The 71738-nt window shown below is 49.4% G+C and overlaps 1 protein-coding gene across 1 annotated transcript; it reads right to left on the reverse strand.

The window, feature by feature from the left end:
• Positions 1 to 13817: 13817 nt before the first annotated feature.
• Positions 13818 to 40057, reverse strand: IKZF3 (IKAROS family zinc finger 3). Its single transcript, XM_075559328.1, has 5 exons — positions 39805 to 40057; positions 38777 to 38944; positions 35700 to 35819; positions 26482 to 26598; positions 13818 to 14521 (listed from the first exon to the last, which is right to left on the reverse strand). Exons 1-5 carry the CDS (start codon positions 40055 to 40057, stop codon positions 13818 to 13820), a joined length of 1362 nt encoding a protein of 453 aa, XP_075415443.1.
• Positions 40058 to 71738: the final 31681 nt, after the last annotated feature.

The raw sequence follows: 71738 nt of genomic DNA on the forward strand, positions 1-71738 counted from the left end.
TGCAACTCCATTCCTCTTGATTGTGTCTTTCCTGGCACCGTAAACCATAGGGTTTTTGTGATTCAAAATGGCCCAAATCAGTCATTTCAGCTCCCTAATTCCATTACTCCATTCACATCACCATGGTCAAAAGACCCTGTTAGTCTGGGTACAATAGAGAAACAAATCCACAGAAACTCATGTATAAGAGAGAGTTTTATGTAAAGGTTAAGTGCGCATCAAGAAAACATCCCAACCCAGTGCTGCCCAAGCCCACAAGTCCAACATTAACCCAGATGTCCGACACCAATCCACAAAGTCCTCCTTCATCTCACAAAACACACACAGTGATGCCGACTGCAGGAGGAAAGCCGAATCAGTGAGCGCATAAGCATCTCAGCGCTGGCAGGGGTCTTCACACGACTGCTCCAGCACCCAGGGCTGCATCTGAGTAGGTCCATGTGACTTTTCCTCAGGGATGTCTTGCAGGAAGTGAGCCTTGCCAGCTGAAGCAGGGAACTGGCTAAGGCAGCTGCACCCTGGTCCGACCATCAGAAAGCAAGAGACCCGAGAACTAGAAAGGCGAGGCTCACCGAGCCATTTATTCTTCTGCCCTTCAATTAACCCCACATGTGTTTATCGGCCAGGTTGGCACCATTCACTACCTCAGACCCGATCTGAGAAGGCAGCTTTTCCTCAGTCACATTTCGAGTGCCTTCAGACTGGAGGGGTCCATGTTCCAACAGGGTCTCAGACAACGTGCGTCCCTTCATGGGACTGTCAGCCTCTGACGGTGCTTCCCAGTGGGCACAGGGGTTTCAGGGCTACCTTCTCAGAAGTGGGCATTGTGTGTTCTTCCTCTGGAAGCTCCGCTGTGCCCTTGGGTGACCCTGCTGGCATGTGAAATACCCACCGGTATTTCAACGTTTCCAGCAACCCACAAGCCACCACAGTAGGACAAAGTGACAGACAAGGGTGGCCTGTTAAGGCTGGAACTGAACACCCCCCCCACCCCGTGTTAGCATAATCAACCACTGGAGATCCAAAGGGCAACATTTACCCCAGGACAGAGTTCAAAGGTTAGGGAGGAAGGAGTGCGGGGAACAGGAAGTACAGAGAGGTGGTGGGAGAGGTGCTGGTGTCTCCAGGGGGACTGCAGTGGGTGAGTTGAGTCAGATGTGCACGAACTGCTGAATGAAACACAATGAGCGGAGCCGCTCTGCAAACCTTCGCCTAATTCACAATCAGGAGGGTTTTAAAAAAAGGCACTAAGTTATTTTTAGTATACTCACAAGATTGTGTAACTACCACCACAATCCAATTTTAGAACATGTTGGTTTTCACTGAGCAGTTTTTGTACCCATTCGCAGGAGCGCCAGTGACAATGCAGCACCCAGATGCTAACAAATGATCGGCTCTTTGACACACCCCCCCCCAGTTGTTCCTTGCTGCTGGGGAGCAAGATGTGGCAGCTGCCCTTTGGGAGAGTTTTCTCGGCACAGTCCCATCTGGTGGAACTGGTTCTGGGGGGCGAAGGGTTTCCCATTTGCCGCGAGGAGTTGAGCGATCAGCATGTTCGGGGGCTTCGTCTGGGCGACCGGACCCAGTGCCTCTCACAGCTGGAGCGCCAGTCAAGGGTCAATGCCCATCTAGGAGGCAAAGAGATTCTTGCCTCAGCTGAGATCATAGAGTTAGCTCCCGCTGGGTTTCATCTACATGGCACCGTTCTAGCTCTGACCTTTAGGTCTGTGATCTGAGTTCATTTTTGTGTTGGGGGTGGAATCTGGAGCTAAATGAACCTTTTGGCTAGGCAATTGCCCCAGCACCATTCACTGGAAAGACCATCCTTGCCTCTACTGAAAAGCCTTGGTAACCTTGTGAGACTCCGTTGGTCAGAAGTGTAAAGGCTGATATTCCTGTTCCCAACGCTGTTCCAGTGAACTATCTCTATATTTTCATTTAATAAAGTTGCAGCCATTGAGTGCATTTAACCTCAGAGGGATCCTTCTTATACAGGGTTTCTGGGACCGCCCCCCTTGGCAGGAGCAGACAGTCGGATCCCCCTCCCGATGGGCTTAAGCCACCATCCTTGTGGTTACCAGCCGGTGCCTAACCGACGGCACCACCGGCGTTAATAAGTCCAAATAAAATCGCAGACCGTTTAAGATCCACCCTCTTGCATGTAGAGTTCTGAATTCTGACAAAAAGAGCTTGGTTCAGCTGACACCCTGTGCTGGGACTTCTAGCCTTCAGAAGTGGGACAGAACACAGTTCTGTTGTGTTAAATCACCTGCTGGTGGTGCCTTTGCTGGGAGCAGCAGCGTGGGTAAACAGTACTGACAGCACGCACCCGGGGAGAGCAAACCCGTCTGCAGAGGAAGAAGCCCGGCCAGCACCCTCCTGAGCAGTCAGGATGGCTGGGGCGCAGGCAGTGGAGAAGAACGCCGTGCTTGGTGAAGAGGGGGCTCACTGACAGGGAGGAGGACCTCGTGTGTCTGAGAGGTGATTGACTCCATGACTTCTCGCATGAGGACGACCCTGGACTGGGCCGGGTCTCCTACTGCGCAGTCGCTGAGTCCAGACAGATGGGCAGCCTGTGAGCATCGAGTAGGCATCTGGTGATAAGGCAAGGAAGGTGAAGGAAGGTGGTTAGCTCTGTAAGGACCGCGTGCGCCGCTCTGTGGGGTTGGGAGGTTCTTCCCTTTAAGGGGACCTTCTGAAGTGTCCCCCGATTTGTTTTTCAAAGGAAACCATCCTACTTTTGCATATGCTAGAAACCTCTATCATTTTTTTTTTATTGGAAAGCTTCTCTCCCAAATCTCTCGAGTGTGGTTGAGCATGGGACGATGGTACCCCGTCCTGGGAGGAGCCGGATCCTCACAACATTGCAAGCTGGACGGAGAGGCAGGCTTCCAAAACCCAGGTCTGCGTCTCGGATCTGGGCATGCCCCATGGCCCCGGCCAGACAGACCTGGGTGGAATTCCTCCTGGCAGCAAGAGTCCCAGTGACCTGCAGAGGAGGCCCTTCTCTGCAGAAATGGCTTCTGGAGGAGCGGTTGTCTGGAAGTGACCTGAGATGACCCGGCCACCACAGTGAGCTCCAGGCTGGGGGAGCCCTCCAGCCCCAGCGAATCCCAGTCTCAGAACTGGATGTCAAGGGCAACCCCACAGGCAGAGAAGCCACCTGTACCCTTGTGCCTGGATGTTTACGCTGAAGCCTGTGGGAGGGAGAGGGCCGATTTTGTTGCGTCTTAGCAGGATTCCAGAAGGCAGGGGCCAGTGCAGCCTGCTGCCCGCATGGCTTCCAGAACCATCTTCATCCCTGGCTGCCCCTCAGGCACTGAGCTGGCCGGTACCGGTGTGTAGTTGGCTAGGGATGCCCAGGGTCACCTAGAGAGCATGGCTGTGAGGCTCCTGATTGGCAAGTTCAGGGATCAGAGTGAGTCATCTCTTCAGCATGTTCAGGGGCTTAGGCTGGGCAACTGGACTCATCTATGTCCATCACCTACCTGGAACGTCTGAGACAAGTATCATTCCTATTTTACAGACGGGGCCCAAGGAACGAGAGAAGGATTCACCGGAGAGGTCAGACTCAGCCAAGTTTGCACATTTATCTCCTGCCCTCGATCCACAGTACTGGTCACTGTGAGAGGCCTGGGCCACTGGGGGCCCTGGAGGTGGCAGCTGGCTTGGATTTGAGTGCGATGCAGGACATCTGTGATGGCAACTCCGTTGTCCACTGCTTGGGAAGCTCTCAGGGCACTGTGGGGTCATCCTCAAGTGGCTGAGACCTCTGGCTTCTTAAGGAGGTAGCAGCCAAGAAGTGAAAGTTTGGGGATAAGGGAGCCCTCAGAATCAGCACCAAGATTCCCCAGCTCAGAGGATGAGGGGGAAGGCTGCGCCCCTGCACCTGAAGGGACTGCCACCTTCTCCAGACGCTGGGCAGCTGAAGGGACTGACCAGTAGAGACGTGTGGTTGAGGAAATCCGAGCTGGTGTGAAAGACGGGCACACTGAGGCAAAGGTAAGAGCAAGGGCCCTCAGATACTTTCTTTCCAATATTCATTTACTGTGTTTGATGAGAAAAGTGACATGTTTACTAAGGAACATTTCAAAAACATGGACATTCTTCATAGTCTCCCCACACTGAGGAGGGTCCAGGCACCGAGAGCAGGGGTCCCAGGGCTCTGAGGGGGGTGTCCCCCAGGGCCTGCGTGTAGGACGGGCACAGGTAGAGGCTGCTGTGTGTCACAGGCGCCAACTTCCAGAGCTAGCAGGGTTGCTGTGACCAGTGGGGCCTGGTGCCCGGGCACTCCAGGTCTTTGGAACACTATGGGCCTGCAGGGGAGGGACTCTGCAGAGGAGTGACTGCCCTGCATGGTCAGCCTCTTTGCCTGCTCAAGGGTGGAAGGAAGGAAGGAAAGGCTGGAACCAACTTTCTGGATCTTGGGATGAGGTGGGGTGTGGTCCTGGAGAAACCCACCTTGCCAACCGATGGGTCATCAAAGTTCCAGCCAGCTCCTGTTCTCCACATCCCCACCCCCACCCCACCCCCACATCCCGTTCAATGACATTTACACATTTCCGTGTTTCGGAGCAAAAGGCATCCTGGTGCAGATCCCAGGGGTCAACATCAAGCCAGTGACCCTTGGCTGGTTCCTCCCTCAGTGCCCCAGGGCCGGGCATCCTGGAAGGCTCCTTTCTTGGGGATGATCCACATGAACAGGTTGTAAAGCCTTTCTTAGGCCCTGGAGTTCCATCAGGGACCTGGAGTCGGAGAAAACACTGACTTTATACTTGGGGATTGGGTTTTATGGTACATTTGGAAAAAGAGATTTCCAGCAGACAGAGAGGGAGGCCCAGAGAGGGCAGGGGTTCACCCAACTTGCGCCTGCGTTCCCAGTCTGTGCGGCAGGCAGACCCTCAGCATCCAGATGGGCTGGGGGCATCGAATCTTGGGGCAGTTGAACATCACAGGCTGAAGTTCAGGGAGTAGGGGGTTTGGGCTGAGGCAAGTCTCTGAGGCCACCGGGCCTACGAGCTCCGCATGGGAGGGACCGTAGAGCACCAGGTACCTGGTGGCTGACAAGGGTTGTGTTCCACCAGGTTTATCTTGGGGCATGGGGTGGGGGTGGGTGGGGTGCTGATGGAGATGAGGAGGCTAGATCACTTCTTAAAGCCACTGCACCTTTTTGGTGCCTGGATGGTGGAGCTGGGCCTAGGGCACTGTGTGCAGACCGAGTGGATGTTCTGTGCCCATGCGGAACCGTGGACAAAGGCACACGCTCACCACTGTGCCATCTCTTGCGTCTGGCCCGAGGAGATCCTCCAGGGCACGGCTGAGGGGGTATTCGGACATGGGTACAGGGTGTTGCTCCAATTTCTATAGGACCCCTCCTATCTACCCAGCCTCGGCTCCCGGCTCCCCCGCCCCCGCCAGCACTGCCAGCAACCTCTGATGCAGGTTCCCCCACCCCACATAACTAGGCCAGAAGGTCCCGGGGTGCGGCTAGGCGAGCAGGGACACCCAAGTCCTGTGTCCTCACATCACCCTGGCAGGTGACATGCGCCTACTCTTCGGAGGAGCTGGAGGGCGCCAGGGCCCACAGAGCCACTGCGGGCTCGTCTGCACGTTCCTCGGCCTGGCCGCTTCGGCTCAGGGGTGCATCAGCCTGGGGAGGCCGCGCTGTCGGCCCCCGGGGCCTCGGAGCGCCCCCTCCACGGCGTGGGGTCGGGCCTCGGGGCGGCTCCCGCGCCCCCGCCCGCCGGCCCAGCCGCGCGCCTGCAGTGCCACCCGGCGGCCGCCGCGGGGAGTGCCACCCGCCCGGCGCCCGAGGTTCCCAGCGGGGACCAGCGGGCACCCCCGGCGAGGGGGCGGCGCCGGGCGGGCCGCCTGCCTCGGGGCGCTTCCCCTCCCCCGCTTCCTCCCCGCTCCTGGGGCGCCGGGAGGGTGGGGGGGATCCTGCCGGGCGGAAGGGCAGGGCGGGGCACCCGCGCTGGGCTGTGACCCCGCGGGTTTCACTTCTGGGTCCCGCCGCAGGGGTGCTGGGGGGCAACCTGGGGTGGGCGGACACGTGGGCCAGCCGGGGCCGACGCCCGAACCCCGAGGGAGCGATGTAGCCTCTACCTCTGGGGTGTCACGCGACTCATCCCAGCCCCCATTTTCCACCTCCCCGCCCCGTCGGTTCCGCACCGTTGCCCCCCTTCCGTATCCCCCCCAACCGCCGCCGCCGGGGCTGCCGACCCCCAGAGAGGCCGGGGCGGCGTGGGCGGCGGGAGGAGCGAGCTGTGAAGCCGCAGGCGGCGGGCTGCGGAGCCGCCGGGCTGTTTCTCAGAAGTGCAGCTGCCCCTCCCCGCACATCCCCCCCAACTCCCACCTTGCACCCACACCCTGCCCCCCCAGCCCCCGTCCGTCCTTCGCCTGCCTCTCCCTGTCACCCCAAGCCGGGACCCCGGTGCTGCATGGAATACCCGAGGGCCAGGGAGTTCGGAGCCAGCCGCAGGGCCCCCAATCCAGAGCCTGGCAGCTCTCGTGCCAGGCAGGGAGGGAATCTGCCACCAGCACCCACCTCCCCACCCCCCCTTTGTGGGCTAGGATTGGAATTCATGTGGCCAGTTAAGAGTGGTTTGGAAAAGGGGCCACCCTCCCCACCCCACCCCATCCCAAGCTGCAGCCCCTCTCCCCCCATTCCAGAGGTTGGAGAAAGGCCCCAGCCTGGCTGGGGCAAAGGGGAAAGGCGTTGGGGGTGGCTGTGAGCCCCAACTCCAGGCAGAGCCAAGGCTCAGGAAGGAATGGAAGGGAAGCGCCCAGCTCCCCACTGAGCGGCAGGGCCACCATGGAGCCGAAGTCCACGTGCTCCCACGGAGGCTGCCGGAGGCTGCGTGTGCGCGCGCCCCCGCACAACACACTAACACTCAGGCACACACACACACACACACACTCACTCACTCACTTAGGCACTGGCACAGACCCACAGAGAGCTGCGGTGCTGAGAATGTAATTCCAGTGGGGGTGTCATGGGGATGGAGCCCGTGGAAGGACAAGCCTGGGGGAGGAGGTGGCGCCTGCCCCCCTAGTTCCCATCTCCGCCCCCAGTGCTGCGGTTTATTTGACTAGACAGCTCTTCTGGGCCAGGGGGCCAGAGGGTTGAGTGGGGGGGAGGTGAGGTGATGGGAAAAGACAGTTCTGGGGCTTCCTGCCCCCTCACTCCTAGGGAAGGGGGGCCGTTTACATCACCCACAGGCCCTCTAACCCCAACCTTTCTTCTTTCGACCCTGCACGCTTTCCTGGAGTCTGCCGCTCTATTCTGGGGGGGAGTCTGTTACTCGGAGGGAGCAGCTGCCTACTTCACAGGTCAAGACAGAGTTAAAACAAACCGCAGTGAATTCAACACCCCGTGTCCTTCAGGGACTTTCCATGACACCTTCCTTCCCCCCCCTCTCCCCCAAGCCAGGGAGCACCTCCCCAGGGGGCCTCCTCACCCCAGGTGCAGTAAGCTTTTGACTTTTATGCAAACAACTGTCTGAGCTGGGAATGCTCCCCACCCAGGCACCCAGAACTTTTGCTTGGGTCCCAATGCATTCCCACCGGGGCTCTCAGCCTTCCCAGCTCCCACTCCAGGGCCTGGGACAGGTGCTAGGGCCCTCTCTAACCTGCCCTCAGCTGGCAGTTGCCTGCAGGTGGAGGTGGAGGCACGGAAGCCTAGGTGGAGCTGGTGGGTTGAAGGATGGGGGAAGGGAGGAGGGTACAGGTGTGGGGTGGCATCCACAGCTGGCCCACCACACGCTGAAGTATTACATGAATTCCCAGGAGGGACCAGCACTGAAGCCATCAGTCCTCAGCTCAGCTTGAGGCACTGGGGCCGATGCTCTCCCCGCTGGTCCCTAGCAAGGGCCCAAGGAGCTTCCACGGAGGGAAGGGAATGATATGGGGAAAACCAACTACTGAAAGGCCGTAGGAAAACACATTTCATATCCAACTACAAGGCAGACGCCTGCATTCTCTCCCTGGGTGGTAGACAACTTGCTGGAGACCCTCTGAGCAGTCTGGGGCTACAGAGGAGCCACATGCCCCCCACCCTCCCTAACGTTCAGAAAGATGCCTGGTGGCCAGGTTGGCAGTTGGAAACAGCTAGCTGCTCCTCGGGAGAAAGACAGGGCTTTCTACTGCCACACAGAGTTACAGTCTCAGGAGCCCACAGGGACAGTTTCCTCCGTCCTATAGGGACACGGTGAGTCGGCATCAACTGGAAGACAGTGAAACATCCTCCTGTCTCTTCCACAGAAGAGGGGGCGGGGAGGGGCTTTGGGTGAGGCTGAGCAGAAGGCCAGACCACCTATCAGCCTTTTCCCAGCATGCTCTCAGAGAACACAGCTACCAAGACTCAGGAAGCCCTGCTCCCAGGAGTTTCCCGAGAACATCTAGGCTTGGGCCTCCAGTAACCCAAACATGAGACTGAAATGTACTGCAACTGGAGTTTCCCAATGTGGATGAATAAGATGCCACTGTGGTTCAGGAAGAGTCCCTGCTGGCAGGGATGGAGGGAGAAGCAGTGGCCGGAACTGGACACGCGGTGCCCCATGCAAATAAGGGACAGGCACGCATGGCGACTGCTCTTGAACACACCAGTATTTTTTATTTGTTTTTTCTTAGTATAAAAATGAAACATGATATCAAAAAAATACCCTTGAAAACAATCAGCAGGGTTATTTTCCATGTGCCGGCGACGACACATCTATTATGGCTTCAGCGAGGCTGGGTATGGCTACATTTCATAAGCAGTCTTTCCGGAGGCCATCGTCACAGAGGAGCAGGGTGCCCTGTTGGACGCCAGGTAAGTGAAGGCCCAGAGGTCAGAGGTCATTCGGGGCTGGGAAGGCCTTTTCCAGGAAGCCCAGATGGGAAGGAGTGGTGAGGCAGGCTGTCAAACCCCTTCTTTTCAGGGGCTCCTTCCCCACTCCACAAACCTCTTTCCGTTTCAGTGCTCCTCCCACCCCCCGGCCCCACTCTGCCGCCAGGGTCATCCACAGACCACACGTGTGGCGGCTTTGGCAACCAGAGATTAAAAATAAGCTTTGGTTTTTCCAGTAGCCAAAATGATCCCTCACCAAAGCTCACAGACTGAGGCACCTGAGAATGCAAAACCACAGTCTGGGTGAAGGGGTGTCTGCTTTTTAAATGACCTGCTAATTCTTTGCAACCCACAGTCATTTGTTTTCTGTGAACCCAAGGCAGCAGGCCCACTGGAAAGCCAGCCCCCACCCCCTCTGTCTGCTAACCTGGAAAAGTCCTCGTCTTAATGAGTCACTGGAAACAGGATCAGTCATTTTCCCAGCTGCCCCATTTTCCTAACATGCGAAAATCTCTGGCCTGGGTCTTTCGGAGAGAGGTCGAGGCACAAGCTACTCTTGTGCCTGGAAGGTGGAGCCCCAGATGGGAAGGGAGCAGGTGGGTGCCTCCGTGGGGCTTCCTCCACGCTTTCTGGAATGGGGCCAGTGGAGAGATGGGCAGTAAGGATCATTCGAGGAAAACTCTTTTCAGTGGCTTGGGGCACTGATGGTTGAAGGCTCCGGAGATGAGGGAGCAGCAGGGGGTTACCACACGCATTCCCGAGATGCACTGCTTTCTACCCTGAAGTATTAAAACAACGCAAAGATCACCAGCGGAGGCAACTGACTACCAATCGTGACCCCAGGGCATTCTCCTGGCGCTCAGTCCAGACACAACAGCAGAGTGGGAAATCTGGAACCATCCAATGGAACCCACCCCCATCCCGAAGTCACATGAGCCTGTAGGTCCTGTAATGCCCTTCCATTTTGAATCATGGCACGAACATTGCCATCTCAAGTGGTCACCCGATCGATACTCAGGCAAGACGATCCATGCATGCACCAGACAGCCCACTGTCCCAAAAGAAGCTCCCGGGCAACTGCTGCCAAGTACAAGAACCTGTGGGTTGCACTGATGGCCTGGTGGGGGGCAGACTCCACGAGGGGGCTTCCAGAAGCTGGGAGGCAAATGGAATAGAAAGATCCTGGAAATTTCTGAGGGCCTTTGGAAACCCCTTACTCATCCACAGCTGGTGCAAGGCAGAGGGCATTTTGGGTTGCTTCACGGGGCTCACACCAGATGCGGAGCCCAGGCCTCTTTCCCAGCAGGTAATCAGCCCTCCCAGCCCCGGGTCACTGCTCATTCTCAGGGCCTTCAGTCCCTCTGCCTTAGAGAGCACGGTCCTTTTCCTAAGGTGGTCCCCATCTAACCTTTGGGGCAGCTCAACATTGCCCTCTTTACCGGGCTGTAAATCCCGAGGCCTGCCTAAGGAAATTCTACAAACTATACTTTCTCTCACTGGAATTTCCAAACATCCCCTGGGACCAACAAACCGTCTCTCCATCACAGGCTTGTCATCTGCCCTTGAACCTGTTCTCAGAAGCACTGCTGTTTTCCCTCCAAACATGCTAGCCCTCGCATTCCTCAGGGGACAAAGCATAAAAACAAAGCAGAGGAGCCTGCAGGAAGGGTCTTTTGCAAACAGCCTAGATGCTGCTTGTAAAACATGCACACGAGATGGGTTGCCAGCACAGGCTTCACACATTGTTTTTTTCAACGATTCTCCTTTGGCAAAAATAAATCCGGGGTCATCTTCTGTCTGGGCCACGATGACTATAGGCCTCGGGAAATGTCAAGCTTGGCACTTAAAGGTGAGACATTTTATCACCGAGACAAGTCAGAAGCTGAGTCAGTAACAGCTCCCAATGGTAAGGAAACATCAGGTTAGCATTGGTCCCCAAGCAGATGTCTTTTCGGAAGAATGAATGGAGAACTCTGAAGGCTGGTGGATGAATTAGTAGCTTGTTTTTGCTGCTGCTGGTGGTGCCGCGGAAGAGACTCTGGTATTTAGTTCTCTGCCACCAGGCAGTATGAGAAAGGGGGCATCTGAGGCCTGGTTCTCCTCCTGCTGCACCCTCACCCCAGTTGGCTGGAAGGGGCACCTGCATGGGTTTGACTGCTCCTCAGATGGCGGCCACCTGAATGGAGGGAGACTGGATGAGGAAGTCATTGTGCCACGGGACCAAATGTCACTGACCAAGAGTCAGAAGTTAGCCCCGAACTTGCTCTCCTCTGTAGCCATTGGGCCAGGATGCCCCTCGCTCGCTACCAGCTAAAGTGTGGAGGGTAAGTAGAGAAGGAAGTGTTTACCTGTGTGGCCGTAGCCACTTGCACGTCATCTTGGCTCAACTTCCCTCCCCTGCACATTCTCCGTGCAGCCATGGGCCTGAGACAATGCCCAGACCACTGTAGTGGTGCCCACACGCTGGCTCAGAAAATGACCGCAGGAGGAGACCCGTGAGCCACTTCATTTATCACAGGAAAGAGGAGGAAGAGGAGGCAGGCTGCATCTAGCAAGAGAGACCCCAGGCTGGTGGGGATCGGCTTGAGCCTCACCATTGCGTGATGTGGAGGTTGATTTCCTCAACAAAGGTTTCCCTCATCTGGGAGAGATGGCCCCTTCCCCAAACATTCTCTCCTCTCAGTCCTTGCTTCCAAATGCACTTTCCCTTGACTCCCAAAGGGTCACACAGCTCTTCGTTCACAATGGGTATAAGCACTTTGGTGTAGCTTGGGGTGTAGGGTGACAGCAATACAGTGATGTGCTGAAGCCGATGCACCTACACACATCTCGTTCTTTAGCGGGAGTCTCAAGCATGTTGGGACTGTTGCCATGGAGTCTTCTAGACCGCCTTCCCTGAGACAGACACCAAGCCAGCATGACAGATAAGCCACTTGTGCAGTCTGAGGTGGAACGCCTGAGTTACTGGCAGGGTTGAGAATGAGCCCTTCTGAAACATCAAGGCAGACACATGAAGCGCTCATCTACCAGGAATTCGGAATGCTTGGCTCTCATATGAAAACTGGCTCCATGAAGTTGTCCCTGGAAGCAGAATTTATTTCCTCTAGCACACGGTCTTTAGAAGGGGGCTGCGGGGGCGGGGGGAATCTTTGGCAAGCAGCTGCAGGCGCCCGTTTGTGTGCACACCTTGGGGCGAGATCAAAATATCTTCTTGTGTTATGTTGCTCCTCACCCTTTTCATCCTATTTACAACTCCGTGGTTAAAGGAAAAAATGAATGCACTATCATTTTCACACTAAAGGCATGTGAAACGCAGATTCACACGTGTACTCTTCTGGGCCACACCCGTAAATTAAAAAGCTGAAAAAAATAACTCATGGTGGCTTCATAATTACATGACTTTGATGCTGGAAGGGAACTTAGGGACCATCTAAACCCAGCTCTTGTTTTATGGCGAGGGAAGCTTACTTGTAAGAGCTAAGAGACTTGCTCAAAGCCACGTTGCCAAGAGCAGCAAATGCAGAATTGGCCAACAGCTTTTGTGAACCGCTCCTTCACCTCTGACCCCATCCTAGTGCTAATTTTAAAATGATCTTCGCAGTTCCCCTTAATAACATGTCCCTCCTTATTATTAGTGATAAAAATGACCGGTTCATCTGCAGACCCAAGATGAGACTCTCAAGCAATCTTAGATCACAGAGGTTCTATGGCTAATGGGGGGAGATGACCGGATGGGGTAGGACTTCCAGCAGAGGGGTGCTTCCCTCCACCCCCATCAGGCAGCTCAGTTTTGACCTAACACCCCAGACATCGATCCCTGCTTCTCCTTCAGGGAGAAGGGAGATGATACTATGTGTCTCCAGCACTACAATATGCCGTATTAAAAACATCACCGGCAAGTTTGTAGGTCAGGACTCCCCAAAGGAGAATTGCTGTTTCTTCCTGTTGGAGCGGGCCCCTCCGATCCTGATCAAAGAATAGATGGGTCGCCCCCAGTGGACAGCTTTCCAGAATTTCGATGACCGTCTAAGACCATAAGCTCTTCCGGGATAACATTTCTCCTGCAGACGTTTGGTTTAGTCCAAAGCAGCTTGTAATTGGATTCCGAAGGAAGGGTCAAAGTGGAAGTGTCATTAGATTGCTCTTTTTTTTTTTTTTCTCAAGCCTGTGCAGAGGCAGCAAAGGGGTCTGATGCTCAGTGAAGGCACTGAGCAGTCACAGACACTTATCTTTCCCTGAGCCTCTACCTGGGGGTAGGAGCCCTGGTGGCATAAGGGTTATGAGTTGGGCTGTGACCTGAAAGGTCAGCAGTTCGAAACCACCTGACACTATGGGAGAGAAAGACAGAGCTTTTGCCTCCCATGAACAGTTACAGTCTCAGAAACCCAACGGGGCCGTTCCACCCTGTCCTATAGGGCCACTCTGAGCTGGCATTGGTTTGATGGCAGTGAGTATATTTGTGTGTTTGTTCTGGTCGACTTTAGGGTGGGGAGATGAAGCCCCAACCCAACAGCTGTGCTTTAAGTACAGAAAAGCAGGCTTTCCAAGCAAGGTCAGCCCTCTGTCTCTCTGGATCTGGACATTTGGCCCAAAGCCTCTTCCACGTCTGACTATGGCACCTGAAGTACATGTGGGGCTGGCCTGACCAGCGGCACACTTCCGCGATGGCCAGCCAGTCTGTTGGCTGCAAGAGGCCGGGACGTAATATTCCACTGGCTTTTAAATAGCATGCCATTCAAGTGGTTGGAAAACAGAGGCGTCACCAAAGTACTAACGTGGCAGGCTTGCAGTAGGTTTTGAAATGAAGACAGCGTTTCTCTGGAAGCCCCTGTGAAGGGGACTCATTGGGCCCTAAAATGACATGAAAAGGCACTTAGAACTAAGTTTTGAGCGCATGTGCGTGTGAGGGGGTTGTGTGAGGGGGGGTGCGTAGAATCAATTCTCAAAAGAGGAGGCCGGTGCCTTGGGCGCGTCCGAAGGGCGACATTCACTTCAGCATGGGCCTGTGTTCTCCGCGGGCGATGTGGGACGAGAACTCATAGCGGTCATGGCTTCGGTACCCACACATGTTACACTCAAACGGATCTCGGAAGCCATGGCAGCCCATGTGAATGGTGAACATCACGTAATCCAGGAAGAGGACGCGGCAGTGGTCACACCGGTACACATCCATCACCTCCCCTTCCCTGCTGATGACTCGGACGGAGTCCCTTGGGCAGAGCGGCGGGGGCTTGAGGAGCTCGTAGGCACGGGGGACCTCCTTCAGGAGTGGTATCCCATTACGGGGCCGAGGCAGGACCACGTGGCCCTGCTGGTAGATGTGGCTCTGGCGTTCCTCGTGGTTGCTGTCAGTGTCCGTGGAGTCCTGGCCACTGTGGTTGGGGGACAGGGCTCTCTCAGGAGGCCCGCTCTTCTCTGTCAGGTGCATGATCTTCTTCTCCAGGTCCTGGGCGGCACCGTTGGGCATCTCTGCCCGAGTGAGGGCAATGGGATACGTGGTGTTGATCACAGGGACCATCTCCGAGGTAGGCGCGGGTGGGGTCTGCACTAAGGGGCGCAGGGCTTCGGCGCCGAGATAGCTGATGGCATTATTGATGGCCTGGTCCATCATCCGCGTCTGGATGAGTTCGCTCTCCTTCTCAAACATGTAGCCGGGATTATAGCTGGCATCAAAACAGTGGCGCTTCTCACCTAGAACGGGTGAGAGAAAGGGTTACAAAGGCAGAGGGGGGAAAAAATAAGGTAGATATTTCTCAGCGTTTTCACGGCAAAGAAGGCCCCGGTCGATGGTGCTCGAGAACACGCCTCTCCAGTAGAATGGTCCCCAGGGTGGCATCGTTGCCTCCGGAGCTGCTGCTTGGTGGCAAGGTGAATGAAGCCAAAGAGAGGGTCGGAGCCCTTCCTTCCGCACAGCATGTCCACTGCACGGGGCACAGGGAGCCCGAGAGAGGAGAGAGACCGGCGAAGGCATAGAAGGGGGGGCTTGGGAATCGATCATAAGGATCGACATAGAACCCCTCCCAGGGGACGAACAACAGAAAAGTGGGTGAAGGGTGACAGAGGACGATGCAAGATATGAAAATAATCATCTATAATTTATCAAGGGTTTGTGGGGGGAGGAGTAAATGAGGGGCTGATGTCAAGGGCTCATGTGAAAGATAATGCTTTGAGCATGATGGTGGCCACCGTGTACAAATGTGCCCGACACAACAGATGGGTGTATGGGTTATGATAAGAGATGTAAGAGTCCCCAATAAAAGTTTTCAATAATAAAAAAGGGCAGGGTTTCCAGGGGGCAAGGGGTCCCCCATTGTGTCTAGGAGGGTTGAGGCCTCATTCATCATTCATGCACTGTTGAAACACAGCCACCTACCGCCCCCTCTCTTGTTTTTCATTGGCTATGTTCTGCTTGTCCTCCAGACAGCCAGGGGGATGGGAGTGCTACAAAGTGGGGGTGCTGGGTGACTGGTCCCCACAGGCTTTCCAAAAGCTAGATATCTGAAAAAAATACCCCCAGGAGGCCAACCTGCTGTTCTACCCAACTGGCGGAGATTTCGGTACAAGCATTTCAGAGGCAGAAAGCCTTCGGAAAGCAAGCTCACCACCAGGGATTCACTCTCTGCCCCTCCTCTCCTGGTGACAAAAAACATGTCCACATGGTGTATGTGGTCATGCGTAGGTCATTAGGGCCTACCCAGGACTTAACTGACAAAATGTATTTGTGGTCACCTTCTCCTGCTTATGTCAACCTGCTGAGCGATTTTGAAAATAGAGTTTAGCCACCTTCAGGTGTGTGGGTGGTGTGTGTTAGAGACAGAGGCTCTTTGGCCACAGGCACAGCGGGGTCTGCAGCGATGGCAGCTGAGCTCAGTGGGGAGAGGCGTGCGGCCAGGACAGCAGAGAGCATGGAGCAGGCCTCGGGTCCTGGAAGTGAGGCGAAGGCATCTGCGGATGCTTCTGTGTTCTGCCGACCCTGGGGTCTGGAGACATTTGTTGAACCTTGTCTTCCTCTTCTGTCCCTCCTTAGGCATGCTGTGGTCAGCGCCACACAGGGATCATGGATGAAAACAAACAGACACTCGAGAAGGCAAAAGCACCAGAACACTGGCCCCCAGCCTAGTGGGAGAGAACGCAGACCAGCAGACAGGGAGCCAGAGACAAAGGTCACGTGAACAGTTGTCAGTTGGCTGCTTTGTTACACAGGCTTGGGTTTGTACTCTAAATTCTACGGTAGAGGCATGAAGGCCGAGAGTAACATGTCTTACAAACAATCATAAGGGAACGCATACGGCGAGATGAAGTCTTGTCACCCTTACCTCTAAGGAGCAAGCTAGTTTGGTGCAGATTATCTATTTAAACATAAGGAAATGCAAAACATCCCAGAGTAGCTGGGGCAGGGAGAGCACTGGGTGCGGATTCGGACGAAGAGCTGATCTGGTTAGGAAGTGGATACTCAGGCTCTAGAGCTCAGACATCCCAGTGGAAGAGAGCGGGGAGGGCTTGATTCTCACCTTCCACGAGAGGGACCTGTGTTCAGTTCAGGTCGTAGTCAGGGGACCTCATGCGCAGACACCACTCATCTGTCAGTGGAGGTGTGCGTTTTGCTGGAATGCTGAACTGAGTTCAGGGAGCGCCCAGACACAGAGATTAGGAAGAAAGGCCTGGCTACCATCATCTAAAAACCAGCCAATGGGAACTCTAGGGATGACAACCATCTGATCGGCAGCCCACGGTGGGAACAGTGTAGGACTGGCGGTATTTCCTCTCTCTGTGTGTGGGCTCTGAGTTCTGAGCTGGGGCTGACGTCACAGCTCCTGGCAGCAGGGACAAGATGCAGAGAGGGGACATGAATGAGAGCAGAGTTGGGGACACACGGGGTATGTAAGAGAGTCTGGTGAAGGCGAGGTCAAGAGGCACGAAGCCAAGTGTTTCTTAGACTTCACTCATTCACATAGTCCTTCACATCCTGACATCTGCACACACCTCAGTGCTGTGGCTGAGCACGGGTGCTCCAGAACCAGCTGGGCCCCATCAGTTACTTTGGGCCTAATCTGCCCAAACTGCCATAGCCTCACATAAAACGTGGCTCAGAATAACCACGTCTACCTCGTGGGGTCACTGGAAGGAGCTTAGCACAGTGCCCGGTATATAAAGAACACTTTTCCCCTGGCCAAAAATAAAATAAAAGAGAGAGAAAACTTCATCACAGATATAAACAGAAACCAGAATCATTTGCCATCATTAGAAGGTAATTATGAAAAATAAAGACTTTGAAGCAAAGTAATTCATTGCCTTCTGCTAAGATACTGCCATGAGCACAAGGCTTTGACACAAAGAGCCCCTTCCTCCTTGTTCAACAGAGATTAGCAAGCATGAGATTCATATGAGAAGCAACTAGCACCAAGGGGCGGATGAGTCTTTCAATTTGGTGATCAAGAAGGCTGAAAACAGGCTAAGAACAACATCCCTTTCTTATTAAGTAAGCCAAACTTTTAAAATGCCCAATGCCCATTTAATCCCGGTAGCGTACACCCCAGATTTTGGGAAATTCTGAAAGATAAATATGGTGGGGGTGGGGGGGGTGGCAAATGACAGCAGGTTGTCGAACTGAACGAGTGTCTTTGGATCTAAACGAGCCGCAGACTACCACACGCCCTGGGCCAAGGGAGGCTTGTGGCCAAATGTGTTTCAGGGCATTCCTGGAATAGTAGTGAGTGAAGTGGAACAGCCGCGAGAGAAGCTGGAGCTATTGGATCAATGTCTCCTGCATCCCCATCCCAAGGTGACAGTTTCTAGACAAATAGCCCAAGGGGGCGAAAAACTTGACCAGAGAAACACTCCATCACGGGCAGCAGAACAGTCGACCTTTGCCAAGGTCGTCAGTGACAGAGGCCTTGCTCAACTTCTAGGTGGGATGTTCTTTTCGATCACAACAGGAGCCCTGGTAGCACAGTAGGCTAAGCATTGTGCCGCTAACCTAGAGATCAGCAGTTCAAACCCACCAGTGGCTCCTGGAGGGAAAGATGAGGTTGTCTGGCCACCCCCCCCTGCCCCACTGTCCAAGAGGCTCTAGATGTCACAGTTGACCCAACAGTGGTGGCTTGGTCAAGACTGGCAGAATGAGACTGAGAACCAAGGAATTAGCTTACACTCAAAACACTCATTTTTGTTTTGTTTTTGGAAAGGGCCACAGAAATGATGACACGATTCCTTGGCCGTTTGAAGGTCACTGGTGATTTTCCATTGTGGCCAGCTCTACACAACTCCCTGAACACCCGGTCTTTCTCGTCTCCCTGATGGCCCAGACAGCGTCTAGGGTGGGAGAGAAGATCGCAAACTCGGCGGTTCTCCTTTCTCCGGATAGCCTGCTTTACCTAACGAGGCCTCCAGTTTCCCGGTCTACACCACCTGCACCGCGTGCCCGAAAACAGCTGAGTGCTGAGGTTGTCAGCGGCAAACCATGAGGAGGAGCCTAACCCCTGGATGAGTAGAAACAGGCGCCGCCGGGTCCTGTGGTTAGCGCGGCACAGACGATGGGAGGGCCGCGGAGCTTCACGTGCCTGCCGCCTGCAAAGCGTCAGCTCCCCTCCTCTCCGAGTTACCGTAACTGGAGCGGCGCAGATGCTTATCAGTCACCTGTACATGCGGGGACTGAATGAGCATGAAACTCAGTAGGGTGAGCTAGTCATCGAAAAGCCAAGAGCTCACGTTTCGTTAGTAACACACTCATAAAAATGGTTAGTCAAACCGCAAGGGCGCAACTGCTTCCAGGCCCGCACGGAGCCTCTCGTCCAGCTTCGAGTCAAAACCACACCACACCTTTAAGTGAGTCACCCAGCCCGCCAGCTGCAGGCTGCTGGAGCTTCTCTTCCAGAGAAAATACCAACGGCAGCCCCACGTGCCAAGTGCAGGGACCCAGGCTGCCTGGTTGGCATTCCCCGCTCGCTCGTGACCCTGTTAAAGGTGTCAGTCCTGGGTCTCTAAGCCTGGCAATGTGAACCGGAGCACCGCCCCCTGACCTGAATTGCTGCCCCCGTGTTGAGGGCATATGGCCCTTGGCCTCTAACTGCCAAAACAGTAGCACAGAAGCACAGAGTGCGGTGAAAGGGCCTGTGGGTGTGGATCTGCCTTCAGGTCTAGGGACAAGATGGACCACTCTCCTCCATTCCCTCTGGCCTCTAGACCACAATACCTGCCACTGCGCTGAAGTCACAGCGACACTACCGTTCCTACGTGCAGATGGAGTCTGCAGCGATCCTGCTAGCAATCGCTCTTACGTACAGACGGATTCTCGGCGATCCTGCTAGCAATCGCTCCTTTGTACAGACGGATTCTCGGCGATCCTGCTAGCAATCGCTCCTACGTACAGACGGATTCTCGGCGATCCTGCTAGCAATCGCTCCCATGCGCAGAGCCCTCACTGTCTGTCCAGGGCCGACCCAAGGACTTCTCATCCTGTTTCACTTCATCTTGACTCATTGTTTATCTTCATTCAGTCCTAACAGGTGTGACTGATCGCAGGTCCTGGTCCGATGCAGGAGTCTTGCTGGGGTGTTAGGTAATGTTGGACTGCCAACCACAATGTTGCCGGTTCACACCCACCAGCCAGCCACTCCACGGGAGAACGGTGAGGAGGTCTGCTGATTGACAGCCTCGGAAAGCCTCTGCTGGACCACTAGGAGTCAGAATGGACGGCGCTCTGTCCGTGGGTGGTTTGGGTTGGGCCCGATAAAGAATCGAATCTAAGGCACAAGTCGATCAACTTTCCCGGGTCACCCAGTTAGCCCGTGGAGAGCCAGGCTATAACCTGAGAGTTTAGTAAATGTCCGCGCCTTCCCGCTCTCAGTCCCTTCGCTGGCACTGACTTCCGGTTCTTGGCTGGGTGGCTGAGCAGAGGAAAAAGAGGCTTAGCAGCACCAGCTGTGCCTGTTTCCACGAGGCCCATCACACACATCCGAGGAGCACTTTGGATGCACAGAGTCATGGTGAGGTCTGTACCCTGGTAACCTGATGCCAGGCACTAGTACCAGCCAGCAAGAGGCAGCTCTCCTGTTACTTCCATTTGCATAGCACCATGCCAGGCGCTCCATGGAATGCAAACATAAATGTGCAATGCAAGGAGAGACAATGCCTTGATAGAGCTGCATTACAAGTCAGTCCCTTAAGTGCCGTAGGGCAGGACAATAAGTCTCGAGAGAAGGGAGAGAGCCAGACACGGCCATCTCAAGCAGGCTACCCTCACTTGTCATGGGACAAGTGTTTCTTTACTCTTGCCTTTGAAGTCTGCCTGTCCAGCGAGGGGCTGTAGACATCACACCACACAGACTCTTCAACATGCTTGCGAGCAGGGGCAGGAGAGTGAGAGAGAGAGAACTCAGGGTATCTGTCCACATCCATACAAGATCTTTAAGGGAAGAGCTGAGGGAGGGTCTTCCGGGTGGAGCACACAAGGCCAATTGCATGGAGGCGGGAGGAGTTGGATCCATTGGTTGAAATGACACCACTAAAGAGTTAACTTAGACACAGACCAGGGGATGACGGCTGCCTGGGTTGTCTGGGGTTTATCCCAATGGGGAGCCACTGAAAGGTTTGGAAGAGGAGGGCCAAATGATGAGAGCCACAGAAAAAGAACACGATTCTGACGCATGAGGAGGAGGAAAAGGAGACCCCAGTTCAAGCCCCATGGGCAGAGACCTATTTGCTGAGTGGTAAAGGAAGCAGGCAGAGTGAGATCACCCGGAGGAGGCGACCATCAGCACCAGGCCCCAACAGTGTCCCCAGCCTCACAGCCAAGGGCCCTCAAACGAGACTTGGGAAAACAAAGCGGCGGTCACAAAACCATGGCTGGGGGTGACCAGAGGGATCTCAGGCCAGGGAAAGGAGCCCGACCTGGGACACGTGTGAGGTACACTAGGCTGTTGCACACGGTACTGTTTGTCAGATTGGCTCAGGGCCCTCTGACCTCCTGGGTCGGGCTACGACCCTCACTCCAAAAACTAACCCCCTCCTTTACCAGAGTGGCCAGTCTCAGCTTGCTCTCCAGGAGGGGCTGGTAGGTTCAAACCGCTGACCTTGTGTTAGCGGTTCAGTGTGTGGCCCTCCACGAATGTGGCCCTAGGACCTCACGGTCCATCAAAGGCCCAGGCAAGTTCCTGAGGGTGAGACTGCTGGTCAGGGAGCCCTGGTGACAGTGAGTGGCACATTAGGTTACCAGCTGCAAGGCCAGCAGTTTGAACTCCCCAGCTGTCTGCTCCCATAAAGATTTCCAGCCTTGGAAACCCCAAAAGGGCAGCTCCACCCTGTCCTGTAGGCGCTCTGCGTTGGAACTGACTTCATGGCCAGGGGTTGGACTGGCCAGAGAAGTTCCAGCAAACTCCCGCTCCCAGAGGGTGAAACTCCCCACCACAGTGTCAGTCAGTGGTCAGAAAGCACTCCCTGGAGGCTGAATCCACGTGGAGACTCAACTGGAGTGAGAGTTGTCAGAAGTTAAGCTCTAATACACCGATTAGGGCATCACACGGGATTTCCTCTGAGCTCCGATGGAAGTGTTTTTGCTGCTACGGCCACGTGTCTGGTCACTCTTACCGAAAGGCCATCTCCACCCCTCTGCCCTCTAGCAGAGCCAGGACAGTAAAGTCAGTGTAATAGCTGGTGACCATCATGGCTCTGATCTCATTTGGTGACTTGCCCCCTTCCATCAGGAGGAAACCAGAGGGGAACCACAGAATGAGCAGCAGACAGGCGGGGAGGGAGCAGAGGAGGCTGTGGTGAGGGAAACGGAGCTGGGGACCACGTGTGACTCTGCTGAAGCCTTTGTCCTCAGAGACATTGCAACGTGCCTGCCCGCGACGTCATCTGCTCGGACAGCTCTTTCCTTGAGGAATACACCTTTGAGAAAGAATGGCTGCTTTCGCCAGGAAGCTGTTCTGCTAGCCTTCTACGACCAGACCCTGCCCTGTCAATGTCCCCGACCAGACCCTGCCCTGTCAATGTCCCCGTGTGGCACCATTGCCACACGCAACGGGCGCCTCCTGAGCAAGGCGGGGCCCGTCTGCCCAGCTGTGGACCACGTTCCCGTCTGGGTCAGCCCCATACCAGCTGTGTGTGTGTCTCTCCATCTCTCTGTTCCCTCCTCCCATTCCAGGAGAAGATCTCCACTGGGATCAAATATCCGTTCACACACAGAAATGCTTGGACTCTGAGAAGCTTGGAGGAGTATGGCCTGTAGGCCTTTGGGAAGGGGGGGCGGGCGAAGATGATTTTTGCCCTTAGACACAAGTATTCAAACTGCTTCCTGTCGCTTTGTTAACCAAAGCAGATGACTTCTCATTAGCTACTTCCCAGGGAGCTGAAGTGTCAAAACCTCACTGACATGTTCGCCACAGGTGAGAGAGATCTCTTCAAGCTCTTTTCAACGTGAAACTTCCTTTAAGGAGATGCTGCAGATAACACACCAATTTTGGGGAAATGATGAAAATCTGGGAAAAGAAACGTAATTGTTTTTTTCCCTCCCCCTGAGCAATATCTCCGTCTTTAATCAAGTATTTGATGATGGAAATGTACAGCCGGGGAACAAGATTCACAAAGAAGAAACACCCCTGAAAGGATAAAGATCCAAAGTTGGGTCTTCTTATTCTCTGAAAAGAACAGCTAAGAAGGCAAATGTTCTGAGAATGATGACGGCAACACATGTACAACTGTGCTTGACACAATGGATGGGTTGTGATAAGGGTTGTACGAGCCCCCAATAAAATGATTTAAAAAAACCAGCTAAGAAGTATTTTGATGATGTGAAAATGCCGACTTAATAGACATACGTCCACTCATTTCCTATTTTCAGAAAGTGATAGAACATTTCTTACAGATTAGACCAGAAATGTTCTCATTCCTCTTCCTTGAGCAATTTCATGTGACTGATGCTCTTCAGCAAAGGCATGCTCCGTGTTTCTAAACTTGTTTCGACTTCGTCCAAAGCACCCTCCTGCCCCAGTCTCTCTCCAGTGGAGAAACACACTGCCTATCCCTGCAGACCTGAAGGGACAATTTCACCTTCACCTCGTAGGTCAAGAGGTCAGGGAAGCCAAGGTTGGTCTGAATGTGTGCAACTGTCAGCACGGATTAAAGGGAGTGACTCATTCTGCCTTCACACTTTACCCATTGCCATTTCCCTGGCAGTGGAGTCTGCTCAGAAACGGTGCCTTGGAGAGGAAACACTCAGAGAGAAGAGGGGAGGGGAGGGAGGAGATGAAGGAGAGGAGGCAAAGGAGGACGGGGATCAGCCCTGTATCTTTCCTGTCACCGCCTCTCTTCCCTTGCATAGTCTCACAGTTTATTATCACAAAAACTGGTTCAGCTAAATGATTTCAAAGGGTTATTTTATTGAAACAACAACAACAAACAAACAAACACTTTGGTCCTAAAGCAAAGGTTCAGGATAGAAGTTACCGCTAGAAGATTAGAACAGGACACCTATGAACAAGAATATCACACACCTCCCAAGAACTCTAAGACCCTCTCCCTGCATCTAGTGCTAGTCTGAGCACAATAAAGGAACGTGGAGCGAACACAACTGTTTTACAGATGGTCACATTTAATGTCGTCCTAAAAGCAAACAAACAAACACTTTAAAACGCACGCCATGGTTTATCATCGGAAGCACTCCTTCCGTACAAGCTTGAGAACAAAGTGGCCCGGGTCCCACGGGTGGGCTTTAGAAGCATGCCGGGGTCAGCGGTGCTGCTGCTTTAGAGCCCTTTCTGTTTTCATCTCACAGACTTGCCGGGTGTTAGTGCTGGGAGGCTCATCACCCATGCAGGCTCCTCACCCCACAGATGAGCCAGCAGAGACGCAGAAAGGGTGCAGGATCCGACTGAGCACACGCGGGACAGGAAGCTTAGAGCTAGACTCCGAAACTGGGTTCTTTGACTTCGGACCCAGGGTTCTTGCAGCCCACTACTTTTTCTATTGCATGACACCACAGTTCACACACACACACACACACACACACACACACACACACACGCCGAGTTATTCTAGGCCCCAGAGCCCTGAAGTTTTCTCAGCTCAAATGATGAGCTAATTCTCCTGGGTTTCCCCAGTGCAGTACACAGAGAACGTGATAGTTCACAAGACGAGAGAAATCAGTACTTAGAACATTGGCATCTCTCATGGACCTGGGGACCGAGGAGTGATAGGAAAAATAACCCCATGGAGCAGATAGAGCTCTGAGGCCTCGCAGTAAGAAGCCAAATGGCATAAAACATGCTCTTTTAAGCCCATGCCAAGGCCAATGTGGCTTTCATTGTATCAAATAAGACAGGAGCTCAGCTAGAGCTCAAGGGACCTCTCAGGATTGTGAGAAATCCAAACTCATTGCCGAGTCAATTCTGACTCCTGGTGACCTTCCAAGACAGAGCGGAATGACCCCTGTGGGTTTCCCAGACTGTGAATCTTCACAGGTGAGCAGAAAGCCTCCTCTTTCTCCCATGGAGCGGCTCATAGTTTGGAACTGCTCATCTTGAGGTTAGCAGCCCGACAGGTAACGATGCCTGACACCAGGGCTCCTTTCGAACTAAGAACTCCGCACCTTGTAGTTCAGTTCTGAGGTCAAACTGCATCGACTATAACTCTGCTTTTCTTTCCCCTCCTCCATCTCTCCCCACGCTCCTCATCCACATTGCTTCAGCCAAATCCCCCCGATTAAAATATAGTTGTTTCTTTTTGACTCAAGTCACACCTCGGCACATTAGCAGCGCTAAGGTTAAGAAGAAAACACGGGGGCTGTATTTTGTTTCCATCTATTTTTATACGTACAACTCGACATTGTTCTAGTCTGTGACTTTTCTAGTTGTTTATTTCAATTTTGCTGTTGTTGAGAATACACGGTACAGAATACACAAGTCTCTGCACTTTTGAACTTTCGTGACTGCAATTCCTTCTCCTTTCCCAAGAAAATGGCCTACATTTCAGAGCTCCCTCTCTACCAGGACGGAGGGGTCTCTCTCTCTCCTTAAATCCTTGGTCAGCCTTCCCTGTCTCCATCCACAAACCACACTTTGGTGCTTATGATTCTGAATGAGTCAGGAAAACACCTTCTCTGAATTCTCATATAAAGTCTCCCCCGTCTTATCTCAGTAAGCAACGTCTCAAGAGCTTCCACTGGCCCATTTTGGAGGGACAGGAGCATGCAGGGTTCTGCTTGCATGCAGGCATTTCCAGAGCAGTCCAACGGGTGGCGGTGGTGGCGGCCAGCAGCTGCCGCAAGCGGTGTCAACACTTTCAAGAGGTCTTTCCCAACACACTTGCCCAGGCCAGTTCCTCCTCTGCTTTCTTGACAGCCAACGTCCATGGGCATCGATTGTGGATCCGAGTGAACCACCGATGTCCTTGACGACTTCGATCTTTACCAGGATGTTGACTGGCCCAGCTATGAGGACCATGTACCCCGTTATATCCACATGTAATCCATACCACAGGCTGCAGCCTTTGGTCGTCACTTGAATGTCGGGGCTGGTGAGAGGGGTTTTCAGACGGCTTCTTGGGATCATACTGTGTCGACATGCCTGTACTACATATGACCCCCGCGCTCCACTCCCTCCCCTGACAAATCTACAAAAGGGACTGTAAAAACCCCAAACACTTTGCAGTTGATCAAAGCAAAAGGCATATGCAGAAACAAACACGACAAGAGGTCATCTTAAGAGATGAGACTCTTTCAGTAGATCTCTGTGACTCACATACACGGCCGGCAGGTATCAGATACTATAGCCTAGCCCAGAACGGAGCCAGATTTAAAAGGCAAGCCAGCACTGGGTACCTGTAAAAGCTATCGAAGAGAAAAGCCGAGAAGAAACCCAGGTGTAGCATCCACAGCAGCAAGCGGCTTCGGGAAAAGCAGACTGACAGGTTTCTAAAATATCATTACTGTGGAGGGAGCGCTATTTTTGCTTGGTAACTATTTTTTGCTCTAGCACACCGGCTAACCTTCAACTGACGGCAAAACTGATGCGTGCAGTTCCACTGTCGGCTTCCAATACATCTGTTTTCATCCCCGTGATGACGTTTGGGGAAACAGCTGGAAAAGCCCAGGAAAACATCTCCACCACTCCGAAGTGCCGACACCTTAGTGAGCATGTGTATTTCTTAGCCACCTCCTCCGGCTGTGGCTTCTGACACTGTGGGACGCAGTGTCATGGCAAGCCACTCCAGTAAGACACAGGGCTGACGAAGACCTCGTTATTGAAATCTGTCCCCCCACCCCGCCCAGTGCTTAAAGCCAACCTTCAAACGGAAGAAAAGCTGGTAATCAACTCCAGAGCAGGAAAGCAGCTAACAGAATCAACTCAGTGTAAAACACAGCGATCACAGATTACCAAAGCTCTCAAGCAACATAATGTCATTCGGGATAAAGAGGAAGCAGCAGCCTGGGTGGCACCGACCCCTTTAGGAACGGGGACCCCACTCCTCCCCTCACCTGGAGTTTAGACTCTTTAGGTAATGTCTCTCGGTCTATTGGGTCTCCTTACCAAAATGACCCTGGAGAACAAGAGCCAAGTACCTGATGCAAACGGAGAGGAGGCTAGGACGGGCCTGCCCTCTGTTAGCTCACCCAAGCTTTGCTGACAGCGGCAGGGAAAGGTCTGTGTGCTTACCAATGAACTTCTGCGGCATTGAGCTTTTTCGTTTTGCCACATTGCTCGCTAATCTGTCCAGCACGAGAGCTCTTTCACTTCCCATCTCGGCTTTGATCTGTCTGGCCTCCACACTTGCTGGTTTGGGAAAAATGCAAAGACAAGGAAGAGAACACATTGGTCAGTGGGAGGAAAAGGCAATTAAGCGAGGTCTGAGCCGCAGGCTTGCTGTCGTTACCTCTCGTCACTGTGCAGAGGGACCTGCTGTGGACAGTGAGGCCGGCACAAGGGCCTCACATTCAAATCTCGAGTCTTGTGCTAAGATGGGAAAGCCCGACCCATCCCCAGCCAGTACCTTCATTAGCAAGAGGAAGTATTAAATAAACAGCCTGGACGTGGTTGGTTGCAAAAAAGACAGATAGATGGAGATCTTTTAACCCCTGATCAGCCTCTTTCTGATTCTGAGTAACTCTTGAGTGGGACACCTGCAGACGGGCAGAATTCTTCTTAACTTTTTTTTTTTTTAAAGAAAGAAAAGTACAGTGTCCTGGCTTTATCGCTCTGTTTATGTTAATAGCCCTTTGCTTACCCTAAGAGCAAGAAATCCACCCCGCGATTTGTGTATTGAAATTCTCCGTGTCTGAGGTTACTGCTGTTTTCCCTTCCTCCCCCAGCGCACCCTCTCAGTGTCTCTTCTCAATTCTATCTGTTTCCCATGCAGTCGACATTCAGAATTGTCTTGGCTTCTATTTCCTTGACCAACATGTCTGTCTTGAAATTAAAGAACAATTTACACAACAGAGTCCTATGATATTGGTAATGATATTGGTAATGTGGCTAAAAACTGCCCAGCATATGGGCTAACTGCCAATCCACACATGGACCTCTGAAGGGGGTGGGTTTGTAGTTCTGAGACCCGGCAGGCTATTATCGTTCCGTGGGACGTGGTAAGAAAGGCCTATGCCCGAGCCCCACTTAAGACCAATTACATTAGGATCGCTGGTTTCGATGAGGCTCAGGCAACAAAATCGTCACAGTTCCTCAGGTGTTTCTAAAATACAGCCAGAATGGAGAAGAGAATATTGACAGAGTGCCAATATGTAATCAACTAAAATAGTAGATTGAGAGACAGTATATCACCCTGGGGCAGTAGGCAGTGCCCACTAAATATTTATGCCTAAAGCTGAGAGATCCGAGCTGCTCAAACATCCGAGTTTACACTAGGACCTTGCTGCTGCCTGAAACTAGACTGTGGCCAACTTTTCTTGTAAGGAGTCAGACCAGGGGAGGGGCCTAAGTGAGTGCTCCACTGCTAACTGGTAGAAGTTCAAAACCACCAAGAGCGCCTTGGGAGAGAGCTGGGGCAGTCTGCTTGCGGAAGCTTACAGCCTGTCAACCCCAACGGGACAGTTCTAGTCTGGCCTGTCCGTGGCTATGGGCTGGTTGGCCACCTGTTGTCCACCCCAAGTACAAGACGGACGAGAACACCCGCCCCCTAATCAAATCTGTTGTGCTGGGGTAAGCATCTCTCTCTGGACCATAAGCTTCTCAGGATCCTTGGTGGCGCAGCAGTGAAGCACTTACCCATGAGCAGTTTGGCAGTTGAAACCCACCTGTCACTCAAAGGGAGGTGGTCTCCGCTGTAAAGATGGCAACCAAGGAGAGACTCGGGCGAGCGGCTCTCCACCTGCCTCCTGCCGCGACCCTTGCGTACAGGTCCTCATGTGGGGGTGACCCCCAACCATCAAGTTATGTTCATTGCTACTTCACCACTGTCATTCTGCGACTGTGATGAATTGGGCGACCCCTGTGAAAGGGTCATTCGACCCCCAAAGGGGTCGCGACCCACAGGTGGAGAACTGCAGCTCTAGGCAGTCCCATCTACGAGTTGGAATCGACCCGACAGCAGGCTGGACCGCAGCATTGGTGCATTTTTTAATCTCTCCTTGAGAGAAGAAACTGAAATGCGTTCTAGAGACTAAACGCCCCAACTCAGCTGCCACGGACCCATGTGCGTCAGAGTAGGGCTGCTTCGCGAGGCTTCCAACGACCGAGTGGTTCGCCAGGTCTTTCTGCTGAGGGGCCCTGGGTGGACCTGGACCTTTGGTGAGCAGCTGAGCAGCGAACGGTTTGTATCCAGGCACAAAAACAGCACGTGGTGATTGCTGAGAGACCTTCCCGCCACAAGATGTGTACACAGATGTGGGGCTGTCGGCACGCTTTCCACAGTGGAAGCGTGTGCCATTTCTGTTATGTGAAGAGATTCAGCTAACTAGAAACAATGGCACAAATCCCATAGCCTCTCAGACTGTAGTGCCACAAACAGACATGCCCAGAGAGAAGCAAACTGGCTTTCTCTGCAATATAGGAAAGTTCTGGAAACTCTCCGAGGCAAGACGAGGACGTGTGGCCAGACGGAGAGGACCAGGCAAAGGCGAAGCAGCACATCGTTTTCCTTGTGTTCTCGTGCACTGGGACAGTCATTACACAATGAATTACGGAGCTCGGCTTTCCACCTCCAAATTCAGGAATAACATGAAGTCTGCCTTCAAAAATGTGGGCAAGGAAGACAATGGCGACAGCGACCACAGTTACTAGATTTTTGTGAGATTCTGGTCAAAAGTGATTCTATGCTCTAAAGAAGTAAACCCGTCCCCACTACGTAAGCTAGCAATAACATACGTGTAAATGAGAACACGGAGAGTGAGAGAAAGGGATTTAACAGCTGTCCCTTACTGCTGGCAGGAGACTGGCAATGCGTGAAGCGGGTCACATCTTGTCCAGCACAGGGATGGGTTTAACGAACCCAGCAGGGAACTATTATATAGACGGCTTCCTTTCACCCAAACCACCACCAGAGGTGGCACTCCCCAGAGCCCCCAAATCAAAGGTGGGAGACAAAAGCTTGGGATTTGCAATGAATCCTTGAGGTTGCTGTGTAAAGAGACTTTCTCCTTCGAAGCCCAGAGAGGCAGCTACGTTTGTCCTGTGACCTGGAAAGCTTTCGTTCTGGTTCAGCCAATTGTGAGAAAGGGAAACCTCGCAGAACGACCCACCCACCCCCTCTATTCCATGTGGGCCTCTTAGCACTTGCCTTCTACATTTACCCCGGCACTGTCAATCACGATGAGGACAGGCCGATCAATGTCCTCGCTTTTGGGAAGGATGCTGAAGTGTGGATGCACTGACCTAAATAAGGTAATTAGGGCATGTCACTAAACCCGTCTGCTCTGAGATAGCATCATCGACAGACAGCATCAGTTACCCCTGGTTACTCACCAACCTTGCCTTGACAGTCATTTCCAGACACAGCTTACTCTATAAAATCAGTGACCAAATTTTGAGCATTTGAAAAAACAATCAAGGCTCCAAAATATTGCTGGATGGACAGATGATGTGAGACATACAGGGAGATGTTCCCATTTCCCCATTTCTAGTTAGAATGAAAGACAGAGTCTGAAAGTAATCTAGAGGGATCCCCACACCCACACCGTTTCCTTGACCATCAAAAATCACTCACTCAAAAGAACGATTCCAGAGTCTCACCCCTTATTGTGTACCGACACACATTCCAGAGATCAAGTCCCAGTCTCCTGAGGCAACGAGGGTTAGGCTAACCGCAAGGTTGGTGGTTCCAGCCTCCTCCCAGCGGATCCGAGGGGGTGGGGACAATACCGAGGGCGGCAGGAAGTCAGCATCACCTTGATGGCACTGAATTTTGGGGGGTGGTTACTAAGGCGGTTACGAAGGTAAACTATTGTTTTCTAATTGGCTCCTTCGGCAAAGATAAAACGTTTTTTAATCGAATCTGGTATAGTCTAATTCCCCTTCTTTGGTCTTCCTGTTGTGACAAAAACAAAGGACAAAAAGTCCCTCATCTCACAGTTGTGGGACAGCCCCTGTGCCAGGTCGCCATGGAGGAGAGAAACGCTCCGGGGCTAGGCAGTCTCTTTGGGGTTGTGTACAGAGGAATCTGGTTAGCGTATTAAACTTTTTATTGGAAGATAAAAGAAAAAGAAGATGACTATTGACACCACCCGACTGTCCATGTATACAAGTCTAGACTTGCTATCTTGCAGCATCATGTCTCAGAACCAGTTTGGCAAGATAGTAAAAGAACAAGATAATGGGGCTACATGACGACATAGGAAATCCGTTCCTGGGTGGTGCTGGGCAGTTTAATGTTGCAAGGGGTGGGTGTGGGGAATATGGGAAGGTGGCAAGGAACAAGGTGCGTGCCAGGTTCCCGGGGGCCTTCAGAAGGCACAGGGCTGACATTCCGGATCGATTTCCCTTGCCTACTAAAGAAGAACAAAAAGTAGGAAGCCCTCATGACAGACTCGATTTCTACCTTGATTTCCTGCCCCAGCCTTGCTAGCTCACGTCTGCTTCGGAGTTAACTGTTTCCATGATGCGATTCCCATTTCAAAGTGATTGCCATCTTAACCCTGTCGTTGTGTTGGGGTTTGGGGTTTGCTTTGAATTCTTTCTTTCTATAGGTCTTGAAGGGTTAGCTGGAGCTCCACCAGAGGCCGTGCTTCCTGTCTCTGCGCTGCTGTGGTCAGTCAGTAGCTCATGGAGAGTGGCCCAACGGGGGTCACTGTGCAGCAGGAGTTGTCTAACCAGAGATTGCTATCAAAGACTGGGGTAGGTTTGAACAAAAGTTACATAAAGCTTTTTGCCCTTTTGAGCAAAGTGAACACTCCCTGTGAGATAGGATCAATTGAAAGAAAAAGAAATCGTCAGTTAGGAAAACAGACTCGAAACCGTATTTTAACTTTCTGGGGCTGCTGCATTAGCAACAATTTAACTTTCTTCTGAAAACTTCTTGCTGATATTCTCACTCCAAACTCACCGCCATTGAGTCGATTCTGACCCACAGCAACCCCCCAGGACCGGATAGAAATGCCCTGCAGAGGTCCCAGCCTGTAACTCTTCAGGAGTAGAAAGCCACATCTGTTTTCCTGAGGAGCAGCTGGTGGGTTTGAACTGCTGACAGCAGTCCAACATGTAACCACTATGCCAGCAGGACTCCTCAACTTAAACAATGAAAACAAAGATTAAAAAGTACTGACTCCCAGATTCACAAATATAGGTGGGTGTGTATAATGTATATCTATTTTCCCATTAAAAAATATTGTCATGCCTAGAATTTGCTGTCATGTAAAAATATGCCCCAAGTATTTGCAATTTGTGTGAAAAGTTAAAAACAGCTAAATGAATCTCTGGGCCAGCTATTAATTGCTTTCTAGAGTACGGATCAATGAGAAAATGAAGTCCCAGGTAGTCTATAGGTTTCTTCTTTTCCTATAGACTCCTTGAGACAGTGGGATTGGATAGCTGGACAGCGCTGCTTAGGGTGTCTGAGAGCAGACATTTGGACTAGAGACCAAGAGTAAATGGTTTCTGTTAGGCCTCTGCCGTGCAGGAAGAGAGCAGGTGCCTGTTCCCTTGTTGGCTTGCTCATGAGTTCTTTAGAAGTGGAGGCTTAGCCTTCAAACCTGTACCTAGGACAGTCAACAAACACTATCTGAAAAAATTAAGTGGGTAGCAAGGTTAGAAGTCCTGTCACCTCAGGTGCCTCCTCTGGCAGGCTGGCTGCCACACCCAGCCCAGAAAGGCCTGCTTCCTGATGGGCTTGTGCGGAGGCCTGGCTCTCACACCAGGCCACATTCCAATGTAAAATAAGCACTTGATAAAGGAACCTTGCATCTGCAGTGTCAACGAAGAACCAGCCATTTAAGTTCGGGATAAAGGGGACGCTATGTAACTGGTGATGCGACATATAGTTCAGGTTCCTGATGAAATATCACGCCCAAACCGAAGCTCCCGATTTTAAGAAGGAAATAAAAATGGGGACCTTAGAGCAGCAGTTCTCAACCTTCCTCATGCCGAGACCCTCTCATACAGCTCCTCATGTGGTGGTGACCCTCCCAACTATAAGTTGATTTTCATTGCTACTTCATCACTGTCATTTTGCTACTGTGATGAATCGTCATGTAAATATCTGATGCACAGTATCTATTTTCATAATTTCATTGACTTATGTTCAGTGTTACAAATTGAGCATAATTAAAGCATACTGATTCATCACAAAAACAATGTGTCGTTATATATTGTGAAATATTTATTTCTAATGACAAATCAATGAAATTTTGTCTTGAAGCCTGGCGTAGCACGGGTAACAGTCTTCACACCCGGTACTCGGATGTGGGCGGATCTGCATGTGGGCGGACCCGAGGAGCCGTGTCTCGGTTCCTAAGACCATGGGAAATATGCGTTTTCCGATGGTCTTAGGCGACCCCTGTGAAAGGGTCGTTCGACCCCCAAAGGGGTCACGGCCCACAGGTTGAGAACGGGGAGCAGTGGCAAAAATGAAAGGGTTGGCTGGTATTGCATTAAACATTCTTTTCACTTTTGATTTAAGAAAAAATCACGAGAACGATTTAAAACACGAGAAGACAGAGTCATCTATTGACTGCCATGCAGTGTTTATATTTGACTGAGTTGTGAACTTACACATTCTGTAACTGAAACTATCGTTACAGCATGTTTGTTTCCAAAAAAATAAAAAACTGGCTGACTTTAGTTAACTCTCCTTTTTTTTTTTCCTGCTGAGACTTAGAGTATGTTGCACGCATCCATCAAAACACCCTTGGAAGTGACTCACTCTTTGCAGTTCAGCATTTTCTGCATTATCAGGTGACAGGTAAAATATTTCTTTTAACAAGTTTTCCTAATTTGAAAACTCCTGGTGTGAGACGTAAGACCATGATGTTGAATAATTTGGGGCCTGATGTTCATAGAATTGACAGATTTTTTCCTCTTATTTCCAGGAGAATCAAGATCTACTTATGAGGGGGCTTCAAAAATCTCATGGAAAGTTTCCATTATCTTTTCATTCTGTGCTTCCATAAAGTTTTTGAAGCCTCCTCTTACATAACTAGGTTCAGTATGGCACTGGAGTTAGGCACTGCTAAGTGCAAGGTTCAAATATTCCAGCTGGTTCCCTGGAGAAAGAGGAGGCTGTCTGTTTCTCTGAAGACCGCCTGGCCACGGAGACAGACCCCACACAGGGTCGGGATGAGTTGGACGGACTCCAGGACTGGCGTTTTGTTTTTTTTGCAGGGGCAGGGTTATGTTACTATATTTCGTTTGCTAAGCGATAATATGTAATCTTCTAAAAACATAGTTAATCAATGGAAACAATCCAAATGTCCATTAACTGATGGATGGATGAAAAAAATGTAGCATATACAAACACTGTAATTATTCTTTAGTCAAAAGTGACGACGTGCTGATACATGCTGTACCACCAATACACTTGCAAACATCACGCTAAGTTAAGAAAGCAGACACACAGGGCGAACTGTGTGATTCCATTAATGTGAAACGTCCATAATCGGTAAAGCCATAGAAAGAGGAAGTCGATTAGTGGCTGCTAGGAGTGGGGGGAGGGGCAAGTGGAAAGTGACTGCTCACTAGGTGAGAGTTTCATTTGGGGCTGGTGGAAATGTTCCCAAATTGTGAAATAGTGGTGATGGCTGGACAGCCTTGTGAATAGACTAGAAGTGACTAACTTGCAGTATGTGAATTATCGCTTAATAAGGTAAAAAAAATTGTAGTTAGCCACAAAATCAACTAAAGTTCCCGTGGTTTTACGCCAGCCACTGCACTTGGATGGCCCCAGTTTCCTGATCTTGAACATGAGCAGGTAGGGTTCCACGTTCTCTTGAATCCTTCCAGCTGCAGGCACTGATGATTCTAGCCGGAGACTTTCACCGCTTGGAACTTCTCAGTCAGAGCTTTTCCTGGGGCCTGAATTACAGACCTGGACATCAAGATGCCCGCCCTCGGTGCGAGGGGGAGTCCTCCCTAACAGCGTAACCTGACGCAGGTCATTGAAGATGGCAAAGCCCAGGTTTCAAGTGTCTGTCGTTTTCTCCCTTTCTGTTTTTCGAAAGAGCCTAACCATGTCTCTTTAGAAATAAGGAGGAAATCCAACTCCTTGATAAAAGCTAAGATACCATCAGGATGAAATGCAGAAGCAACGGCAAGCCGACTGAATTCCGTTGGCCAGCTCCCACCGCTGTCAAACAGGCTTTATCTAAAGTGAAGGCTTCCTCTCTCAGCGCTGGCACAGCCAGCTGCTCATGGTTTCCATCCCGTGTCTCCTAGCTCCACCTTACTTCTGTGTAACCTTTCCGTGGGAGGGTGTTCAAACTTTCCAAAGGCCGAGGTCAAAGTCCTACAAGGCTGTTACCTATTCTGAATAAGTACCAAGTGCAAACATCAGGGCTTGGCTGCAGATGGTTTCCATGAACAGAATGAAGGAAAGAAGACCATCATCGAGACATGTACAGGCACCCAGTGTTTCAGTCAATTGCCACGAGGCACCTCATTCAAAACAGTGGCTGTGAGGTCCCCAGAGCTAAATATGAGCGTCATGGTAGGCTGTATGTGCGGGCAGGGATGTGATTTTTAGGGCCCCTTTGAAGCAAACATCTTTGCCGTTTGCCTCAACTCTGCCCTGGCCTCCCCGCAGGTGGCTCCACTCCTGGTCTTCGCCCCTGCAGCTAATGGCAATTCGGTTCTGCACGTCACAGGTGCACGTCAGCTTTACCTTTCCTATAGGTGAGAAAGCATTGCTCACCACTGCCTCCTACCAAGACGCCCGCTCTCCACTGCTTGTGTGGTTGCCACGACCTGACCTCACGGGCTGCTTCATTTCAACCTTCCCGGGGAAATCTAGTCTCAAAAGCATCTCTGAGCGATCCTTTTTCAATGGTTAAGTCAACTGTCTCAGCTCTCTGTTGAAAACCTTCCCGCTGTGTCATCTTGCACTCAGGGTAGTTCACAGTTTCACCACGGCCTGCGAGTCCCTTTCCTCCTGGGCCTCCTGTCTAGTCAACAAGACTGCGACCATGTTGTCAAACCAGAACCCGAGGGGCGGGGGCCTTTAGGGATGCTGCGCTTTGGGGCTGTGGAAAGGTCACTTTCTCCTGGAAGCCTGCCCGGGCTCCCTCTCCCTCTCCTGCCCGAGTGTCCGGGTCATTTCTAGCATCCAGCCCTCCGGAGATGCAGTCTATCACGTCCTCCCTTCCGGCCTTCCCTCGGTGACCTACTACACACGGCAGGAGAGTTTGGGGTCTTTCATCCTAGAGCAATGCCCAGCCTGGTGGACGCTCACGGGGCGGGCTCCCTAGGGGGAGCGTGCGTGCGCGCGTGCGCAGACTCACCCGGCTCCCCCAGCTCGGCGGCGCTCTGCAGAAAGGTGCGGCAGCGCTCCTTGTGCTCCTCCAGCGAACTCCTCTGCTTGTAACTGCGCCCGCAGAACTCGCACTTGTAGGGTTTCTCCACTGCAAGGAGAGCACAGCGCCACAGTGTTGGCACAACTAAATTCAAACCGCCGGGAAGCCCATGGCGGAGAAAACCAGACTAGTTCGAGCCTTGAGCATCTGCGTGACCTTTGCGTTTTGCTTTTTCAGAAACATCATCATGAATTTATTAATTTGCAAGATAAAAACCTCATCATCTCAAAAAAAATCCAATCATCTTCACTCACTCAAAATTAGAGGGCTTTATCAGGTCATCATATGAGTCATTTTTTCTTAGAATTGATGAAGCATTATTATTTGTGAAATCCATACACGAAAATGAAAAGGACATTTATGTTAGGACCACTGAGTTACATTAACAGCTTACCTAGAGTGACTTGTATAAACCCAGTTAATTTGGTCAGCATCAATACCTGCACCAGTTACTATTTGCTAATTTATAGGTACAACCTCTAGTTTAATGGTAATTTTACTTTATTACTAACTTCCAGCAGTTTTATTGGCAGGTAATTCGCATACCATATGATGCAATCGTTCAACTGAGTATGTTGAAAAGTAAGAATGAAAGAAATGGAAGTTGAAATGGAAGACTAGAGGGACGGCCTATACTTGACGATCATGGCAGAATGTTCCTTTAAGGCCAAGTGCCTACACCAGGAGAGAGCTCGTGCATTAGCGACTGTCACTCAGTGTAACTGTCACTGCTCAAGCAGAGGAACAAGTGTAAGGGCAGGGTTTCCTTCTGGGGTGCCCAGGGGCACTGCGGGTCAACTTCCCAGCAGCTGCTCCTGATCACGTCTTGTTTATTTGATAAAGAGAAAAGGTAGGCCCATTTTATTCTTCCAGCAGTTGGTGTGGTTTCAGAACGGAATCAAGAAAGGACTCCTAAGGTAAAAATCCTGACCAATGGTTACCAGGGGCCAAGGAGGAAGAGTGGCTGCTCAGGGGACAGGGACACGGTGTTCGTGACAATGGTGGTGGGTAATTTGCAAATGGCTATCAGTCGTTGGGCTACAACACAAAAGAGTAGAACCAACTGCACTGGATTATACACGGGGCAGCTGTGGGATTGGAGAATGAATGTTTCATTGTGCATGCTTCGGCCACAATTAAAAAATAATAATTACACGAATAACAATGAGTACAAGGAAGAAGGAAATGCTTCCAGAATTCATTGAGGTGATAAGTGTACAATTCTTCTTGAAATGATTGAATTGTTGAATTGCGCGCCCTGTGGATGCGGTGCCAGTGACACTGCTGTGAAACCAAACAAGGAAAGGGCTCCTTATCTGGGGCATCCACCTGGCTGCGAGCAAGGAATGCTGGCGGCTGTTCAGCTGGGAACGGCCGACACACGTGGGTAAATCTAGCTCATCCTTGCCCAGTGGCTATAGCAAAGTCTGGGCCCAAAGATGAGAAGTCCGCTAATGCACGAATGCTACTGTTTGAATATAGAACTCAGGATAACTTGGAACCGTGATTCACCTTCATTTCTGAGAGAGAGAGTGGATGTTTCTTCAGAAGTTTATCTACACCATCTAGACAACCTTTATCCTCTCAACTCCTCCAAAGACCCGATTCTTGAACTATGCAAGCAATAACTTCAGCTCTCCGGCTTCGCTTCAGTTGCTCAGGGCTGGTCCTCAGATATGTTGATAAAATATATTCTATGACTTGGGGACTGAGATTTTTATTTTCTGATTTGTTGCTCTGCTTAAAACAGGCATTGGGGTTGAGGGTAATAAAAGATCCTTATCATCCAAATGAAAATCAAGTCAGGTTTGCAAGGGGCAAAAAGTGGGGTAGGTCTCTAGATTCTATCTTAAAAATGACTACAATTGGATCTTATTGACAGAGGCAAGAGAAGGGCGCGATCATATATATATATTTGTGAGGGGGAACCACACTCAGCAGTGTGATCCATTCCCTGGAAGCGCCCCTTTGCCTGTTGTGTTCTACATGGTGGTCGTGTTGAGGCTGCTCCTTCAATCCCTTCATCTCGGAAGGTCAAGGCTCCCCAAGAGGACTGACAGACGAAGAAAGACAGCCTTTTACTTTCCTTTGAATGAAAAGTTTCTTGGAGAACATCAAGGCCATGAGGTCTCACGTCCGCCAAATTGATCATTTTTTCTAGGAAGGAAACCCCAGCGACGCTCCTTATGGTTCTCGGCTTGCTCCTTCACACTTTCATTTCAGCGTAACCCTCGTCCGCGGACTGCCCGCCGCCGGCTGCAAAGGCAGAAGCATACGACGCGTCCTGAATCTCCGGGTCACCCCCGGGCAGGGGTTACGCTGACCTTCCCTGTCAGGTTCCCATGTTCGTTCAGGTGCGACCATGACAACCACAGATGCATTGACCATCTTGTTTGGCGCGGGTAAAGCACGGGCACACGAAACAGAACACGCAGCTTAGAAATGACTGTTTTGCTACTGCTCATCTTTTGGCAGCAAAACACAAACGGGTCGCTCAAAGGTGAAGTTGGAGGAATTTAGCCCAGGATATTTGAAAAGAACCTCCAAAGCAATTGATGCTCAGCTTACAGAACTGTCATCGAAAAGTGCACCCTGCTTGCTTGCTGGACTTTTGAATGGAAAGTGTTTTCTTTTTAGGAGAAGAACTTTTTAATAAAGTTTAATCCTAAGAAAAATCCTGGTGGATACATATAGATTACAAAACACACACACACAGATAGATATATTGCAAAAGTTACAAGTAGGCATTTTTTTACAGGGCCAGCTCGTCCTGTCTGTGTTGTTCTCTAGGGGAGCCGGGATGGTAAAGAGATGATCTTCGCCAGTGAGCCAGACGGAGAGCAATTAATGTCTTAATGGAAGTGTAATTAGCCCTAGAGGTCTCTGCTGGTGTAACCCTTTAGAACAAGAATGACAGATGAAAGCATTCACACTTAACTCTTCCCGGCTTCCACAGGGCGCGGGGCCGGGCGTTGGTGGGCTGTGGAGCGTGCTCTCTTACTTACCCGAATGTGTCCTGAGGTGGCCCGTGAGCGCGTCCCTTCGCTGGCAGGCATAGCTGCACAGGTGGCACTTGAAAGGCTTCTCCCCCGTGTGCAGCTTGATGTGACGGAGGAGGTTACCTTTCTGAGTGAAAGATGCCCCGCACTGGTTACATTGGAATGGGCGTTCACCTTTCAAAGAGGACACAAAGGAAACTGGTCACTACACAAGCAGGGGAGATGAGGTGCCCGCGGCCAACACTTTCTTTCCGCCAGTTTCTGTTCATCCTGGGAGCAGCTGAGCGGACTCGCAAGGCTAATCAAAGACGGACTTATGGAATCTTCCCTGTAAAAGGGGAAAGCACCCACCTGGGAGGGCTGCCTTGCGTTATCTGGGCTTGCATCAGCGCAGAGACAGAATAGCTCTAGAAACATTTTCCAGATGTAAAATTGTATATTGCTTAGCACGCCTTTGGAATGTAATTTCTACCTGCAAAAACCACCCACAGACTCAGGTCCCAAAAGGCATGGAGCAAGACACGATGCCTTTCAGGGTCTTCCTCCCAGATGGCTGATGGGCTCAGTGGGATTGTTGCGCCCCTGGGTAGTTCCATGCCTTGCTTGCTTATTCGCCGGAGAGCAATTCCTTAAGATTGGCAACCAAAATGATTTTCTTTCACCTGCCAAATCTGAACTGGATACAGTAAGGAGCTCTGCTTTTACTAAAAGCATCTACTGCAAAGACAGAGGAAAGATATGCCCAGGAACCAAAGCACCCATCTGGCTCCTACGTGGTAACGGAAAGCTCTCTGGATGACCTAGAACAGGCGGCCTTCTACCGTGCCTTCCTTCGAAGCATTCGCAGCACGCTAGCCAACTGCATGGTGCGGCCCGGCAACAAGGAGCCACTGGTTGTACAGAAACACAAGAGGCAGCGGTAGCAGAAAGCCACGGAACTAATCAAAAGCCTCCCCCCCGCCCCCAAAGCCACCATTCTCCACACAGCTGCCTTTAGACACTTTTCAAAAGAATGGGAAAAGGGGGCTATTTACCAGTATGGCTCCGCTTATGAACCATTAAGACATTGAAGCTAATACAGGACAACCCACACACATCACAGCTCATTTTCCCGCTGGCTGGCCTGCTACTGTCGTAGGAAACCACATGTCTCTCCAGCTTGATGTCTCCATATTCACTGTAGTCCCTGGAACAGCTGTAAGGAAGCTCAGGCTCTTCCGCATGCCCCGTGGGCTCCGGCTTTAAAACCGGCTCAGCCCTTTCGCCATATTCATCTTTCACTTTCATGGAGTCATCTGCAGGGAAGAAAATGCGAGCCGTGAGCAACGAGGGTGTCTGCAACCCGACCAAGGCAGCTCCATGAGCACAGAGACACATAACTGATCATGAGACCACGGATGCAGGCGGCAGCATCATGAGGGAAATCACTCAGCATAGGAATTCAGAACCCTAGCCAAGGCGAAGACAACACACGTCCCCACACAGGGAAATAGATGACAGGGTTCTAGGCCATCCAGAACATTAGAGAGAATGGGTTTTTGTATTTTTAAATTTTGGCTTTTAGCCATAACTGCTCAAAGCAACTGTGGGAAAATGTTATTTTAAACAAGTCTTCTTTAGGACTGGGAGAGAAGAAAGGTTCTCAGGTCTAGGACAACGGTTCTCAACCTGAGGGCCGGGACCCCTTTGGGGGCCGAATGATGCTTTCACAGGGGTCGCCCGATTCATAACAGTAGCAAAATGACAGTGATGAAGTAGCAATGAAAATAATGTTATGGTTGGGGGTGCTCACCACCCCACGAGGAACTGTATGAAAGGGTCGCGGCTTCAAGACTCTAGAATCCTTTTTAGGAGCTGTCCTTAAAATTCAGGGTGATGAGCTTATAGGGTCGAAGAAGAAAATAAATACTGCTTTCATCTCTCAAATGCATCCACTAAGAAAATGTTTTGGAAAAGATGATGGCAGCACATGTACAGATGTGTTTGACACAATGGCTATAGGTATGGATTGTGATAAGAGCTGTCAGACACCACCCCCAATAAAATTAAAACTAAAACTAAACCAAAAAAAAGATGAAGAGTTGACCAGTTGGCAAGCTTTTCCGAATTGAAGCCATGCTTAACGTCTTCCCTTTCCCTGCCGATGAGCTGCTGAAACAGGTTCTATCTGCAGATCTGGCTGGGATGGGCTAAGGACCCACGGGTGTAGAGGACGCCATCAGTCCTAGTGCAATGCCGGTAAGAAGAAGAAAAGGAGAAGGGAGTCTTCGGCACGACACCTTCTCAGGAGCCACTGTCCTTGCCACACGTAGATGGAGAGGTACCCAAACTAAAGCAAACCTCCCCACCGCTGTCCCAGGTTGTCCCCGACTCCTGGTGAGCCCTGGACACGGAGGGGACGAGCACCACGTGGGCTCTCAAGGCTGGACACTGGGAAGCAGGTCCCCAGGACTGGCTTTGGAGGGGCCTCTGAGCTGGTGTAAGCCGGTCACTTTCCAGCCAAACAACTTCCCCTTTTGCTCCATCCCACAAATTAAACTCAAGACACGAGCCTTGTGGAGCTGGATGGGAGAAGCGAGCTGGCTGACCGGGCACTCTCCTAAAAAGGGCCGGCACACCCTGGAGCTGGAACGAAGAAGGCAAGTTTATGGACTGGCACTAAGAAACCCTCAAACAGCTGTCCCATAAAGCAAAAAACAAATTAAGTCTGTGGGGACTTGTGCACACAGGCAGTTCACGATCTATAACAGGGCTCCATGCCGGTGGAGCTCCCATGGGAGTTCCGAAGGAAGCCTGTTTAACAAGTGTTTTCATTATGATGGCCATTTCTAATCAGCATTTCTAGACTGTGGTCTTTATTGGTCTCTGGAGGCTGACGTGGGAATGATAGCCTCGGCCAACTGCTTGCTGTAACAAGGAAGGTAGCACACAGCCCTAGTGATCAGATACGGCAGAGAGAACCATGGACCCTAAGTGTGGGTTACTCTGTGACGTCCGGGACTAACTATGAAATACACTGTATAAAATGCTTGCGTTATTAAACACTGCGTTCTTAGAAACCGGAAGATTTACTTCCCCGTGAGAAATCCCAAATCGACGGAATTTTAGGGCTAGAAGGGGGATCTTCTAACTCAACCCTGCTATTTTTTTCAGGGAAGAAAATTCAGGAGTAGACGTGTTTTGGGAGCTTGATTCATACACATTCAGATAATGGCAGGCGGGTGAATAAAATGCCGAGCGGAACCCTAAACCATCAATTACAGGGACCTGTCAAAAAGTATTACTATTCCATCTATGCATGGGTTTATTCCAAATAAAACACGTTTAAGCATGTTCCTGCGGTCACGAGTTATCTTGGTCACACACTTGTCTTGGTCTCATTCAGATTCCGTCACAAAGGGCCCAATCGACACAGTGGCTTTCAGGGGATCTGCCCGGCCAGCTAATTTCACAGCCGAGAGGTCAGCTCACAGGGTTATGGCGACCATGTTTGGAGATTCCAAAGTGGTCATCGTGATGGAGTTTCTCGAAGGACACAGAACTTATTTATAAGAACAGGTGCTTACTTCCGAGGGAAGAGTGTTAAGAAAATTGAAATCTGCATTGGTGAGAAAAGGGCTCGGTTAGGTCATGCCTACGAATTGTTTTCCATGCTGACAGCGCCCGTGCTTACTGAGGGTGGCTGGCCGTCCCATGAGAATTAATTCGGGAACCCTTCCTGATCTTGTCCCTTCCGCCTTCTTTTTATTCCCCAAAGTGAATGAACATCTAAACGAAATACAATTTGAAGGGGGAAAAAAACCAATTTGAAAAGAAAAAAGAAATACAATCTGAGTCCATCAGGATGCCCAAACAGACACATTGACTTGGTGTAAATGGAAGCGTGTAACAAATCGTCAGGGAGGGTTAGAGATGGACAGACCGCCTTCAGGTGAAGGGCTCGTCAAGAAGCAAGCTTCACACGTCAATGTTTTTTGTTTACTGACGGTTTCTATGGTTTTGTTCCATTCTCTTCCGACTTCTTCTCATGTTGGGATTGAACCTCATCTCCTGTGCACGTGAAGGCAAAGTGGCTTCTTGACTGTCTTCCACACTCTCTCTTCCATGGCATAGACGTTAAAACCAAAACATTGAAGAAAGGATGTGCTAAAAAACTACATCCTTTCCAAAAAAAAAAAAAATTGTCAGAAAGGGCTGCTCCGGCTGCCACACAGGAGGAAGTGCAGCTGCAGCTGCGCGTGACTGGCTACCTTCAGCCCAAGTTTCCATTTTCACTTCTATCAAGGTTACCTTTCATCTATATTAACTGTGTGTGCTTCATAGAGCAAGGCTGGCGCATGGCCACCAAGGGGAAGCCATTGCTGCAGCCTGGACCCGCTGCCTTCACTGCACTTCATGCTTCCTAGCCTTTCACTCGTTGGTGAGCCGAGAGGCAAGGCTGAAGGAGAACCTTCAGTACATTTCAAACGGGCCTGCCCTCTGCAGACATGTGCCCTGATGGCCATCCCCACCCCACATGGAAACAGGTTCATGCTCTACATTCTGTGGGCAGGTCTCTGCAGGGTTTCAGATGGAATTTGTGTGCTGAAGTGATTTTTGTTTTCTTAATGTTTGTGTGTTTTTAAAGAAGGAGGCACCTGACCCTCGTGCCCCGTCCCTTCCTCCATCCCTCCAGCTGTGGGTGCTACCCCACCGAAGCTTGAGTGCTCTCCAGTTTGCATGTAGGCGTTGAAAAGAACTTCACCGGAAAACTTCAGCGACTGAAAACAAGAAACCAGCCAAGAGAAAGGGCCCGCAGGAAGGGATTCTTCATGTTGGTTAGAAAAATGTGAATATGAACAGATGCCAGTCACTCCCGGATCCATGGACATGAAAAGCCTGGGATCCATGTGTTGACTCTCGGGGAACAGAGGACGTCACATCAGAGAGCAGCTCCTCCCCTTGGGGTTCTGCCTTCAGTGGGACTGCCCTGGACTGAACACCGCAGGGGGGGTGCTGCTTCAGAGCAGATCCTGACTCCCCCCTTAGGAAGACCCTTCGGGTCCCTAAGGGAAAGCATGAGAGTCATGTGGACAGGGCAGTAGGGAAGATGGCAGTGCTCTTGGATCCACGAGATCAAGAGTTCCGGTGTAGTTGCTGGTTTGCCTTCGAAGTCTGACTGGCTCTAGATACAAGATTTCAGTGACCTCCCTGCAAGACGGCTGGGGATTAACAACCCGTCTTGGTTTTGGAGAAAGACATGGCAAGGAACAGTGTGAGTTAGATTCCCAAGACGTTATCAGGTTTAGCACTTAGCCTTTAAAGCAACCAGGAAAGCCACCAGTTGACTGCAATAACGGAGCTCACTCCATGTTTTGGGAGAAAGTTTTACTAGAGCAGAGAAAAGAGAAACATTCTACTTAGTACCCTTAGAAAATATTAACAAATGTGTCTAAGGCCAAAATTGTCATCTTTGAACCCAAACTCATTTCTAATTAATGTGTGTGTGTGTGTGTTTTAGCTATCTTAGCTTAATTTTCCCTCCAACAGTTTTATTGGCACATAATTTACACATTGTACAACTGAATAGTTGAATCATTCAATCATATCAAGGGGGGCTTGTACAATCACCACCATATCGACATCTCCCCTCTGTCCCAATCTCCAAATCTTGAAACGATGAAATCCTATTTCTTTCCGTCTCTACCCTCCAGTTAAAACAGGACCTGCGTAGCCCTGGCCTCAGGTAGCTTACGCACCAAAGCGTAGAGTCTATGTCTTCAGGCTTTCTAGGTACTAACTCCTGTTTTCCATTCCCTTTGTGTTTTACTGTAGATTCACACTGTACGCCACCTAACCCCCTCTTCTTTCACCATTTCTATGTAGACAGACTTACCACAAAGGTCATCTCTACATCTTCAAAACGGGCTCAAAATTCCCTGCAATCTACTTTCTGTTGCATAATTCACCGAATCTGCTCTCTTGAAGATCACCAATAATCTCCTAATTTCTAGGTCCACTGTCATTTTGCATGCCATTCTCCCGGCGTCTCTGTAAGCATTCATACTACGGGTCATCCTTGATTTATCTATATTTTTGTTTCTTGAATGAAATGGCACCTCCTTCCCTCACCTTTCCGGCAGCTTCTTTTAAGAGCTTTCCTCTCTCTTTACCGCTTCCTAAACCTGGCCTTAACTTCTAACTACTTCGATGCCCCTCTGTGCATGGCAATGCCATCCACTTATAAAACTTCAACGAGCAACCGACTTATATGAATAATTACCAAATATGTATCTCTAGGTGGAATCTCTTTCCAAAGATCCCTATAATCTTCCTAGTGACTCAGGCTGGGAATTTTTCCTCCTTCTTTGCATCCACACCCAGCCACCCTTGGGTTCTGTCTTTGCCCTGTGCTCCAGTCTGTTCCTTCTCCACACTGTTTCACATGTCCATTACCCCAGGCCTCAGATCCATCATACCGTTTCCGTGACCTTGTGTGGTGAGCTCCACGGAGTTCAGTTCTCCCTGGCCCCCTTTTGTCTCCTCTCTAGCTCATCCTGACTACTGCCACCAAGTCTCTTCCTACATGGCTCTAGCTATGCCATGCCACCGTCAGGACTCTGTAATGGTATCCACTGCCTAGAACTAAAGCCCAAACCATGCAATCAAGGATTTAAAAGGCCTTTCATGAACCAGCCCCAACTGCTCTTTGATTGTAATGTTGAGTTTGATTTCTTCTAAGTATTCTGGGCTTTGGTTAACATGATTTCCATGTTTAAATGGTCTTGCCCAGGGGTGGGATTCAAGTAATTTAACAATCGGTTCGCTGCCCTAATGACTGTTTAAAACAACAACAACGATCTACCATAAGGTAGAGCATTATTTCATACCATTAATGCCTAAATAAGAACAATAAAAGAGGTACACAAAACTAGGTTACAGATGAACATGAAAAAGGAGCAAGGAATGAAAACCTGTGATTTCCACGCGGAGTGACTGCCCAGCCACCCACCTTAAGGAGAACTCTGATGACAAGTGCCGTTTTAACAACCAGTTCACCGAACTCAGCCGAAAATTAGGGATCGATTCTGCGAATGAACCTGCTGACGGCCACCTCTGGTCTTTCCCCAACATTGCTACATGTCTAAACCCCACCTATCTTTTCTACCCCCAAACCAAGATGCCATCTTTCTCTCCCCCAAACTATTCCTTCCCTGGGCTCCCCAGCTGGAAATCAAGGTGTTACTTCTTTCTCTGAATTACTTATAAACTCACCTTCTTTCCCGACTGATGTGTAAGCCGCCTGAGGCCAGAGCTAGCCAGGCTTCTGTTTTAACTGAAGGCCTTAAGAAGCACGGCTTCCAACTGGTTCATTACAGCCGGACCTCCCGACAATTAGCATCCCATCCCAGATATACTGAGCCAGAAACCACATTTTAACAAGATTCCCTGGGACTCTAGGAGAATCACCCAGGGACCTTATGACTGTGCAGGAGATTCTGATTCGGCGTATCTGGGTTGGAAAGGAAAATTCCTAAAGGACTCAAATGGAAATCAACAGGATTGAAGCCCTTCTAAGGAAGTGGTTTAACTTGTATCTGTAAGATCAGACCTGGTATGGTTTCAGAAGACAATTTTGGGGGGTCCCACTGTAGACCTGCTGGTCTGAGAGAGGGACTAGACATGTGTATTAAAAATGCATGTGCTCCGTGAAATTCACATGCACCGTGGGGGTTTGAGAACGGCTGCTGGAGTTTGGCGCAGTGCCCTACTCGGTGTGTGAGTGTATGTAGCACGGCATTAGCCCCTCACCACCGTGTTTGTGACCTCTGTTTCATACTGCGTCCTAGGGCCAGACTGATCATCCTATAGCACTGAAACCCTGTTCAGAAGCTTTCAATGATTTCATTTTGCTCATCGAATACAGCCCAAATACCTTCGCAAGGCATCAAAGGCTGCCCAGAACTTGCCCGGGGTTCACTCGATCACCTCCTCTCCCACTGCCATACAATGTTACGGACTTGACTCAGAGCGATCCCATGCGTGCAAAGCACCACTGCTCCACAGGCTTCCAGGCGGTGGCCTTTGGGAAAGGCATCACCAAGCCTGTCTGCAGTCACCAACCTTTGAGCTAGTAGTTGAGTGTTCAGCTCTTTGTGCTGCGCAGGGACTTCTCATTTTCTCACGAGGTCTCCTGGACTGGCCTTTCTTTCTCAACTAGACCCTGTGACTAAGCCCGAGGCCCACAGATCAGCAGTACGAGCACACCCCCTCGTCACTTGTAGGACATGCCGGCTCTTGGGTCTCACCCAGATCTCCAGGGCGGCATCTTCATCCTAACCAGATCCTTCAGCATTCTTAGGCACATGGACGTTCGAGACGCACACAGCAGCCCCTAACTAGTCCTGGTCCTCCAAGCCTCCTTCCCACATCCAAAACGCTGTCCCTCACATCAAACGATAGTTACACTTCCAGGTGGAGGTTAAATGCTACTTCTTAGGAAAATCCTGGACAGGTGAATCTATAGACAGGGATTGGATTAACAGAGATTGATGGCAGGGGAGGTTAGTGGCCATGGGGAGCTACAAGATTGCAGAGCATGCCCTAAAACTGACTGTGGTGATGATTGTACAACCATTGAGTTGTGTGATAAGTGAATTATATCCTGATAAAACTCTTGGGGGAAAAATAATAAATGTCACCTCTTCCATATTTCCTTCCTTGATATTGTTCATCACAAAAACTTTCTCCTGTTTCTGCGTTCTCGCACACCTGTCTCATTGCGTTCTATCCTTAGCATTGCTGTAATTAATCCTGATAGATTCACATTTATGGCCAATATGCTCATAACATTATACAAGTAAAATCAATAATCTTGTTCCATTGATTTACATTATACATTCGGAGATATTCCCCCCGCCCCTTTGTGGTTGGTTCTCAGTTGCCAGTGACTGGCAAGTCCTGAGCTACTTAATAATGACAGAAAACCTTCCAGATGCGGCCGGATAGCAGTAACAATGGCTTCACACTAGCCTCAGGTCTTGGTAAAGCGAATGCATCTCTCAGAATGGGACAACACCCACTTTGGTCTAGTGAAGCCCCAATCTTCCTCGCTGGCGTAACAGGCTTCTCAGCGGAACAATTTAAGTTGGCACGTGCCGGACAATCCAGAATCTCCACGGGCTGAATCAGCATTCTTATACCGTAAACCAGGTCGTGGGCCCATGGATACGTGCCTTAAACGCTTCTTCTTTAAACTCTACGTACAATTACATTCGTCTCTGTGCAGGTATGAACTATTTGCTAATCAGACATGTCGAGGCTGCCTGGGCAAAATGTTTATCCTAGAACTAGTGGAGAAAAGAGAGTACTCCAAAGCTCAAAGAGCTGAAGAAGGTAATTGCTGTATATTCCCAGTGGGAGGGGAAAGATGTCTAAATTGAATTTAACCCATAGAAAATGAGGTTAACTAAACTTTCCAAAGGAGCTACCCTGGGGTACAATTGCTCCCGGTTTTGTCTCCTCTGGAGGCCCCTTGGGAAGATGACACACGCTCACACACACACACACACACACACACACACACACACACACACACACACACACCCCAGAGAGACTTGTGTAGGCTGCGGAGAACAAAGGCTGGGCTCCCGGAGACTGCTGCACATGGTTTCACTTCCTGGGGTGATGGTTATCGCATGAGTGTAAGGCTTACACTCCAGAGTAGACATTTTTGGTTTCACCTAAGACACGGCAAAAACAATGGGCCCTGGAAAGGATCCAACAGCGAAATCCTTCAGGGGCCATCGCTGTCTCAGCCAACTGTGCCTCAGTTTGTTTTCCCAGTCACTGAAACGCACGGCTGGATAGAAGAGCCTCTCAGAGATGACAAAGGGGACAGGCAATGCTGGCGTATTGGGTGACTTGGTGGTACTAAGAATGTCCCAGTGTCAGAAGCTGGTCTCTGAATTTCTACCCCTGAACCACAAGAGCACAGAATCCAGTTCAAAGAGGGACCATATTTGAAGGAAGGGCTTCAAGTTTGGGAGAGATATTGTGAGGGGGGTGGGGGTGGGGTAAGGGGACAAAGCCAGATCGAGGCTGTTAAGCAGGGAAGCCACAAAAGGGTGATGTTGTTCAAGTGTTTTACAAGGATCGGGGGTCATAACCATGAACTCCTCGGCACATGCGACAGTCAACTGGATAACAAAGACGCTTCATCATCTTAATGTGGCATTTTAATGATGCCACTGATTTGCTGTGCCAATTCGGAGATAATGAACCCCTAATGCTACAGATGTTCAGCCCGCCTAGAAGAAAGGGGGGAGGGGGGCCTTTCTAGCATGCCGTTTTCTAGCTAACCAATTAAACACATTGTGAAAGCATCGAAATAGTTTACCAGGTTTTGACAGCTGTTAATAGGATTTAGAAGCTTGAAGCCTAAAGAGCAAAACGGGAGATATATGTATTGTAGGTATTTTGTCTACAGAGGCTGTTGCTGGGCCCTAGTCTCTCGCGCAGACGATTAGCGAGAACCGTTTTCCTGATTAAACTCATGTCTGCACTCCTTTCCCACAGTGGCCTCTTGGTATTTGGAACAAGAAACGCTAAAATGATAGGTCATTCACATTTTCCAATTTCCCTTCCATGTGTGAAAGGAGAGGGCGGAGAGTCAAAGACGGTCTGAGAACCAGGGCAGAAAGAGGAGTTGCATCTGTTGGTGGAGCAGTGGGATCACATCGCTGCGCTATAGACCCAGCTTTTGGCCCTTGATTTCCGAGGCCTGCTGATGTGTCCTCTCTTGTCTTTTTCAAATTAAAGTGATTTGAAATTTAAAATGCCCCTTTCAAGGTTAGGAGGAAAACCTGCCCAAGGTAAACCAGACTAGTAAGAAGAGAAAAAAAATAGTTAGCGCCTCACAATCGAGTGTCAGAGTAACAAAAAGCCAGGTAAGCACAGGTTTACTTGTGCTTACTTACTAATCTGTAGTGAACGACTTCACGTTTTTTTCACCACATCAAAGAATCTGCTTCTAGGCAGGGCTGGCAGGTCTCTCTTCCAAACCCACAGCACCTTCCTACAGAGTCAAAGTCTCTTTGAATTTGCAGCCCCCAGCAAGGGACAAGCGAGCCTAGGGTTACCTAGCGTGTTGGGCAATCACACCCTGTCACGGCAGTGATGTAGCAGGCAGCAGCTTTCAGTCATGCACAGTTTGCTGACAGTCCCACTACACATATTCTTATCAGACTCTTTAAGTTGTCTTTAAAACATCGAAACTGGGAGTAAGCGAATCATGTCCCTTCACATTAAAGAGCATCAGCCTGGAAGCCTCACGAAACTTTCAGTTTGCAAGGAAACCACCCTCGTTTTACTAAAAACATGATTCTTGCTCTTGTTATCTGACCATCAAAGAGCTAATTTATGGACAGAGGCATAAAAATAGCTTGGTTTAATAATTTCAGTGCAATGCATGGTCTCCCCATCCGAACAAGAAAAGATTTATGACTCACCGATACAGAAACCTACAAGGGTAGGCTCTAAAAAGTTTGTAGAAAAAATGGAATTAAAAGAATGGAAAATGCCCACCAGCCTTTTGCAGCCTCCCAGTACGCAACGTATCGGCGGTTAAGTAACCCAGTTCTTCAGATGTCAAGGGCCAGGTGCAAGTCTCTCTGCAGGGTTTCTCTGAGGGCTGGAGGGCATGAGGTGTGGAAGTTCTTTTCAAGCTATCAGCCGGCACACAGATCTATGGCGCGTCCTTTCTGTACACTACAACTGCCAAGTTTTCAATTATTTTTATTTATGCATTGTATTATTTTGTACTTGGATTTCTGAGAAATGACTGCTACCCACTAAAGAATGATGAATATAAATATGTGAGAGAAGCTGAGGTTTGAGATGTTAAGAAATATATTGATGTGCGCACCTAAGAAACGTCAGAAGAGAAGAAAGGACTTTTGCTCATCCATATCTCCTTGCTTAAGATACTCACTTTAAAAATAAATAAAACAAAATTTAAAAAAGATACTGGCTTTGGCTTTTCTTTTTAACCCAATTTAACTGAACAAAACTCATTTTAAAAATGAAAGCACCTCAGCACAGGATTCTTGGGGAAATTTTAAGTTGTTAAATTAGACATCAGATGGTGGCCATTGACTGCCACCATCCCAACCTCAGGACCACACGTAAAGGCTGGAATGTCCTCGATATGCGGAGCATCAGTGGCTGAGGGCTTGGTTCCGAACGGGAAGGTTGGTGGTTCCAACCCACTAGCAGTGCTATTAGGGAAAGCAATGACCAGCTGCTCCCGTGATGCATCCAGCCTCGGAGAGCGTGTGAATCCATTCTCATCCGTCCTTTACGGTCGGTTGCTGCAGTTGGTATGTGCTGTGTTGGAGGACCGTTGTTTATTTCCCACGGGGACTAGGAGCACCTTCAAGGCAAGGAACAACCAGGTTTGACGGATAGTTGTGTGTCAGAGGGCACCACAGTTATGAGTGAGAAATCAACTGAACAAATGCGCTCCTTGGGTAGCCGAAACCAACTTAGGACTAGCAAGCCGGCTGCGCAGGGACAATAAAGACTAAGCCCTAACTGGTCTACAGCACTCTGAAGCTGACCTGTGGGTAGAGATTCTCTTTGAGAGGCATCAGTGATAGGCCCCAGGCCCACAGGGATAACCAAAGCTCCGTTCCACATCGCGCTGCCCACCGCGGCGCAGCCTGGCTTGTGCCCCTCCTATTCCACCACTCTGTGAAAGGATGCTTCTTGGACCTCTGCCCTTAGCAACTAACTATTTTTTCCTAGTTACTCCTCTTTCTCTGTCTTCTAGGGGTGAATGGTCTGCAAGGCCTATTTCTGGAATGTTCTCCTGATCAGCTTGGTGATGATGAAGCTCTTGTTCCGTTCCTCGGGGGAGCATTCCCTGCCGAGCCCCAGGTCCACTGCCATGCAGGTCATATAGGGCGAACCCAGAATGAGTTTCTGAGACAGTCCATCTGTACGGGAGTGGACAGCTTCATCTTGCTCCAAGGAGGGGCTAGTGGGTTTGCACCTGGTGGTGTTAGCAACCCCAACCCTAACCCACAGCACCTCTAGAGTCTCACAAAGACACTGCCATTCACTTCCTGACTTTCTTAAAACACTCAGACTCCAGTTGGCAGACTGGGTTGATTTAAGACTGAAGGCCCAAACTACTTGCTCTGCAGGGTGATGCAAATCTGTCTTCACTTTTACATAAACGAACCAACCCCTGCTAGCAACCAATTCCTCATGGCCACATTCACCTTCCAGATGTGCAGTATTTAAATCATTGGGCCTTTTCCTGCACTCAAAACTCCCTGCCATTGAGTCAATGCCGACTCACAGTGACCTTATAAGACAGGGAAGAACTGCCCCTGTGCGTGTCTGGGGCTGTCACTGTCTACAGTGTCACTACAGTGACACTGTCTACAGGAGTCGAAAGCCCCACTTTCTCCTTCCTGCACTAAAGTCAAGCTAAATAAAAACTGCGCCCCTAGATGAAATGACCTGCACAGTGAGGGAGGGTGCTCATGTGTTACCCCGGGACTGCCTGGACTCAGCTCAGACTCAACAAGTTGCAAACTGGCTCATTTCCTCTCCCCTGGAGCCTTCCTTGTTAAGTCCGCTCCTCCACCCACACCCACACACCCAATCGGGTGCTGCTTGATGCCAATGTCTGTATCGTAATTCTGCACATGCTCTCAACATTTAGCACTGTGCCTGACGCACCATTGAGTGCCTGCGTACTGAGATGAGTGGAAGGGAACACACCAGGGAAGAAGGAAGGCGCGCATGGACACGTGGCCCTCCGCTTCAGCGACAGAATTACTGCTGGAGATGCTCTGAGAAACTACACAGGTTGTACGGCTGCCCACGGCTAGTACACTTCAGCCAGTGCTGGGGAGAGCAAGTCACTGTGTCTCTTCCTTAAGGCACACCACCCGAACCCAAAGGGTCTACCGTGTCCTTGGATGACAGGCAATGAGTGTCGGGCTTAAGAAGAGAGAGAGGTTGCTTGCTCTTTTTAACATCATCAAGTGAATTAAGATAAAGCATGCACGGGAATGGAATCAGAGCCGGAAGGAATCTGCAAGGCAACCCGCACTGACTGCCCTCGGCAAATGTGCCGTTAGGAACACACGGGAGCTTGTCAGCAGAGCATGCGCATCCTCCGCAGCTTCCCCACTGCCCAGTTCATACCCTTCATGGCTGTCAGCAAGGATGCATCCCTATTTCATCAGAGCGGTGCCAGGGCAGGGATATTGTCCAGCAGGATAAAGTCAGAATGGAATCGAGCTACCAAACTGGAGTACACACACCTATCATTTTAAAAGGCAACTTGTAAAGTTCACCAATAGGCGACTTCCTACTAATAGCCATTCAAACCGCAACAGAATGGGTATTGATCTTTCCGGGGAAAGGGTAGTGCACTATTTCGCTCTTATGTTTCCATTGACAAAAGGCTTGAAGGTCTTAAATAAAGTTGTGGTAAAAGAGCACGGGCTTCGAAGGCAGACAGGCTGAGATTCAGCTCATACTAGCTGTGTGATCTCGGGAGGTTTCTGCTTGTCGGCCTCTGTTAGTCTGGGTAGGCTAGAGAAACAGAATTCATAAACACTCATATTTTATAAGAGAGTTTTATACAAAGGGTAATTGTCCATTCAGCATCCCAACCCAGTCCAGTCCAAGCCCACAAGTCCAACATCGATCTACAAAGTCCTCCTCAAACTCACAAAACACACGCAACGATGCTGACTGCAGGAGGAAAGACTAGTCAGTGAATGTGTCAGCATCTCAGCGCTGGCAGGGGTCTCCACGTGGCTGCTCCAGCACCCAGGGCTGCATCAGGGTAGGTCCATTTGGCTTCTCCTCAGGGATGTCTCCCAGGAAGCGAGCCTTGCCGGATGAGACAGAGAACTAGCGAAGGCAGCCACAACTGCATCTCCTAGGGTTGTTATAGTTATGAACACAAGCCAAATGACGCAGATACAGGCCTCGCCTAGGGGGAAACCTAGTCTCTCTGTGAGCCTGGGGGTAGGCAAAGAGTACTTAGATATGTGTCATCGTTCATGAAAAGCATTCATGAAGGACACATTTGTGCTTCAAGTGGCACCGCTTAGAAAATGAAAAAACCAAGTCCAAGTTCGCCACATCATTACTCACAATAGCGAAAGGATGGAAACGACCCGAGCGCCCCCCCCCCCCCCAGGGATGAGTGGACAAAGTCCGGGACACGCACACTGTGGCATGCTAGGCAATGCTGAAGAAGGAAGGCGAAACACACGACATGCCGGGTGAAATTAGTCAGCCTCAAAAGGTCAGATACTGCATGAGACCACTACTGTCAAAAAAATCAACCCATGGTTTTCACGGAGAAAGAAACATTCTTTGAAGCCTCCTAGGAGTGGGAGGGGACGAGAGGGCAAATCATGAACACGAGGGTAGCACCTAATAACTTGGGTGAAGGGAAAAGTCATAGGTCAGAAGGGGAAGCCAGCACAAAGTGATCAAAGGGAAGGCAGACACTGGGAGGAGCTTAAGAGTTGAAGGCAAATGCGCTCACATAGCGCAATCCTGTGACATCAGGGATGACAATAAGAACAGTCATCTACAGGGAAACCTGTGCAGACACTCACGCTGTGAGGAGGCCTCCCCCCATGGATAGGTAGAGGTTTGGCAGACTATTTCTCTATGTGCTATAAGTTATCCATGAATAGTTTTAGTCTGCAGAGGGCAAGGCCAAAGACCACCACCTTCAGTGTGGACTCAATGGACAGAAAATAAAAATCCTCCCAACGGGACCAGTCGATGACATCACGATAAAGGAAGAAGAGATTGACATGGCCAAGGATTTCATTTGACTTGGATCTAGAATCAACGCCCATGGAAGGAGCAGGCAAGAAATCCAATGAAGCGCTGCACTGGGCAAATCTGCTGCACACGACTTCTTTCAAGGGTCACGTATTTTAAAATCTCACTTCGAGGACTCTAGTGTGCCTGGCCCAAGCCATGCTACTTTCAATGGCTTCGGATGTATGTGAACAGTGGAGAATGCGTAAGGAAAACCAGAGAAAACCAAACGCACTTGATTTATGGGTTTGATGAAGAATATCCAAAGTCCCATGAATTAGCAGAAGAGCAGAAAGATTTGTCTTGGAGAATGCATAACCAGAAGGCTCCTTAGAAGCAAAGATGGCAAGAACTTGTCTCATGGACTTTGGACACAGTAACAGGAGAGACTGGTCTCTAGTAAGGCCGCCATGCTTGGTGGCGTGTCATTGGAAAAGACGAAGACCCTCAGTGAGTTGGACAGACCGCGTGGCTGCGACGGATGCAGGTGAAGCCCAACAAGAACAGCGAGGAAGGTGCAGAGCACAGCAGAGCAGCGCTTCATTCTGCCGCATACGGGATGCTGCGTGGCGGGGTCACCTGGACGGCATCTAACAACCATGGGGGGTGCGGGGCAAAGTCAAGAAGACATCTTACCATAACCAATCGTCTCAAGACCATGAGTCACTGGGCCTGGGGGCTCAGAGCCAATGACTCTTGGAGAGCCCTAACATTATTTTCATTGCTACTTCATCACTGTCATTTTGCAACTGCTATGAATAGGGCGACCCCTGAGAAAGGATTGTTTGACCCCCAAAGGGGTTGCGACCCACAAGTTGAGAACCGCTGGCCTAGATCAAGACCTTGATAGTCCCCGTGAGAGAGACCGTGAAGAAAAGAAAACCAGGATAACTGGGTCCTTACTCTTGAAATAGTTAAGCTGTGCTATGGTTTGAGATTCAGAGTCCTGGCGGCACCCTCGAGGCATATTGGATTGCTAACCACAAGGCCAGCAGTTCACCACCACCAACTACTCCAAGGCAGAAAGTTGAGGCTCTCTGTTCCCATAAAGTTGAACAGTCTCAAAAACCTTCTGTACTTACTATAAGCAGTGTTTCTCAAAGTGGGAGATCTCGCTCCCTGAGGGATGGGGCAGGGGGCGGGGGGGGGGGCTGGAATAATCTGGGGGCTGCAGAAGCAGATACTTACACTTTATTCTAGGTTTGTAATTGCTCATGGGGTGCTGAGTGATTTTTTTTTACGGGGGGGGGGGGTTGGGCCAGGCGAGCTCAGGAACCTAGCCTCACAGGATTGCTATGATTTGAATGGACTTGGTGAGTGTGGCTTGGATGGTTTGGGAGGCTTTCTTACGGAGCAATCGATAACTAATGCAGCTGTAAAGTTACACATGAATTTATAATACGACGCAGTAACTGCCAAGAAAGAAAAGCCTATGTTCATACAAAGATGTGTGCACACATCTTCACCACAGTCACTAGTCATAAGAGCACAAAACAACACAAATGGCACGCCTGGTGAAGGGCAACGTGATAGCCCAAACGTAACAGATCAAGACAATGAAACACTATCCAGAAATGAGAAGGAACAAAGGACAGGTAAGTGGAGCAACCTGGATGAAAGGAAACATTGTGTTAAGTGCAGAAGCCAGAAGCAAGAAACTCTGTGTTATTCCATTTATTTGACAAGTCCGGAGAAGGCAAATCGTAAGAGACAAACAGATCAATGCCCGTCGGAGACTCCCCCCACCTCGGACTGCAGAGTCTCTCCCGAGTGATGCAAACACCGTGGCACTTGCACAGTTCTAGAACGTTCCTAAACATCAGCAAATACTGACTGGCATAAAAATGTTACAATTAAACGGTGGGAGAAAAATAGGTGACTTTAAAAAGTAAAGCCATTTTCCATGTTTAGAAATAAACATCAATAGCTGTTGACCAGCTACCCTAAGACTGACTCTTGATAGACTTGTCAATATAAATGGAAAAACACAGTCTTTTGATTCTGGGTTCTCCACTTAACATCGTGTTTTTTAAATTTTCGTTTTATGCAGGTTGTTCGACTCACCAGCAGTTTGTTCCTTTTTGTTGCTGGGTAGCATTTCATTGCATCGATATGTGTGCTACCCCTTCACCAACGGCTACAAAAAGGCGCCATGAGAACCTCAGCTTTTGAGTTATGATTAATTCCAGGTAACATCTTCCCAAGATTATCTTTAATTCCTGATGTTCCTGGGCAACTGGTTTCATGCCCTTCTGGATGAAATTAATAAGAGTACCTAATTTTAAAACGTAAGAAGCCTTGTGCTACCACATTCAGCAGTAGGAATGGAAGCTGAAGGGTCAGCTGTAGGAGGTGGCCCAAAAGGACATCTCACACTGCGTTATTTCATGAGGAATTTCCCCAAATACCTAAATAGCTACTCAGTGCCGACATCCATCTGGAACCCCATTTCCTAAGTTCCTAAGAACCCCATTTTCTGCCTCACTTTCTAGTCACCTTTTCTAATCATGTGGTTTGCCTGATCCTCTCAAGGCTGTGAGCGCTTGATTCTTCCACATACACAAAGAGAACATAAAGAATTATCTCTTCAACGCTGTCTCAGAGGGAGATCTGGTACAACCAGAAAGGCCAGAACAGGAAAACCCAGCTATTATAGGGGTCGGTCCTATAGGCATGCCAGGATAGTTCTGGGCTCAAGGTAACAGAGAGAGGAGATAAGTGTATTTTGCTATGCTCAATTTGGGTAGGTGGGAAGTATGGGCACGGCGGACTGACCTAAAGTTAGCAAAGAGCCTTTCTTTCCTCTTTTCTCTAAGTATGAAATTCCTCGGGGCGGGGGTGGGGGAGACAAAGGAGCACAAAAGCTTGGTTGGGATTTCTGCTTCTGGAGACGCAGGTGCAGAGAAGGCGGGCTCCGACAAATCAGTCAGCGTCTTTAATGCCACCAGACTGACTAATATGGTGAAAGATCTATCAGGATCCCATTTTTACCTATGCTAGTCAGTTGACAGAATTAACAACTCTATTAAGGGGAAGGTCACAAATTATTTGTAATGATGAAAGCGTGGGTCCCCATATGTTACTGTTTAGACAGCGTCGCCCACGGCAGAAGACGGTTGTCAAGACTGCCACTCCCGCAGCCACACACCGAGATCCAGAATTACAGTCAGTTCAACTGGGCGGCTGAAGGAGCAAACATCTGCACCTACCAGTCTGACGGAGAAAGGTCACATGTTAAACCCAGATAATCTTGTTTATTGGTGTTTGAAGGTTATGCACTGAGGGCTGGATTACCAGGGTCCCCTCTTAGTTCCAGTTCTGACATCTTCATTCATCTGCTGTGTGTGTGTGTGTGTGTGTGTGTGTGTCACTTTTAAAGCCCAGACATGCAAATTTTAAGCCTGAATACTCTGTCAATTGATTGCTAGGCTGCTGAGTGGATGCTGGACTAAACTACAAATATAATCTAAATAACAGTAGAGTAACAATTGTCAGGAGTAAAGAGACGCTGCTTATTCCTTTTTTTTTTGCTTTCCAAATTTCTTTTTTTTTCCTTTTTAAAATCTTTAATTTAACTAAATACTCTTATTAGGGGCTCTTACATCTCTTATCACAATCCACATAATCATCCATTGTGTCAAGCACCTTTATACACATGCTGCCATCATCATTTTCAAAGCATTTTTTTCCTACTTGGACCCTTGATAGCTTTCCAAATTTCTATCAAACGACTTTCACCATCAAGGCTGAAAGCAAGGAAAGCCCATTGCATTAGCAAGACACCAAGCCGCAAAATCCTCTGAGGACCAGCTTCAGGTCAGTGACAAAGAAAGGGGGATTGAATTTTCAAGATGAGTATGCGCAGATTATGTGCAGATACAAGCAGAGCTGAGCCAACACTGTTTATGTCAGAAGCAACAATTCCCCCTCAATGACACATGAGACTCGTACACAACCAGCCGAGTCAAGGAGCCATGGGACTTGTGTGCTTGTGACCAGAGCTTTCGCATCCTCCCTGGGCTGGGGACCCTTTGAGAGCTGCACAAATGCCAAACTCTGCCACGAAAATGTACCTCTGAAGCGACATGGAACATAAAGTAAAAAGACAAGGAAAAATTCCCACCAACTTTTCGAAGCCCTCCTCCATACTCCTAGGCACATTTCAGAGTTCCCAAGGGGTCTCAAAGCCAGAGCCCCAAGCCTAAGAATCTCTGCATGTCAATCAGGGCAGGCCTAAGTGCAAGAGTGTCTGCTCTCAGCTTGGCATCCTTTATAGGGCAGAGGGCGCCTTCAAGCTTTTTGCTCCAGTGTCCTTAAAATAATTTGGAAAAACTATGTTTCCTTCTAATATTGGGCACAGAGTTGACAATAACTTGACAGCGATCATTTGTTTGTTGTAAGCTTAAATATTTTAAAACAAAATTCTATTTTGGGGGTATAGTAGATGATCATGTTATAAATTGTTCCTACACACTTTCAAACATATCGAAGGGAAAGTAAAGTCGAATGAATTTATTTGGTCCGCCATAAATTTTAAAATAGGTAAGCTTTTTAACATCAGAAAAATTCCCCCTTAAACTCTATTTCCATCGACCTTTTCCATAGAATCTTAGCCTAACATGCTACTCTCTTCTGCTAAGTCTCCTGTTTTTCATCCTGTTATAGTTCACTGCAACCACAGCAAACACACCAGCATGTATAAATAGACACGCACACACACACACACACACACACACACACAGGAATTTTGAAAATGTTGTTACTGTGAAGTATGACATATTTTTTTTAAAAATCTCTCCTGGACTGAGTTATTATTACAGATATCGACATACACTTTATTAAAATAACACAGATATATATAGTACAATCATTAACTATTAAATATAGAATTCACTGCGAAGACATCGCTTAAGGAGATGGATGGAGGCGGATGAAAATGTGATGAAGGGAATTATCTGGCTCTTTGTTGGGCATCCTGGAAGCATTGACGCCTCAGGACACAGAAGTGAGCGTTGAGAGGGGTGACGGACACCTGCTTCTCTCATGCAGAAGGGAAGGGTGACTGTGAAGGCGGAGATGGCCATGAACTTCAACGGCAGGAGACTTCCAGGGCAGATCAGTTTAGGGAAGAAAGCACATGACGTTGAGGGCCTAGAAACACGCATTCTTTACGTGATCCTGGGGAGGTCTCCCTGGACCTCAGGCTAAAGAGCTTCGGGAAGAAGCCATTGCCGTAATGTATGCAAGTCCTTCACTTCTGTCAACCAACTAGCACTTCTTCAGTGAGCATCTGTAAATCATGCAGGGAACGAAGAGGAGAATGCACGGTTGGATGGAAAGAACACACACACACACACACACACACACACACACACACACAAAGGATCAATATTTAATACTTAATACACGTCCAGACCTTTAGCAGAAAAGAAGAATGCAGTCTCAAAGGGGTTCTGTCCTTTCCCTGCCACCATCTCTTTGGGACCCATAAGTAGAGTCCAGTCCAACACCACATGGACACCTTTGGCCTGAAGGGTTGGGGATTGCCTTCAGGAGTCTGCTCCTCCCCCGATCTCAAACAGGATGGAGGTACCACATTCTTGTGATAGTGGTGGACAGGAAGCAATTGCCTCATGCTTTGGTGGGGACAATTGAAGATCTGGTCAACTGTATCCAGTCTCAATTTCACTGTGGTAACGTCCTGCTTTATGTAACATTTGCCAAGTACTGTATTTTTTAAAACTTCATAGCAATGTGACCCTATATTTTACAAAGTAAAAGAAAAACTGATTCTCCCGACTAGGTTGTGAAAAGATCTCATGAACTCTTCTCAGCCCCAACATTGTTTTTCATGCAAATTAATTCTTATATAGCTCCCATCTGAACCGTAAAAATAAATAAATACATAAGCCTGGCCCAGCAAGCAAGGGTCGCACCCTGAGTCTAGGGATGTTCTGGTAAATGGCCAGCAGGCCACTCCCAGCATTTGCCTGATTCCATAAATACTCACACCGTGTCAGATTTCCAGTGGCCAACGTGAACGTCAACTGGCTGGCAACATTTCTGAAAATTTAACCAGAGACTCTGGTACACGTCACTGGGGACACCCCCACCCCCACCCCCCAGCAGGACACCTTCATGCAGGGGACACAGTCACCAGGGAGGGTCTGCACGCACGCCCAGTTCAAAACTGGGTCTGAGCAGCTGAATTCACTTGGCCAGAACAGAAGCGTCTGTGGGTCCCGAGGCGTGTCTCATTGACACTGTTAGTGTAACTGGGCCGGACCAACATTTTCTTTCACCCCTTCACTTGACATCTGCTCCCGTGAGGCCCCAACATAGCACACCACAGGCAGGAAAGCAACAAGGTGGGGGAAGAGTCTCGGGGGACCCACAGAGGGCAGTGGGTCGACCCAACTTTCTATCAACCCTGGTAACTGTCCATTCTGCCATGGCCGATGCCAGCCCCTGCTCCTGTAAGTTTCCTCTCATTGGCACGGCTCGGTTAAATTAAAGGTTAAACAATTTTTAGATCCCTCTTTGGTTTTTGTTTAGAAGTCTCAAGGAAAGGTGTCTCGGTTTATCACCAACGACATTACCCGTTTGACACAGTTGAGAACACTCAGAAATCCCCGGCGAGTGAGTGGCAGCGGAGCACGGCTGATTTTGTAAGATAACCCCCGCATCCCATGAGCGACAGGTCTTAATCTGGGCTCGAGAGATGTAATATTTTGATTAAAAAAAAAAAAGGCACTTCCTTTTGAAGCCTATATTTGCGTGTGCTGAAGAGAGCCGCTGGAACCTCAGTAAGCGCCTGGGCGGGGCTGACAAGGCCTCTCCCAGCCCCCTTGGCCATCAGCCCCTCCTCCTTCACACATCTAAAGGCAGCGCCATTAGCTTCCATAGACCTCAAGGGTGGCTTGCTCCCCCACCCCCACCCCCTTTCAGAAGTATCAAAGCGGCTGGTACAGCTCATGAGCATTAAAAAAAAAAAGAGTGGTCGGCTTCAAAACGGATGGAGCCGTGGCCTTGGGAAGCTGCTGGTCACTGGCACGCAGGCCTCCAAGAGGGGAAGCGTTACTTTTTCAGAAAAGGCTCTCAGTGAAGCTCTTATCTTTGGTTTAAACATCGACACCACAGAAGGTGTCACAAGAGAGATAATGGAAGGCCTTTCAAATAAGTGGCTCGATTCAGCTTTTCTCAGGGGACCAGCAAAGCCCATAACTTGTCTGGGACTGAACAACAACCTAAATCCGCTGCTTGATGCGGGTTGGTCCCCTCTTCCCCCCAAGTCATCCAGTCCCTCCTGTCTCCTAGGGACCCTACAGGGCAGAGCAGAACTGTCCTTCGGGCTTCCCAGGCTGTGAATCTTTATGGCAGCAGACAGTCCCAGCTTTGCCCCCAGGAGAGGTTGGTGAAGTAGACCTGCAGGCCAGCATGGAACCCCTACCTCACCAGGGCGCCCTGGTCACCGATGTGTCACCAAGTGAACATAACTCAGTTTCCCGGGGGGTGGGGGCATGTGCCTTTGGTATTCAGCTGTGCAGAGTCAGGGGAGAAGGGGTGGATGTGCTCCGCACTGAGGCTGGGCACACCAGGTCTGTTGTCACCTCTGATGAGGAGCTCTGGTGGCCTCACTGCAAGGTCCGCAGTTCAAAACCCCCAGCCGCTCTGTGGAAGAAAGACGGGCTTTCTACTCCGGAAAGAGTCTGGGAAACCTGCAGGGGCCCTTGTCCCTGCTCCCTAGGCGTGCTGAGTCAGCCATGACTCGATGGCAGTGCGGTCTGTTCTGATGGAGCTTCCAGAAAAAATGGCATGTCTGCTTAAACAGGGGGAATCGGCAGAAGGTTAAAATGCAGGGAACCCATAGCCGACCTGTGTCTTCCTTAATTATTCAAAGAAAAAATAATAATGCCATCAACAATCAGCATATGCAGGTAGGACTACCAGCAGCATCTCCCCTTCCACTTGCTAAGTGTGAAAGGGCAGAAAATGAGAATCAAATTTCAGAGAAAGGACCAAGACAAAAAGCTGTGGGGGTAAGGCCTTCCTACGAGGGCAGGGGTTCTCAACCTGTGGGGGTCGAACAACCCTTTCACAGGGGTCACCCGATTCATCACAGTGGCGACATGACCGTGATGAAGTAGCAATGAAATAATGTTACGGCTGGGGGGTCACAACCACGAGGAGCTGTGTGAGAGGGTCGCGGCGTGAGGAAGGTTGGGAACCGCTGTCCTAATCGGGTGATATGCTATCATCTTCTGTCTCATCTCTCTCCACTCACCTCTCTCTCTGCCTGTCGTGAAGGCAAACATACCTTACTGCCAGCTCTGCCAGGGCTTTCACGTTACTCTGTTCTTCTGTGAACACGGGTCAAATTCAAGAAGTAGGGATATTCTTTATCAAGAGATGTTAGATTGTTTTACCTTCTGCTTCTGACTTCACAACACCCCGGTGATGCATTAGACCCAGTAGAAGGCCCGCATGTCCTTCGTAGGCAGTGCGTGTCCATGATACCCCCAACAAAAATGCAGACCTGGGAATCCCTGGGCTACTTCCTCCCACTTCTGATCAGTCAGAGAGCACTTGCATGATGAAGAGAGAGGATACCCGTTCACAGGGGTCCATGAGCAGATGGAAAAGGAAGTCCGAAGCTCTTCATGGATTGCTTTAAGTCCAATTGGTTTACACCACCTCACCGCTCAAACCAACCGCCATCATTCTGACTCAGCAACCCTAGGCGGCTGGGTGCTGAACTAACCTGGTAGGTTCCGGAGACAGACTCCTTCTGGGAGTAGAAAGCCTTGTCTTTCTCCCGCTGTGCTGCCAGTGGTTTCGAACTCCCGACCTTTTGGCTAGCAGCTCAACACATAACCCACAGTGCCACCAGGGCTCCTATGACCACTTCAAAGGTAATTTCTTTTTAGAGAGACAAAAATGTTGACTACTGGGCTCTTTTTTTTTCCTTTTTGTCTCAAAATACTTATAATAAGGAGTGAAAGCTTGTCACATATCAAACTCCAGATATACAATCAGATGCTTAAATAAATAGCAATCAACGAACATCCACAAGTTCCGCTCTAAGACTACACTGGGGGGAAATGCAAACAGAAGGAGAGCCACAACGGTGTGAGAAAGTTCATGGAGGGAATGAACGAGTTGATTTCAATGTCTACAGTGCATTCATTTACACCCACCCTACTTATTATCTTGTCATCCAGACTTTCACATTTACAGCAATAATTTTAAAAGTCGACTCTCCAGTATTTTGTGCATTCATAACAAAAGTCAAGACTGCAATAGTTACATGTCAGCCAAGCTGGGCCCTGATTCTCAGGGGATTGGTATTTACACAGTAATGTGACTTGGCAGGGATGGAGCAATGTAGTCATCCTCTGTTTTCACACGATGCTGGTTTTCACAGTGACCTGCCTTTCGGAGCCCAACCATGCCAATAAATAAGAGGTAGACGTGATAGACTTAATTAATGAGGAAGAATGGCAGAGCCAAGGAAGTAAAGCAGGAGCATACATTTTAATCTATATACGGTTTTATTCTTATCTAATCAATTCAATTAAGTTGTAGTGGTACAGAACTATAACAAGGATATGTGTGTGTAATAAGTAACTGTTCATATAGTTTTGTAATTTTTTTTCATGTTTACTGCTAGACTTCCTAATAATACCTTTCAGAAAGCTTTACATAAGCACTGTTCCCGTCAAGAAGCAAAAGATTTCATAAACCATCCCAACAAAAATAACAGGCCAGAAGGTAGAAAACTAAGGTCTGTGGGCTAAATCCAAACTACCGTGTCTTTCTGTAAATAAGGTTTTGTTGGAACACAGCCACATTCACTGATTTTGCTGAGCAGCTGCAACAGAGGCTGTATCGCCCTGAATGCCTACGATATTTATTATCTGGTCCTCAACAGAACAAGTTCGCCAGCTTCCGCCCTACGCTTGCAAGAGTAGTTGTAAAAAAAAAAGAGAAGAAAAGACTTGAATAGCTGTGGCATGGGAAATTAGTAAATGAATTTATATTAAAGGTAACATCTTTTGAAAGATTTTCCCCAAAATATTTTATCTTGCTTTTCAAATAACATTTACTTGAAATGTTATTAAAATAATCATTTGAAATGTTATTGAAAAATAAATAACATTTTTTCAAATACCGGTAAGGGTTCTTCTCCTTCTTGCCCCACCCCAAAAAAGAACCTACCTTTCTCCAAAAAGGCACGTGGGGAAAACATGGAGTGATTTTAATAGGACTATTAGAAACAGACACAGTTCATTGAGCAAAGCCACTGCAAAAGGCCTGAGTAAAGAGTGAAAAGGTGAAGATGTCACTCTGATGACTGGGGCGCACCTGACCCACGCCGTGGTATTCTCAATTGCGTCCCACGCGTGGAAAAGCCGGACAATGAAAACGGGTGCTATAGTTGATTGTGCCAGCCTGGCCGATAAACACAAGTAGGATTAACTGAAGGGCAGAGGGATAAATGGCTCAGTGAGCCTCGCCTTGCTTGTTCTGTGCCTCAGTTTAAAGGGGTACACTACCTGTGGGATGCCTAGTCTGTGGACTGTGTCGCTGTAAGGTGAGGTCCCTTCAAGCCCACACGATTGGAATGTTCATCTCTGGAGCTGGGGACAGACAGTTGATGACAGTTGGGGACCTGCCTTGCTGTTTGCTGCCTGGGTATATATAGCCTAGCTCTCTCTACAGGACTGGCAACTGGCGGTTCTCAAGCCTAAAAGGACTGCTAGTGTCTCACTGCTTTATAATTTAACTGTTAATTTCTTGTATTATCTATCTGTATATAATTTAACGGTTCATTTCTTGTATTTTACATATCTATCTTTAAAAATATATTTATATATAATTACTAGCAATCTGTTTTGTCTCTCTAGAGAACCCTGTCCAACACAATGGGCATCCAAGAAGACGAACGCATTCACAGAGTAGTGTGGGCGAGCCTAGGGAATCTGCCACGGGCTGCCGGAGAACAAACAGATCTGTCTGGGAGGAAGCGCGACCAGGACAGTCTTCAGAATCACAGGAGGATGGTGAGACTCGTCTCCCTGACACTGGGCACCAGGAGGGATCGATGGCTGGAGAAAAACATGCGTTTGTAAAGTAGGGTCAGGGCTAAAGAAGGAGGCCTGCAGTGAGAGGCACGGCCACAGTGGCCGCCACCCGGGCCACAAACTAGGCGACATCATTGTGTTTTACAGTTTGGGGGACACATAAGTCACGCATCGTACAACCGAATGTCAGTTACGTTACTTTGAGTGTAAGTGATAGAATTCTTGCCTTCCACGTGGGGACCTCGGTTCAGTTCTTGGCCGGCCCGCTGAAGGTACGGCCACCACTCATCTCTCAGTGCTGTGATGCTGAACTGGTTTCAGCAGAGCTTCCAGAATAAGACCGACGAGGAAGAAAGGGCTGGTGATCCACTTCTGAAAATCAGCCCATGACATCCTTATGAATTGTGGTGGTTTAATCTTATTATGCACAGGGTCACTCTAAGTCATGAACCAAATCAGTAGCAGCTAACAGCAACAGTCATGTTATTATTTTTAAAGCAGCGATAACCTGGTAACCACCTTTTCCAAGGGATATGACTGATTCAATTTAATAGTACAATAATCAATTCAGGAATTAATGATGAAATAATAGATTCATCTTATAACCCTATACTTTGTCTTTTTTTCCGAGTGAGGCTTAGAAAAAAGAACATGTCTTCTCTTTCCCACATTGTCTGAGATGATTAACCTTATATTTTATTTTTGTCGGCAACTGCGTGACACTCCAAGTTCCAGAGCAGCTGGGAGGAGTACAGGTACAGCTAACGATGCATCATTGACCGCTGCTGGGAGGCCGGTTTATGCAGATACCACAGGCAGCTGTACATTGAACTGAATAACCCACGGATCCCGAATTTCCTTCCTTTCTCCTGCGTACGACTCCCGGGGTTGGCGGCCTGCGTTCCAGCATATGGATTTCTGGAGAAGTGGTGCGTGATCTCGGGATTTATGGTATTTGCTTTCATTTCCTATTGATGAATGGCAATGATTGGTTTCTTGTGTGTGTTTGGGGGTCCAGAGTAGATTTGTTTGTTCCCCACCCCCAATTATTTGAAAACATTTTTAAAAAAACCCACAGGTAACTTCTGAATCCAGAGCAAGTCTATCAAAAAATATAAGTTCTCAACCAAAAAATTGCATAAGAACGAGAAACTCTCGCTCCTATAGTTTTCGGAGCTGAGAAACTCCGTTTCAGCAAACTGCAGGGCAAGCACACTGAGCATTTGCCTCATTGTGAGTGCGACTCCATGGATGTCACCTCCGAGAAGTTGCCCGGCGCTGGCGCAACACCTACAGCCTTTCCTCAGCGCCCATGGCCACATCCTGTGCCAGGCAGCATTTCTCCGTCTCTGTGGTTGAGAACTGGCGCGAATTAATGCATAGCTCGGCAGAGCTGGAATGCTAGCTGTGATTTGAAACTAGAAGCTTTAGGTACAAAATCCGATTTCTTGGTCACTTTCAGCGTCCCTTAAGAAGTTTAAGGTAAAAGAAAAAGGCCCTGAGAAACAATGTTCTGCCTTTAAGAAGCACATGCCACACTTGCCTTCAAACAAGCAGCCCTCCGAGTGACGGGCCACTGAGTGAGGTGCCCACCGAGTGAGGTGCCCTCCAAGTGACATGCCACTGAGTGAGGTGCCCACCGAGTGAGGTGCTACTGAGTGAGGTGCCACTGAGTGAGGTGCCACTGAGTGATGTGCCACTGAGTGACATGCCACTGAGTGACAGGTCCCCGGAGTGAGGTGTCCACTAAGTGAGGTGTCCACTAAGTCCACATGAAAGAAGCATGCCAACCTGTGTATTCCAAGGATTAGAAATAATAAAATCCCCAAAAGGGAATGGCTTCAGAGTTCAGATTGTGAACCCCTGGTTTGCAGTAGGCTGTGCTTGACAGTGAAAGCCCACAATCCATTCGCAGGGTCCCCATGTGGATGAAGCCTCCGGTGAGCCCCTCCGACCATCGCTGAGGGATGGGTCTGGCCTTGCTACCAGACAGCAGGCAGAGCAAAGTCAATTGCGGCAGCCGTAATTAGGTTCCAATCAATACCTTATCATGTGAGCTCCCTTTTGACCCATTCGAAAGTTGTTTCAGTTTTCAATATTTTCTGCTTTGTTTTTCATTGAGGTTTTTCTTTGTTTTGTCCAGTCATTGTTGTTGGTCTGTTTGCTTCCTGCCTGTGCTTCCTCTGACTTTCTGTGTATGAAATCCAGCAGGGAGATCTACACAGACAGTCACTGGATGGATAGTTGCCCAGGGGCCTGGCAAGGGAGGATGGGGGCTATGGGGGGCTGACCACAGTGAACATGAGAAGGAAATGTTCTGCAAGGGACTGTGGTGATGCTTGTACACCTTTTCTTCAATGCTTGAATTATTAAATTGTAGAGAATGTAAAGTATATGCCAATAAAACCATTTTTAAAAAGGAACACATACGGCACTATTCGTGCCCAAAGGTAAACAGAACTCAAATGTCCATCCACCGATGAATGGATAGCCAAATCATGGTGTGTCCGTATAACGGAGCACCAGCCTGTCACAGCAAAGAATGAAGTAGATGCCACAACTTGGACGAACCTTGAAAACATTAGGCTGAATGAGACAAGCCAGAGATAAAATGTCATTGATACAAAACACCCATTTATATGAGTAATCCAGCAAAGTAAATTCACAGAGACAGAAAGCAGGGAAGGAGCTGCCCACCGCAGTGCGGGTGGGAGAACGGGGAGCAACTGTTTAATGGGCGCGAGGCCGCTGTTTAGAGTGACGATGATGTTTTAAGACTAGTTAGAGATCGCATCGATCTTTCACCTTTTACTAAAGCTAGTGAGAAGTCGGAGCTGCAAACACTACGGAAGTGTTCCCTTCAAAATGGTTAACTTTGTGCGTCGGCTCAGAAATGCACACATACATTCAAGAAATGGACCTACGCGGGGGTCAGATACCAAGTCCTCCTTTCCTCCTGTGCTCCTTCACTCACCAGGAGCCAGGCGCTTTTGTAGGTGCGGCAAACCCCCAAACAGTGAAGAGGATACACCAAGATCCAGCCCAGGAAGCACAGAAAGAGAGACAATAAATCAACCAACTAAAACTTTGTCCACGGTCAGTGCCATGCCAAGAATTAAAACAGAGACTGGGAGGCCAGGGCAAGACCGAAGGATTTCTATTATGAGTGACACTCATAAAGCAATAGAGACCGGATTTAGCAACATAAAGATGAAAATAAAATAGGTGCAATGTTAACTCTGTGCTCAAAATGACGTGTGAATGCCCACAAACAGTCTGAAAGGCGCTACCCAGCCTCAATGCAGAGACTGTCTGTGCGTGGCGGGACAGCGATGGGATTTTCTTTTCCCGGTCTGCTCCCAGGAGCTTTCCTAGCTGCTTAGTGACGAGCATACATCCCCTTACTTTCATCACGGAGAGAGGGCAGACAAAGGAAGTGAATACAGGTGTGCACACCGAATGCACCAAAATCCACAGCTGCCAGCGGGCCCCATGTGTCACCACCCGACAGGACACAGGAGAACTGCCCCTTCGGGTTCCCAAGACTGTAGAGTTGCCTGGTGGCAGTCTGTCCCATCTTTCTCCTCTGGAGCAGCTAGTGGGTCTGAACTGCTGCCCTTGTGGTTAACAGCCCGACCCTTAACCCACCGCACCCCGCACTCCCCCACTCCTTAGTTACCTTAAAAATCTACCAATATCCGGCAACAAACCTTTAAATAAAAATATTCGTAAAATGAACAAGACCAAATCACTTCCAACTGACTCCACAAACGCATTTCCCTTGGAGAGGCTTCTGGCTTCTCTCTCACTGAGCCGTGACCATCTCTACGGTCACCGGTGCTACCCATCTGCACCCCGCTCACCGCCTGCATCTTCATCCTCGTTGGCTGCGCCTTCTGCACTGTCCACATTTTCCATTTCATGAGGTTTGGTTAAATCGTAGTCATCCAAAATCACTGGACTTCCTAAAAGGCAAAAAGAGTCTGAATCATGCAGTCAAGTAGAAGCGATTAAAAAAAAATTTTATTGGGGGCTCATACAACTCTTATCACAATCTATACATCCATCCATTGTGTAAAGCACATTTGTACATTCATTGCCCTCATCATTTTCAAAACATTTGCTCTCCACATAAGCCCCTGGCATCAGCTCATTTTTCCCTCCCTCCCCGCTCCCCCCTCCCTTGATAATTTATAAATTATTATTTTGTCATATCTTACACTGTCCAACGTCTCCCTTCACCCACTTTTCTGCTGTCTGTCCCCCAGGGAGGAGGTTATATGTCGGCCCACCCTCCCTCCCCCTTTCAATGTCAGCTTCACAATCACCCCCAGCGATGGCAGTAACCCTTTCACATTTGTTCCAGGTGGACAATATGTGAAAACTCCTGAGAGGTAAGACATTTGCCCAGGTTCATCCTTGGATATTTCTTTTACCCAAGTTAAAATTCACTCCTATGCCACTTTACGCATAACGATCAGTGGGACGTGAGGGCTATTTTATGACTAAGAAGCAGCCACATGTACTGATGAGAAGTCCTAAGCCTGAAAACGCTGGCTTCACCCAACTTGGAAAGACTGCCTTCCTGACAGGAAGCTTGAATATCAAATATCAAATCTTCCCCCCCCCCCACCGCCCCTTATGTTCTTGTTTCTGTGGGAGAGATATTGGCTGCTAAGTTCCTTTGCTTCTCTGAACATTTACTAAATGGTGACAAGGCTTTGGGTAAGAATAGGTTATAATCATGTCCTCCAGTAGCTTGTCATTTGTGGACGTAGGTAAGACAAGTACCCAACAATACTGCCAGCTACACTCAGGAAGGGGTCAAGGGAAAGGCAGATTGCTGCCGCTGCTCAGAAGCAAGAGAGAGCACTTACTAAAAGCCTTATCCAAGGGAACAGCCAACATATTAAACATCATTCCCTTTGGATTGGGGCGGGCCTGGGATTTGCCTTGACCAACAGTGGAAATGTTACACCCATTCTGAGCCTTGGTCACAAGAGGCCTGCACATTTCCAAGTTTTCCCAAGAGGCAGCCAACTGATATGTAGACTTGCGAGGCATAATAAATAGATCATTGTTGTTTTAAGATACACACACATACGCAAATACAAAGATGAAAATGCAACAGTGACCACGTCCAGGTTGCAAAGTCGAAAATATTTTACTATTTGAGTCTTTACAGAAAAAATGGACTGACCACTGCTCCAGAGTGGAAAATGTAAATCTTTTCAAATGAAGCTAATATATTACTCAACAAAACTATCTTCATTTAAGACTCTATATCAGTTAGTTTTTAAAAAAATTATAACAATGATAGTTATCAGGTGGCTCTCTGATCCCAAAAATTGTCATGGTCCAAGTGGGCGAGATATTTTGAATCAGGGCGAGACAGTTATGCTTGGCTTCTTCAACACAGCGCATGGCATTTTCTCGGCAATCAAAATAAGAACAGTCCTTTCTTTCCTTTTCCATCTTTGAGATATCCAGTTGACAGGTATTTCAGGAAGAGAAAGGTGTGGATTACCTGTGGGCACAGATGGGCCCTGAGTGTTTTTCAGTTCCACATTAGGGTGTATGTCTGAAAAGAAAGGGGGTATAAGTTAACCGCTTGGTGTACAAAGCATTCCCAACAGAATACGAATATTATTCTGGAAACCTTATCAGATTTCCTCTTCAGAGTAACTACTCTTCCTCTGTACCTTCCCAAAAAGTAGAACGGAAGGAATTAGCTACATAGATCGTTTACTCTAAGAACTTTCTGCCTAGAAACACAGCATAGACATCTATTGATCAACAGAACAATGGGGTGGGGGGGGGAGGATCTTACTAAAGAGAATTTCAGATCTCCTTCTTGTTGTTGTTGCTTTAACTCCCATATTTGGTCATGAACATTTTTAAACATACAGAAAAGTTAAAAGATTTGTACAGTGAAATACACACAGACTCCCAAATTAGCATTTTGCTATTTTTGGATCACTTATCTATCCACCTATTCATCATCCCCTCCATCCATTAATTCATCTTTTTCA

The sequence above is a fragment of the Tenrec ecaudatus genome, chromosome 10 (assembly GCF_050624435.1).
Source record: "Tenrec ecaudatus isolate mTenEca1 chromosome 10, mTenEca1.hap1, whole genome shotgun sequence".
Lineage (NCBI taxonomy): Eukaryota > Metazoa > Chordata > Mammalia > Afrosoricida > Tenrecidae > Tenrec > Tenrec ecaudatus.

Coding starts and splice junctions, on each gene's coding strand:
- IKZF3 (XM_075559328.1), bottom strand. CDS start 40,057: ATGAAAGTGAAAGATGAATATGGCGAAAGGGCTGAGCCGGTTTTAAAG. Junction 38,945..39,804: donor TCATAAGCGGAGCCATACTG/GTAAATAGCCCC, acceptor CCTCTTTGAAAG/GTGAACGCCCATTCCAATGT. Junction 14,522..26,481: donor AATGCCGCAGAAGTTCATTG/GTAAGCACACAG, acceptor CACCCGTTCTAG/GTGAGAAGCGCCACTGTTTT.